Consider the following 72089-nt stretch of genomic DNA (forward strand, 5'->3'; position numbering starts at 1 on the left):
ACTTCTTCACGTTCTTCAAGAAAATTTCAACCGCTGCATGATCACTGCTTCATCGAACTGTGTAACTCATCACACGCTATGAATTAGATGCAATCCACTTTGCTCCTTCCCAAGAAATCAAACAAATGCACCAAAACAATCTGAACTTATCCCCATACAATGATCACAAATGTCTCCATCATAACTGCTCATTAGATAATAAACCAACATACCTGATCAATTTAGGATTTATCGAAAATCAACAGGTAGGGTTTACCAGTTACAATGCATAGAAAGGTTTAACCCTTTACACCAATTTACCAGTTCAACTCACAAACTTAACATACCAGTTTACAACATCTTCCACTCCTATCGGTTATAAGTCAATATAAAAAACAACAATATCAGCAATAACATAAATACCATTACTGGTTCAATTGACATCAATGACAACATATCATTAATGCAATCTATATGCAAAATGCCAACAAACTAAAAATGCTAGCAATTGGTAACAACTCTTTTAAGCACTAAAATGTTGTCATAGGTAGGAGGAGGTTCTTTAAGAAATGAAAAAACTGAAGCAAGGCAAGCTAACCCATTATCACATTTATGAAATGAATGCATCATGACAACAATTTTCCTCTTTCAAATGATAGCATATGAAAAATAGAAGGAAATGCTCAATTTTAACCAATGCAAGCACTTTAAATGTTGATTTAGAAAATGAAATTTATGAGTGAAATGTGTTCATAAATCAAATCTAAAATTAATAATCCAAATTAAGCTATACACAAGTTCAATTTTGAATTGAAAAATTAGGGTTTTAACAAAAGTGGCCTCTAAATTTTTTTGAAATTTGCAAGAAATTGAAATTTGTAAATATAAATTTGAATTTAAAATAGAAAGAATACTCAGATCTAAGAACATAAATCAGAATTAAAGAAGATTGGATTCATGTCGGGTTCACCAAAATGTGGAGGGGAAAAAGCGAGACCAGGTGACTAGGACCTAATCCCATTTTAGCCAACACATTGGGAATACAAAAGAGCATAGGAAGATATCTCACTTTGGCTACTTCTTGTGAGAAAGAGAGAGCCAAGGATTATCTCTTAGGGTTTCTATTCCTCTTGTTGTATGTGAAGATAAGATGTGAAAGATTGATCAACTAGAATAGGAGATGAACAATGAAGCATTTATAAGATGAAATTATACAAACTTGCAGATCTGGAACTGAGATACTTAAAGAAGAGAAGGGGGAGGAATTTGAATGTGTACTTGATGTTGAAAGATAGACCAAACTGACCAAGACCAAGGCGCCACGCCCCTATCCCTGAGGATCTAACAAAGAGCTACAACTGAAGAGCTAAAATCCTAAGATCCTGAGCTTACACATTGTCAAAAATCACTAAATTTGAGGGGGATCGGGGCACCATTTGGGGCAGTCTAAGACCTTAGGATAGTTATGGTGTCTTTTGTTGATCCGAGAAGCCTTTTGGGTGCTTGTTTCTACACCTACAACTGAAAAGAGAAGGTTTGGGTGGCTATGTAGGGTTTTGTCTCAGTCAAAACCCTATTTTGGTGATTTCTACCTCAACAAATAGCCGATTTGTATAGTAAAATAGTGTGTGGGAATTTTTGTGTGTGTGCAAGACCCTAGAATGAATGCAAACAATCTAGAGCAATCCTAAAGAGTAAACCCTAAATGCTTATAATTGACAAAGTAAATGCTCTAAATCAATGATGCAAAGTGATTTAAAGCATGAATGTAAATATGCAAGTTAATGTAAAGAAGCTCATACAAAGATATGAAAACAACAATGTGAAATCATACCCAACCTCTAAGGGAGGGGTACAAGCCAATCGTCAGTCAGTGATCTCCTATTATTCTTCAATTTCTTCAAAGCTCCTAATTGATGATGAATGCTTGACAGATACTTAATAAATGCTTGATGAATGTTGTTGAATGTTGTTGAAGACTCCACATAAGCTTCTCTTTTACTACATAGAAGGCTCCTTTATGCTCACTCCCACAACTTTTTCCTAGATCTTCATTACCTTCAAATGAAAAAAAATATATCTCTTATGTATGAAACCCTAGATCTTAATTTCGTCTTTAGACTGACCTAGGATTTGAATTTCCGACCAATCTCTTGGAGTTAATCATTATGATATCATAGAATTATGCTCCCAAAATTTCGGGAAAAATGTTGCACATGGTCCGACCAACTTTTCACCAAATTTTCAGGGTCGTTAGATATGATGATATTAGAGAGAAACCCAAAGTTACAGTTGATTTCAAGAAGTTTTAATACAGGAAATCGGGCCTTAAAGGTCGAAATAGGACATAATTAGGGTTTGTGATTTAATGATTTATTGGAGGAATAAAATAAAAAGCAGCACACTTAGGGTAAAGGGCCCAATTTTATAATGTGGAGAGTGTTGAAATATGATTTTAGATTAAATTAAATTAATTAATTAAATGCTTAAAGGGAAATTACAATGCAAGATGCAAACACATTGAGGTAGGTGCTAAACTAAGCGTGGAATTGTACCACCCTAGCAAGGGTGTACAATTTACGATGCTACAATATGTTTCATATTTTATTTACAGTGTGGATTGGATGGCATGTTAAGGTTGCAAGATTGGGTAGTTTGATAAGAGCATCTAGTCTTGATTGCATCATGTAATCAAAGTTTTGGAGGAGAGATTATGTAAAATTGCTTTAGGAACTTACCTAGCAAGTGACAACTTTAAAATTACAAATTGACCATCCAATTGACTTGTTTTCTTATGATTTGGCACAAATATTATTATACTTGAGCATTCAATTATTGCAAATAAAAATTATTTCATTTAAGAACATTATTTTTCATGTTCATGTTGCAGCATAGCTTGAAAGAAGCTAGAACTATTTATGCAAGAGTGATTTATGCTAAGGACAACTACCTCTTGAAAAATATAATCTCTCAATAAGATATTATAGAACTCACCCTAACCCTTCTCAAGCACATAAAGGTTATTGCATCCAACTAATTCTAATATGGTGCAAAAGAACAATCTCTCATTGTGTTATCTTTCTCCATTTCTATTATAGCAAGGATGTGACTAAGCATTGGGAAATTGAAAAATCCCTTAAAGGACAACTTGGAAAACTTGGACATGGAAAAAAACTTTTGGAAAACAACCCTTTTAGCATTAGTTGCTTACACAAAAAATGTCTTCATAAATTGGTTGTTTACAAGGGTAAAGGTACAAAAATGAGGGATCAATTGCAATGGTTAGAGATAAAAAAGCTCTAATTGTTTTCCTATATGTTCCACATAAGCATATAAATAAATGCATCTTGATCATTAAATTTTGATGGCTCATCTCAAACCAATCATGACAAGAATATAAAAATCTTCCATGAGCATTATGAACAATTGTTCATTGATGACTTCATCAATGATTCTTGTATGCATGTACTAGAGGATGATTTGGTCGGTTGTGTATCACACAAAATTTAAACCAAACAACACCTTGTGTGATCATCACCTTCTTCAAAGCTAATCAAGGAATCTATGTTCAGTGTAGCTTTGGAAAAGAGACATGGAAGGGATGGATTTATAATGCAGTTTTAACTAGCTCTTTGGCCTCACATTTCTGAAGATTTCTTTGTGTATCTTGAGAGAATTAAAACTAGAACTTTAGAAGTTGTCATCAATCAATATCTAATTAATGGCATTCCTAAGAGAACACAAGAAGACATGGTGAATGGTTAGCACCCTATCACCTCAATTGTTTAATATATCTTATGAGATCATTACCAAAGCTTTGGCCAAAATATTAGAGCACATTACTCAAACAATTGTTAGGCCTAAGCAAACAAAATTCCTAAATGGTTGTGATGGTATTATGAAAGAATAAGTATTTGGTAGAATACTGAGAGGGGGGGGTGAATCAGTATATTGAAAAATTGATACAAAGATCCCAAACTCAAATTCAATCACACAAAGTAAACTTATCATAGTTACGATCAATATTCATAAGAATTCTTGACATCAACAGGTTTGACTGTTCTGACAACTTAACAATAAAACAACTTCTATCTTTGTAAACATCAACAATGCTTAATCATATCTCAACATATTCATCTCTCAATGCTTCTAGTTATCATGCCTTATAAGAAATTAATCAACTCAACAAATAAGATCATAACCACAAAAACATTCACCACTTGACACAAATGTTTATATGTGGAAAACACAACTAGGTAAAAACCACGGTGAGATGAGACTCACAAGGATAGCTATCTAAACTCTTTTGAATTTCACCCTGTTAGGAGCCAAACTTGTTACAGCTTTACAATAAGTCCTATTAAGAACTAATTCCTGTTTAGGAATCACTCGATTAAGGGATTTACAAATATGCCTTGATGAAAAGCACAATACCTTGTTAGGAGTAACCTCGCGGGAGGATTTAAGAATCCAAGTTAATGGACCACCTTGTTAGAGGATTTAATGAGTAACCAAGCTTGTTAGAGCTTACCCTGTTAAGGGATTTCACTTCTGTTGTAATTGTTAGAAAACAACAGGTTTCTTGATCTGTCTAAATAACACTCTTCCGGTAGTACTCTTCCGGTCATCAATATTTCCTGCCCAATCAGCATTTGTGTATACCTTCAAATCAAAATTTCTACCATATGGATACCATAACCCATAGTCAACAGTACCTTTCAGATATCTAAAAATTCTCCTGGATGCCATTAGATGTGCTTCCTTTGGATTCTTTTGAAATCTAGATACAATACCAACCACATGGGCGATATCCGGTCGACTGTGAACATCATAGTGTAATTTGTCAATCATTGACCTGTATTCCTTTTCATCTACAGACTCAGATGCATCTTCCTTGGACAACATACAACTTGTAACCATTGGGGTTCCAACTAGTTTACAATCACTCATACCAAAAGTTTTCAAAACCTCTTTCACATACTTGGATTGAGTAATAAAAATACCATTCTTAGTTTGTTGTATCTACAAGCCTATGAAAATTTTTATTTCCCCTACAAAAACTATTGTTCATTTCATCATTACCTCCAAATATAATGTTATCAACAAATACTTCACTGACCAGTATCTCATCTCCTTTAGACTTAAGATAAATGTTGTTGTCATCATTGGTTCTAGCAAAGCCTATCTTCACCAAATGTGTATGAAGTCATTCATACCATGCTCTAGGTACCTGCTTTAATCCATACAAAGCTTTATGCAATTTGCATACTATGTCTTCCTTATCTGTCAATGCATAACCATCAGGCTGCTCTATATAAACCTCTTCTTCTAATATCCCATTCAAAAATGCAGACTTAACATCCATCTGGTATACCTTGAATTTCTTATGAGCTGCAAATGCAAGTAATGTTCTTGTTGAAATGTGGCGACTGATCAGCAAAGTACTGTACACTCAGCACGTATCCTCGTCGGGGTCCAGGGCCGGGCCGGGCCTCGGGCAAGGGTTCGGGGGCGGGAGCCCCCCGAGAAATTTTTTTTTGCCATTTTTCGTTGATGAAAACCGACATTGTAATAAAACCCTAAAAAAGACCGACTTTGTTGCTTGCCCTAAAAATGCATGTTATAAGCGGCTAGATGCTTAAGGCATTGTAAGGTTGATATATTATTTTTGCTGGATAATAAGAAAGATTGGACAACTGTGTATGGTGGACATAACCCATTCTGGGTGAACCACGTTAAATCTTTGTGTTATCTGTATCTTGTTTTATTTCTTTATCTTTTGTATTTAAATCTACATATAATTGTTAGTTCATATTTGTTTCGGATCTGCTTGAAACCCTAACAATTGGTATCAGAGCGAGGTTTTATGTAAATTGGCAGGACTTTCAGATTTGAGTGGGAGCAATGGAGGATTCCAAATTCAAGGTCGAAAAGTTTAATGGCCAGAATTATCAGTTATGGAAAATGCAGATGGAGGATTACCTGTATCAAAAGGATTTGTGGCGGCGATTGGAAGGAAAGGCAAAGAAACCGACCACAATGTCAGATGAAGAGTGGGACATTTTAGATAGAAAGACACTGGGATCCATTCGATTGTGCCTTGCGCCATCTGTAGCATTCAATATAACAGAAGCAAAAACGGTTGTAGATTTGATGGCAACATTGGCTAAGTTGTACAAGAAACCCTCGACTTCGAATAAGGTATTTCTTATGAAGCGTTTGTTTAATTTGAAAATAAGTGAGGGAGGATCTGTAGCAGAACACTTAAATGAATTTAATACAATTACCAGTCAATTGTCTTCGGTAAAAATTACCTTTGCAGAAGAGGTTAGGGCTCTCTTGATTTTATGTTCTTTGCCAGAAAGTTGGAATAGTTTGGTTATGGCTGTAAGTAACTCTGTCTCTGGTAAAAATACTTTGGTATTTGATGATATTGTTGGTGTTATCCTAAGCGAGGAAATGCAAAGGAAAAGCACAGGTGAAACTCCAACATCATCGGGTAGTGTTTTGAATGTGGAGATCAGAGGAAGATCAAAGGAAAGAGGAAAAGGACCTGGGAATGAAAAGTCACGAGGGAAGTCAAAGAAAGGACGCTCTCAATCTAGAGGAAAGAAAGATTGTTGGTACTACGGAAAGCCTGGTCATCTAAAGAAAGACTGTTGGTCTCAGAAAAACAAAAGAAGAGACAAAAATGAAAATGATAGTAAGGAAGCTAATATTGCAAGTAATACTTTACAAGATGCTTTAATCTTATGTTTGGATAATGTTAATGATTCCTGGGTAATAGATTCTAGGGCTTCATTTCATGCTACACCCCATAGAAAATATTTTCTAGATTATGTTCAAGGTGATTTTGGACAAGTATATTTTGGTGATGATGAGCCCTGTCAAATTGTTGGAAAAGGAAAGATAAAGATCAAGTTGCAGAATGGTAATGACTGGTTTCTGCAGGAGGTAAGACATGTTCCTAATTTAAGAAGAAATTTAATTTCTGCAGGGAAACTAGGTAGTGAAGTTTGCATAGTTACCTTCTTAGACAGTATGTGGAAGGTCACTAAAGGATCATTAGTAGTAACTAAAGGTGTGAAGGTAGGCACATTATATCTGTGTACTGGTAACACTTACTCTACCTTAGCTGCTACAGATAAAATTACTGCAGGGAAACAACAATAAATGTTGCAAGAACAGATTCGATAATGTGGCACCATAGGCTTGGGCACATGAGTGAGAAAGGGATGAAAACCCTTCACTCCAAAAATCTATTGCCAGAACTAAAGAAGATTGATTTAGAGTTCTATGAAAACTGCGTTTATGGTAAATAGAAAAGAGTCAGATTTCTCAAGGTTGGGAAAGAGAAGAAGAGTGAGAAGTTAGAGCTTGTACATTCAGATGTATGGGGACTGACTCAGGTATCATCTCTTGGTGGCTCTTGTTATTATGTTATTTTTATTGATGACTCAACCAGAAAAACATGGGTATATTTCTTAAAACAAAAATCAGATATTTTTGAAACTTTTAAAAAATGGAAAGCTTTGGTTGAGAATGAGACAGGAAAAAGGTTGAAGTGTCTCAGATCGGATAATGGAGGTGAGTATTGCAACAAAGCATTTGAAGATTATTGCTCCTTAAATGGGATTCGAAAGTAGAAGACAGTTCCAGGAACTCCACAGGAAAATGGTGTGTCAGAGAGAATGAATAGGACTATCATGGAACGTGCGAAGAGCATGAGATTGCATGCTGGATTGCCCTTACATTTTTGGGCAGATGTTGTACATACTGTTGTCTATTTGATAAATAGAGGACCTTCAACCCCTTTGGATGGTGGTATTCCAGAGAAGGCATGGACTAGTAAAAAGGTAAATTATTCTTTTCTATAAACTTTTGGTTGCGAAGCTTTTGTCCATGTTGATAAAGAAAACAAAACCAAGCTTGATGCCAAATCTCATAAATGTACCTTCATTGGATATGGAATAGATGAATATGACTATCGGTTATGGGATTTTGAAAATAAGAAAATAATTAGAAGTAGAGATGTTATATTCAATGAGAAGGTTATGTATAAAGAACAGATGCAGGAAAAGAAGCATGAACATAACAAACAAGAATATGTGGTGTTGAATGAGATTCCTGAAAATGAAATGCCACAGGTACCTGATGCTCAGCAACAACAGATTGTTCCACAAACTCCTGCAAGTGTTAGACGTTCTACGAGGACAAGTAGACCCTCTGAAAGATTTTCTCCTTCTTTGTATTCTACGTTATTAACGGATTCTGGTGAACCAGAAGAATACGAAGAAGTAATGCAGTTAGATGCCAAACAACAGTGGGAGCTAGGCATGAAAGAGGAGATGGACTCCTTGATAAAAAATAAGACTTGGGACTTAGTCCCTTTACTTGCAAAAAAAAGAGCCTTGCCTAACAAATGGGTTTATCGGCTGAAGGAGGAGGAAGGAGGTTAGAAAAGATATAAGGCCAGACTTGTGGTAAAAGGTTTTACACAGAAAAAGGGTATAGATTATGATGAAATATTTTCTCCAGTTGTAAAAATGACTTCAATTAGAACTGTACTTAGTCTTGTGGCTGCAGATGATTTACATCTTGAACAATTAGATGTCAAAACAGCTTTTCTCCATGGAGATTTGGAGGAGGAAATTTACATGTTGCAACCACAAGGATATGAGGTCAAAGGTAAGGAGAACTTGGTGTGCAGGTTGAAGAAAAGTCTGTATGTCCTAAAGCAAGCACCCCGAAATGGTATTTAAAATTTGATAGTTTCATGGCTGAACACGGTTATCATAGATGTCATTCTGATCATTGTGTATATTTTACGAGATTTGATAATGGCAGTTATATTATCCTGTTGCTTTATGTTGATGACATGCTTGTTGCTGGGTCTAACATGCAACATATAAATGATCTTAAACAGAAATTAGCCAGGTCATTTGCTATAAAGGATTTGGGTTCAGCTAAGCAAATTCTCGGTATGAGAATTACACAGGACAGGAAAAATAAAACCTTGAATTTGTCCCAAAGTGAATATTTAAAGAAGGTGTTGAAAAGATTTAACATGCAGGATGCAAAAGCAGTTAGTACACCTTTGGCTAGTCATTTGAAATTGACTGAGGAGATGTGCCCAAAGGCACAGGAAGAGGTTAATAAAATGTCTAACATCCCGTATTCATCAGTTGTTGGCAGTCTGATGTATGCAATGGTATGCACAAGGCCAGATATTGCACATGCAGTGGGAGTTGTGAGCAAGTTTATGAGTAATCCGGGTATGGAACATTGGAATGTTGTGAAATGGATTCTTCGGTATTTGAAAGGAACTACTACGAAGGCATTATGTTTCAAAGGATCTAATGCTACTCTGAGTGGATTTGTTGACTCTGATCTGGCGGGTGATATTGATTCATGGAGGAGTACTACAAGGTATGTTTTTACTATAGGGGGAACTGCAGTCAGTTGGATTTCTAGGCTGCAAAAGGTTGTTGCACTTTTAGCCACTGAAGCTGAGTATGTTGCTGCTACAGAAGCCAGCAAGGAGATGATTTGGTTGCAATGTTTTCTGAAGAAATTGGGTCAAACACAAGAGGATAGCCCATTGTATACTGATAGCCAGAGTGTCATTCATCTTCCAAAGAAATCTGCTTTTCATTCAAGGACAAAACACATTCAGCTCAGGTACCACTTCATCCGGACTATTTTGGAGGAGGGTCAGTTACGGCTTGAGAAGATTCACACAAGTGAGAATCCTGTCGATATGTTGACGAAAACAGTTCCACAGGAGAAGCTGATTTCTTCATCAATTTCTGGTGGTCTTCTTGATTGATAATTATGGAATTTATACCAGTCGAGTCCTAGTGTTTTATCTAGCGGATGTTGCATGTACAGTGGTGTCGTGTAGTATCGGTCTCCAAGTGAGAGATTGTTCGGTGTGGAACCTAATCAATCTCCAAGTGGGAGATTGTTGAAATGTGGTGACTGATCAACAAAGTACTGTACACTCAACATGTATCCTCGCCAAGGTCTGGGGCCGGGTCGGGCCTCGGGCAAGGGTTCGGGGGCGGCAGCCCCTGAGAAAAATGGGGGTTCAGGGGCGGGAGCCCCCAAGAAATTTTTTTTTGCCGTTTTTCGTTGATGAAAACCGACATTGTAATAAAACCCTAAAAAGGCCGACTTTGTTGGTTGCCCTAAAAACGCATGTTATAAGCGGCTGGATGCTTAAGGCATTGTAAGGTTGATGTACTGTTTTTGCTGGATAATAAGAAAGATTGGACGACTGTGTATGGTGGACGTAACCCATTCTGGGTGAACCACGTTAAATCTCTGTGTTATCTGTGTCCTGTTTTATTTCTTTATCTTTTGTATTTAAATCTGCATATAATTGTCAGTTCATATTTTCTTCGGATCTGCTTGAAACCCTAACAGTTCTGACACCTTCTAGTCTTGCTACTGGTGCAGAAGTTTCTCCACAATCTTCTCCTTCTTCTTGCGCATAACCTTTGCAAACTAGTCTTGCCTTGTTGCGAATTACAACACCATCTTCATTTAACTTGTTTTTGAACACCCATTTAGTACCTATAACATTCTTATTTATCGGTCGGGGTACTAGGGTCTAAGTGTTGTTCTTCTCAATTTGATCCAATTCCTCCTCCATTGCTTTAACCCAATGATCATCACCAAATGTATCCTTAGCACTTCTAAGTTCAAAAGTGGAGATCATGCAACAGTTCTCTCTTATTCTCCTTCTAGTTAGTACTCCAGCATCCTTATCCCCAATAATCTGTTCAGGACTGTGATTCAATCTCACATACCTAGGTATAACACGATCATTCTCTTCAGGTTCAGCTTCTTCATTGTCATCTTCTTTTGAATTTATTTGTTCTAGTTGAATATGTACATCAGGATTTGCTTTCATGGTTTTTGATTGAAAAGTTTCGGGTTCCAAAAGCAAAATGCAAGGATCTTCATCATTTTTATCTGAACTGGTTTCTTCTGAGACTTCAGGACATTCATCTACACGAACATTAGCACTCTTAACAATTCTCTGTGTCCAGTTGTTGAAGCATTTATAGGCCTTACTCTTGGTGGAATAGCTAAGAAAATAAGCCTTCATCACTCTTAGTTTCAAACTTGGTTATGTAATCACCTCTTTTAATAAAACATTTGCTTCCAAATATCTTAAAATAGCTAACATCGGGTGATCTCCCATACCAGTATTCATAAGGGGTTTTGTCCTTACCTCTTTTCACCAAAACTTGGTTCATTGTGTAGACAATTGTACTTACAGCTTCTTTCCAAAATGATTTCGCTACACCTCCTTGTATAAAAATTGTTCTAGCAGCTTCAACCACTAACCAGTTGTTTCTCTCTGCTATACCATTCCGATGTGGTGTCCTTGGTGCAGAAAGTTGCCGCTTGATACCACTCTCATCACAATACTTAGTGAATTCTTCAAAAGTAAATTCACTGCCTTGATCCATTCTCAGACATTTTATCTTTTTGCCACTCTCTTTCTCAGCTAAGGCTCTGAACACCTTGTTTACCAAAAGCTTCATTCTTATCCTTCAAGAATGTGGGCCACATCATCCTTGAACAATGATCAGTAAAGATCATGAAATATCTATCACCTTGAATGCTTCTTGTTCTTATTGGTCCACATAGATCTGTATGAACCAAATCTAACAAGTGCTCCGCTGAGAAGGACTTGCTTTTGAAAGTTGAAGAAGTCATCTTTCCTAACTAACATTCTTTACAAAGAGCATTAACCAATTTGTCTAGTTGAGGCAGACCTCTTACTGTCTTAGACTTGCTTACTTTAACAATATTTTTAAAATTTATATGACAAAATCTCTTATGCCAAAACCAAATATCATCTATCTTTGCAATCCAACAGTGGCTAACTTTAGGATTAAGATGAAATAGATTACCTCTGGTCTGTTTCCCGGTAGCAATCAATTCACCTTTGTTGTCAAAGATTTTGCACATACCATTTCTAAACTCCAGTGGGTATCCTTTATCATTAAGTTGTGCCACACTCAGAAGATTATGCTTTAGGATTCCAACCCAATAGGCATCGTCAGCACTGTTCTTCCCATTAAGAGAAATAACTCCCTTACCTTTAACCATATAGGGTGAGTTATTGTCAAATTTGACAACACCGCCATCAAATTCTTTCAGGGATAGAAATTTGCTCCGATTACCGGTCATGTGATGTGAACAACCACTATCAATGATCCAATCATCAGATTTATCCATCCTGGATACTAGTGCCTTCTTATCTGATATTTCTTCCTTAATAGCTACAAACACAATATCTTCACTAGCATCATCGTCAGATTCTTCATCAGTAATACCACTGTCAATAGCTACAAGACAATCTCTCTTGCCTTTACCCTTATACTTCTTAAATTTGTCTCGTTTGTATTCAGTTTCACCATTAGGGCAATTAGCTGCTATATGACCAATCTTATTGTATGCAAAACATTTTAAAGGTAACTTACCTCTATATTTACCAGTGCCTCTAGGTAGTCGTTTTGCCAACAATGCTTCAAGTTCCACTAAGTTGTCTTCGTCATCAGCATCTCTACTAGATCTAGACTCATAACCATGACTAGCATATCTACTTTTTCTCATAGATGGGTTAGAGACAAAAGCTCTGAATGCAGATTCTGATTTTTGTATACTACCATCATATCCATTTAGTTCAAAAGCAATAAGTTTGCCAATAATAGAGTCAAGAGGTACCTTAGATTTGTCAATGGACTTCAGCTCCTGAATAGCTGCAACACGGATAACATAGACCAGTAGCAGGATTCTCAGTACCTTATTGATCACTATGGCATCTTCCACTTTCCCTCCTACACTCTTTATTTCACCAACAATCTCTTTTATCCTTTGACCATACTGTTGGATATTCTCACCTTCAGACATTCTCATGTCATCAAACTTTCCTCTTAGACTCTCTTCTTTAGCAATCTTAACATGTTCATCACCGCTATAAATATCTTCAAGTTTTTTCCATACTTCATATGCAGTTTCAACACCATGAACATCTACATATTCAGCATCAAATAGAGAACTGATAATAGCCTCCAATGCTTGATGATTTTCTTGTTGTTCTTTCTTCTGATCATCAGTCAGGGTTCCAGTAGGTGTGATATACTTAGTTTCTATGTGATTCCAATATTGACTACCAAGACTCTTAATGTAAATCTTCATTCTGTCACTCTATATTCTATAGTTATCTTTGTTGAACTTCGGACCTTCTTTCTTCATCATGATCTACAAGATCTTTTCCTCAAGTTGTTAGACTTTTAGATTAAAGAGGCCCTGAGACACTCTGATACCAATTGATGGTATGATAAAAGAATAAGTATTCGATAGAATACTGAGAGGGGGAGTGAATCAGTATACTAAAAAACTGATACAAAGATCCCGAACTCAAATTCAATCACACAAAGTAAACTTATCACAGTTAAGAACAATATTCATAAGAATTCTTGACATCAACCGGTTTGACTGTTCTAACAACTTAACAATGCTCAATCATATTTCAACATATTCATCTCTCAATGCTTCTAGTTATCATGCCTTATCAGAAATTAATCAACTCAACAAATAAGATCATAACCACAAAAACATTCACCACTTGAGACAAATGTTTATACGTGGAAAACCCAAATAGGTAAAAACCACGGTGATATGAAACTCACAAGGATAGCTATCTGAACTCTTCTGAAGTTCGCCCTATTAGGAGCCAAGTATGTTAAAACTTACAATAAGTCATGTTAAGAACTAATTCCTGTTTAGGAATCACCCAATTAAGGGATTTACAAATATGTCTTGATGAAAATCACAATACCATGCTAGGAGTAACCTCGCGGGAGGATTTAAGAATCCAAGTTAACGAACCACCTTGTTAGAGGATTTAATGAGTAACCAAGCTTGTTAGAGCTTACCTGGTTAAGGGATTTCACTTCTGTAGTAATTGTTAGAAAACAACAGGTTTCTTGATCTGTCTTAATAGCACTACATTTGCTTGATCAGATCCTTTTAAGTTTCAATCTGCCTTTACTCAAAGTACAGATCCATTCATCGGTTTGGCAACTGCACACACAATAGGTTTTTGCCAATCTTGCCAACATCGTTTACAAACAACTTCATCTACCTTAAATACAAATTAATTAAGTCGGTAACACAACAAAAACCTAATTCTCATCATCGAGATTACAAACAAGTCGGTACAATCTTGACCATTAGAAATCATAACAATCTCTTCACATCCTTCAAGAAAATTTCAACCGCTCCATGATCACCACTTCATCGAAATTTGTAACTCATCACGCGCTATGCATTAGATGCAATCCACTTTGCTCATTTCCAAGATATCAAGCAAACGAACCAAAACAATCTGAATTTATCCTCATACAATGAGCACATGTGTCTCCATCATTGCTGCTTATCAAATAATAAACCAACAAACTTGATTGGCTTAGGGTTTAACAAAAATCAACAGGTAGGGTTTACCGGTTGCATTGCATAGAAAGGTTTAACCCTTTACACCGGTTTACCCAGTTCAACTCACAGACTTAACATACCAGTTTACAACATCTTCCAGTCCTACCGGTTACAAGTCTATAAAAGAAACAACAATATCAGCAATAACATAAATACCATTACCGGTTCAATTGACATCAATGACAACATATCATTAATGCAATCTATATGCAAAATGCCAACAGGTTGTTTATATTAGATAATTTTGTGTTGGCTTAGGAGACAACTAAATGGGCTTTAAAAGCCACTTAAGATGCTTTCATCATCAAACTTGATTTTGATAAGGGATATGATTGCATTTGCTAGCCCCTCAATAGGCTTCATTGGTTGGGATTTGGATCCAAATTGTTGGATATTTCATCATTGATGTCAAAGGATGATAATCAAGGTTGTGTAAATTTTGGAGGATTACCCATAGTAATAGGGAACTATGTTTAGCTTTTTTTGAAAAGAGAATTGGAATAAAATACTAGTTAAGTTGTTGATTATTCATCAGATTTTGGTTGAGTAATTTTGGCTATTTGGTTGAGTTGTTTGGTTGTATGTTTGAGCTACCTACTTGTCTAGTTACTTTTCTTGAGCTACTTGCTAGCTTGGTTGAGTTGCTCGATTTGTTAGCTTAAATTGCCTACTTTTTCACTTCACCTATTGACTTGTGCCAAGTCAGATTCAGTGGTCTGAATAATCAGCAATATTAATGTGCTTGGCGGTTTCATTTGAAACAAACTTCATTAACTTCATGGATTCTATTTTGAGGGTGTTGCTAGTGAGTGGACAACTCATCTTATTCTGGCGTAAGATCCTTTGACCGCACATGGGCCATTCTTTAATTGTGCTCCTTTTTAAAATAAAACATGCAACATTATTGGCTATTAATCATGGAATACTTCTATATCAGCAAAATACCCATAGATTGCATAAGTGCAAAACGGTTTATTGTCTAAATAAAAATCATGGTGGTACCCTTTGTAGAATAAATTGTATGGAGCTAGGAAAGCAATTATTGTGGAGTCTAATTTTGGTATGAAGTTTAAAATTGAAGCTTAAAAAAGAAATCATGGAGTTTCCAAGAGTTGGATGGAACATAATTTTAAAGAAAAGATAATGCCTTTCTAGTGTAACCTATACATATGAGTTTATAGTATTTTTTTATTGTATAGGTATACTGTCATAAGAATATCATTGCAAATTGATGATAAAATTTATGAAGGATTTCTGTAGAGACATAGTGATTTTGTAGTATAACTGAAGAAGAATTTGTTGCATATTTGTAGAAGGTTATGAAGTCGAACATCATGTGAGATAAAGTCAATTATATATGTCATGAAGCTTCTCTCAAGGGGAGTAGGTTCTCTCAATGAGTTGGTGCTCACTTTTGTATTTTGGGTTGGTGCCCATTTGTTAATGAAAGCTATAGTGTGTCATGATTTTTTACCCGAAAGGGTTTTCCACAAGAAAATTGGTATTTGCATCTTCTTGTTTTCTCTCTCTATGTTTTATGAGGTTTCATGTTTTTAAAAGTTTTAAAAAATTAATTCACTCCCCCCCCCCCCACCCCACAATATTGTCTATGTGCATTTCACAAACTAATGGATGTAAATGCTAGATTGGTAACTAATGGATCTATTTCCCCAAAATTCCTCCTTCAAAAGTCTATCTGCCCCTCTTGCCCCTTTCCTCTAGTCCCTATGATTGATGCCCTTGGATATCTCTTTCAACATGTGCATGCAAATAACCTAATATGACGAATCTCTCTTTGTGGCAATGTTATGTCCCTTAAGTCCCACTTCACTAATGACAACATGATTTTAATTCAAAATTTCATCAAGGAGGTGAATAATACACTAGATACTCTAGAGTCTAGAGTACTTTTGAATCACCATATCTCTCAATTGGCAATGCATAAAAGAGGTTTCTTCGTGACATGTCCTAAGCCTCATTCATCATGGATTCCTAAAGAGTAGATAGAGATGAAACAAGACACCACTACTAGATATCTTAGTATGCCTCATATGGGTGTTGCTCTAAAGGATATATGGAGTTGGCTTCATGAAAAGTCAAAATAAATTATTATCTTGTACAAACTATTTTTTGTCTATGGTCAATTGCGTTCAATGGAAAATAAAATCTTCTTGGTGAGCCATGGTTATATCTCATCAATGTTGGCTACCCTCTAAAGCACACTATAATTAACTAACATGGCTCATCTAAAACTAACTTTGGGCCAAATGGTGGAAAAACAAGGGAAAGCCTACATCATGGTCAAATTGCATTCCTTAGAACGATAAAGGTGTCTTATGTATCATTGATCCATGTTAGAGAATTTTTTAACTATTAGTTGTTTTTTTATGACTAGTAATGTTTTTTTGCTTAAGTTCACTTAGGAGTGCTTGCTTCTCGTTTAGTTTTTATGCATCTAGTTTAACTAGAGTTGATTTTTGCTCCTCATGTTTGCACTTTAGTTATCCTAAATTTAACTCAATGCTTTCTTTATAAGCACCTCATTATACAATTGTAATTCATTTTGTAACTTTTGCTTTTGAGGAATATGGCATATTATTCTTGCTACTCTTGTTTGCAAAAGGTGTTCTAGTTTGTTGTTTGATCTTGCAGGATGTTGCAAACTTCAACATGGTACCAAAGTTAAATCTTTAAAATTCAACATGATATCAAAGTGCAACCTTTTCTCCAACATGGTATCAAAGTGTAGCCTTTGCTCCAACATGGTATCAAAGTGCAGTCGTTTCTCCAACATGCTATCAAAGCTTTGAAAATACAACATGTTATCAGAGCTCAACCTTTAAAATTCAACAATCTATATAAATGCACAGGTTCTATCTTTTAGCCAAACAGATTGTGAGATATTCGGAAGGGGATGGGTCACGCAAACACAATCCATTTTCGAATGCAAACTATCATTGTAGATAACACATGGGACACAATTCATTCACGTGATAAGGTCTTCCTAGCTCCCTTTGAAAAGATCCACAAATCAACTCCATTTAATTGCATTTGGAAGGCTTGGCAATTAGTTTCAAACAAAACGTCCTGATTTGACCAATCTTTTGATCATGGGCTTAGGTTTGCCACTTCATCTATCTAGTGGAACTAGTTGATCCAATTCACTGGAAGATCTCGAGTTGTGATTCCTAATTTCAAAGCTAAATGCCTTTTCAAATAAGACGTATGGGATCTCACAAGCTTCCCCTAGAAATCATGGCACCAACTGAAGGATTGCTTCAACATCAGCTCCAAAGATGAAGTGGTTGTGCTAGAAATCCAAAAACTTTTACCGTCCATTCTTTCAATTTTTCTTCCCACATACTATCAATTCTATTTGGAGGTGTAAGTTTAGTAGGGCTCAATGGAGCAAACTTAGCCTTCAAATATGGCAATCCAAAGCTGATTCACAATCACAACTCACTACATGGAAACGTCTCCATGCAAAGCTTCCAATCGGGAAATGCCTTAAATTCTTGTGCCACCCTCCTCTAGCCCATTATGTGCTAAGGTTGAGTCCATCCAACAATGCTTTTGGTTTTGCTCACATGCTAGATTGCTATAGTCCTCCCTTATGACCATGTTCCCTATTGTAAAGCGGAAAATCGCAAGCGAACCCTAAGTGCTCCCTCCACCACTCCAAAGGGGAAAGCGGGTCACTTAGGATTGTCGGTTTTCACTTAGGGGAGACTTTACATTCAAAAGAGGGGTTGAAACCCACAAGATCCAATCCCACACAATGCAAGATTGGATTATAAATGAGTTTCAAGGGTTAAGACAGCAAGGCTACCCTCTTTTGTAAACAATGTAGATAGAAGGATTAAGCTATGAATGCATAGAAAGTGAGAAAGATTCGCTTATAAACAGAGATAGGGATATAGGATGAAGCTGCGGACCTAGAATTAGCAGTAAAATGTCGAGACGACGTTGTCCTGCAAATTTGAGCGAAAGTTGACGGGACGATGGCACCCGGCGTGCACACGGTCCTCCGAAAAATCCGCGAAACGAAGGGGGATCTATTCGTCTCTGCATAAGGATTCCCAATCTTCAATTACAGCTGCGTACCTGCAACCTACACACAGAAAAGCGAAGACGATTAGAGGGTTAGGGATTAGGGGTTTGCCCTTAGGTCAAACCCTGGTTTTGGAATTAACCAAGAATTGAGAAATGCTGTAAATGTAAATGATTGTAATGTAAAACAAGTACTAGTACCTTGTTGTAAGAATGTTTGTATTCTTACATGCGAAGGTGTAGATGTTGTTGTATGTTGTATGTTGTATGTGATCTCCTCTTCAATGGTTGAATCCTTGTCTTGAATGCAACACTTAGCCTTGAATGGAGACTTAGAATGCTCAATTGCTTGAAGGAATGCTTGAATGCTTGAACGCTTGAATGTTTGAATATTTGAGTATTGCTTCCGCCTTTTTCCATCCTTTAAAATGGGAGAGGAAATGTAGTTTATATACTTGCCAATTAGGGTTGATAGACTGATTTTTCCGACCTTAGGCCGACTAGGAAACAATATTTTCCAATTTGCAAACTAAAAGACCCGAAGCCCCATAAGAGATTGGGCCCAAAATAGGGCCAGGGACCAGGGCACTGGGCGCCATGGTCCTGGGGGACCAGGGCGCCCAGGACCAGGGCGCTGGGCGCTCTGGTCCCACCTCCCGAGACAGCAGGGTGCAAGGAGGATCAGGCCAGGGTGCAAGAAAATGCAGTTTTTGATGTCATGGACAAGTTTCGGGGTCTCCATTCAGGTTTAGTGTTGCGTCACCGTCGTGAAGACCCAAATGCGGTCGAAATTGCAAGTGTCGCAATTTTAGGACGCTACATTTAGCCCCCACTTTAGCGGGAGTATAAGCGTACGCTCATACTTCCGGTAAAGTACAAGGAAACAACATTGAAAGACTTTCACCACGTCAAGGAGGCAAGATACACCAAGCCTCCAGTGGACTAAGGATCTTACGACTTCGATTGACAAAGTAAAAGGGAAGATCACGAGGGAGAACCATGATTGTCAGTAGTAAGGTTCCCTCACTATGAGTCATGCAAGAGAAATACCAAAAATTTTCAAGGCAAAGCTAAGTTCGCCAAGAAATTTTCAAGTATCCTGAAGGGATAGACGGGGTGTATGCCCCCCTACGTTAAAGCGATCGCACACGCCTCAACGGGGGTGATTGCTTTAAGGTAGTGATACACATAGGAAATGAGAAGGGAAAGGAGCACGTTATCACAAGGATTTAGCCCCCAAGTGTGAGATAAGCCCAAGGATAATAGACACAAAACACAAAGCACAAGGTGACTTCGCTTTCCTTGGGGTCAGTATGCTGTATGATAATTCATGTATATCATATGTATGTATGCATAATTGTTCTTCATTCCCCAATCAAGGAAGGTCACCTAGAAGAAGGGAACACATGTGTCTTTTGACTCAACATGAGAGAGACCAAAAGAGATCTCAATGCTTTGCATCGTCCTCAAGTAGACAACACTAAGGACAACAAATAGAAGAATGAAAATAACACATAGAAGCAGTAACAAAAAAGAGGAGGAGAGAATCTGCTATGCTAATGAAACTAGTCTAGCATGTCATCTACCCCCCGATCTTGCTGATCAATGTTTCGGGAAGGAAGGGAACACGCTAGAGGAGGAACATTCAACACAGCAGATGGAGCTATCACAAGATCCAAACAAGGGCTATGTTCATGTTCCAAGCCACGTTGTTCTTGTCTAGGAGCTAGGATAAGTGCTTTAGAAAATTCGTTAGATAAATGGTTATCAATATCAACAAGTTCATATTCACTATCAGAAGCAAGAGAAGTAACATTTTCATCATGAATAACATTTTCATCTATATCATCATCAAGATTTATAAAAATAGGATCTTTAACTCGCACAGGATCAAGATCATCATGTATCTTATGCTTAGGAGATTTTGGAGAAAATGGAATAATGCTTGTTGAAGGTGTTTTTGGAGATTGTAAAGTTTGAGAAGTAGCTACCTGAGCTCTAAGACGACGCTTTCGTCGGCGTTCACGTGCAAAACGATTTCGTCTCGTCTTAGTAGGAAGTGGAGAAGATTGAGGAGGAGGAATGTTCTCATCCTTATCACTTGGGTGTTTAGGTTGTGGTCTCTTAGGCTGGATAATAGGAGAAGAGGAAGGTCTCTTCTCTTTATAAAAAGAAGGAGGAGGAACTGCTCCGTATAAAGAAGGAATATTTGGTTTAGGAAGGAGACCAAGTCCATCATGACGAGGAGGCATAGGTCTACTTTTAGAAAGTTTATTAGGCATAGACATAGTCACATCCATAGGAATGGGTTGGGAATCTTCTTGAGGAAAGACATTAGTTTTATCTTTCAAAGGAAGAACTTCCTTCTCAATAACGATAGGAATATCAAGTTTGGGTGTTCTGGGTTCACTTAGAGATAGGATCATATCTGTTTTCCACTTTTGATAAGATTTGAAAAGATAATCACTTCGCGGTGGAAGAGATTGGAATTGTTTAGGCCAAAAATAATCAATAGGAACGCTAGAAGTTCTTGCAGCTGGTTTAAAGAGACTATGATTGACAGTAACAACTTCACCATTATGGGAAAATTTCAAACACTTATGTATAGGAGAAGCAATAGCTTTCATGGAAGATAGCCAAGGATAGCCAAGCTTCACACGAAATTGTTCGGATGAAGGAATAATAGCAAAGTTCACGTCAAGGGATTTGTTATGGATCTCAATAGGTAATGTAATAGAACCAATTGCAGGAGAAGAAAATGCATCAAATAATTTCACAATCACATCTGTTTTGTCATAGATCACTTGATTCAATTGCAAAGTAAAAAGAAATTCTTCAGTAATAACATTAACCATGCACGAAGGATCAATAAGCACTCCACGACAAGGTGTATTCTTGACTTTTGCAACTATATATAAAGGACCATCAGGTGCCCTGATAGTTTCACTAGAATCAAATGTGATGGAAGGTTCTTTAGGGTTTTCTTGCTGCTCTACAAAGTTAATCACATTCGGAGTCATAGCCACAAGACCATCAGATGAGAAAGAGGAATCATTAGTCTCAATCGCATTAGAGGTATGAGAAGGTAATGGATCAGTAAAAATCTGAAGATTTTGGTTAGGAGGAGCTACAGATGTGTTGCCTTTATCATTCACTCCAGAAACAGAGATAGTATTATTATCAATCAAATCTTGAATTTTACCCTTTAAAGCAAAACATTTTTCAGTATATGCCCAAGTTGACAATGAAATTGACAAAAAGATTTGTTATCAAAATAGGGTGAATTAATCTTTGTAGGATCTATTTGCCTTATAGGAGGAAGAGTAAGCACCTTTTGTTCAAATAACTTATTCATAATACTATGCAATGATTCATTCAAAGGAGTAAACTTTCTTTCTTTCTTGAAAAACTTATAAATAGGAGGCACACCTGATGCTGCATTCACATTGTTGTTGATGATGTTTTCATAGAATTTAATGGACTCTCTGTTTGGTTTAAACTTCCCAAGTGGTAGTTGACTACTATCACCCTTATCACTCGGAGCCATAGGATTTGCTTGTTCCATTTGACTCACAGTCAGTTGATAATTGTGAAGAGTTGCACACAACTGTTGGAAAGAAGTAAACTCAGAAAACAGAAGTTTTTCTCTAATATCTTTTTGTAAATTAGAAATAAAGATTCTTTGAATATCATTGTCAGGCACTAGAAAAGAAATTTGAGCATACAAATGCTTATATCTACCAATGAAATCAGTCACTTTTTCTTTAACACCTTGTTTACAATGCATTAAATCAATCAAAGTAACTTTAGGACTTATATTGTTTTGAAATTGTTGAATAAAAGCATTTGCAAGTTGTTCGAAAGAAGTAATAGAAAAAGAAGGCAACGAGCAATACCATTGTAGGGCTTTATCTCTTAATGTTCTAGTAAACAGTTTTGCAAGCAACCTTTGGTCATAAGCAAAATCGGTACATATTGTTTGAAAAGTCTTAACATGTGTTAGAGGATCACCTTTACCATTATAAAGCTCCAAATGCGAGATTTCAACATGTTTAGGGGGAATAGCTCGAACAATGTCAAGAGAAAGTGGGCTCGCAACATCAAATGTGGACACACTACACTTAGATTGATTCATAGAGGCAATTTGTTGCTGTAAAGAAGAGACAGTTTGTGCAAGATTGTTAATGGTTGCTTCAGTCGAAGAATTCATATTAGATGTGTTAGATTGAGATGGAGGTGTTATATTATTGAAAGAAGGTATTGATTGAGAGTAAGGAGGCGAGACACTATGATAGTTAGTCATAGGAGAAGATTGGAAAAGAGGAACCCTACAAGGAGGAATGGAATGGTTGAATGAATTGCCCCCTTGTGTCATGTTCATTTGTGGAGATGTAATAGGAACACTCATTGAAGGAATGAATGAAGAAGTCGGATTAAATGAAGGAAGAGGGTTAATTGAAGAGGAAGGATTGCCCCCATGACTGGTGATCATAGGCGGTATGTCCTGTATAGAAGTAGTCATTATGTTTGATGTAAAGGTAGGTATGCTAGCAATAGAAGTTGTCAAAGGAATAGAATGATTGACTTGAGTAGGAGGTTGTGTATAACCTAAAGTTTCAGCACAACTCTTCATAGGCATCACATTCGAATCCACAATGTGTGCAATACCACACAAAATATCAATTCCATTCTTATCACTTTGAAGCATATGTTTTAGACCCTCAATTAAAGGAAGAGCTTGACTATCGGGGTATTCTTGAGACATCCATTGGTGAAAATCATCAAATTGGTTATCCAATTTCGAAAGTTGTTCTACAGAAACCTCACGGAGAGCTTCTTCATCATTAAGAGGATTAGAGGAATTACCCATGTCCTCGTTAAAAAGGCTATTCAAATTAGGTTCCATCTCCTCAGTAATTAAACCTCGAAAAGACTTAATTCTAAGGCTTCGTCTAACGGGAATAGTGTAAGTAGGGCTTATTGTTGTAAAACTCATGCACTAGGGAGAGAGAGAGAGAGAGAAGATTTTGAATTTTAGAGGTAGCAAATTTCAATAAAATCAGCCAATCTTCTAGATTTAAGCTGTTCAATGCAATCACGACAATCTCCCGAAATTTCGAAAAAAATGTCAGGGACCGTGGCGCTTGGAGTGCACACGGTCCTCGCAACTTTTTTTGAAATTTTTAGGGATGACAGTTATGATGATTTTAAAGCTAATCTGAAAAAATTGAGTGATTTTACGATCTGTAGATAGGCCAAATTAAAGTTGCAATCTCAAAATTGAACCCTACCAAGATTGTCGAAAAATGCAAAATTTGAATTTTGAAAAAGAGAGGGAAACTGAAATTTTGAATTTTATGATTTTAGAGAGAATGTTAAGAGCAATGCAAGTTTTGAAATTTAAAAGTTGACTCAATTTCACGCAAAATTCAATTTTGAAAGCGGAAATCAAAGTTGGTATAATTAAGCACTTAATTTCAAAAGTCACAAATTGCAAGAATTTGAATAAAGCACTGAAATTTTGAATGAATGCCAACACACTTTTCAGATTTAGGACAGTAAGAACACAATTTTGACACAAAATTTCAATTTCACCAATTTTTGAATGATTAGAAGCCTTAATCCAAGCAATCCCTAGACCAACTTTGACTTTAATTTTGAAAGTGTTAGAATTGATAAAATCAGCCAAAATTCTAGATTTTAGCAGAAAAATACAGTAAGATCTAGCTCCCGAAATTTCGGAAAAAATGTTGGGGACGATGGCGCTCGGGGTGCACACGGTCCTCGCAACTTTTTTCCAAATTTTCAGGGATGAAAGATATTATGATTTTGTTGCGGATTCCAAAGTTACAGCTGATTTGGAGATGTTTTGATCAGTGAAATTGTCGGTCAAAGGTTGAATCAAGAGGGTTTTAAAAATTAGGGTTTTGACACTTAACCACTTAATTTTTAGAATTAAAGTACAAATATGAATTGATAATTTGCAATAGAAAAGTAGATCTGAAACAAGCATTAATAATTAAACATTTCACAAGCTCAATTACTAAAAAGAAAATTTAGGGTTTTCATGCAATTAACCTCTAAAATTTGCAAAAGATCAAACATGGAAATGTAATCAAGGCATCCAATTTTCAGATCTAACCATGAATAATCAAAAAGGATGTTCACGTCGGGTTCACCAAAATGTAAAGCGGAAAATCGCGAACGAACCCTAAGTGCTCCCTCCACCACTCCAAAGGGGAAAGGGGGTCACTTAGGATTGTCGGTTTTCACTTAGGGGAGACTTTACATTCAAAAGAGGGGTTGAAACCCACAAGATCCAATCCCACACAATGCAAGATTGGATTCTAAATGAGTTTCAAGGGTTAAGACATCAAGGCTACCCTCTTTTGTAAAGAATGTAGATAGAAGGATCAAGCTAGGAATGCATAGAAAGTGAGAAAGATTCGCTTATAAACAGAGATAGGGATATAGGATGAAACTGCGGACCTGAAATTAGCAGTAAAATGTCGAGATGGCGCTGTCCTGCAAATTTGAGTGAAAGTTGACGGGACGATGGCGCCCGGTGTGCACACGGTCCTCCGAAAAATCCGCGAAACGAAGGGGGATCTGTTCGTCTCTGCACAAGGATTCCGGATCTTCAATTACAGTCGCGTACCTGCAACCTACACACAGAAAAGCGAAGACGATTGGGGGGTTAGGGATTAGGGGTTTGCCCTTGGGTCAAACCTCGATTTTGGAATTAACCAAGAATTGAGAAATGCTGTAAATGTAAATGATTGTAATGTAAAACAAGTACTAGTACCTTGTTGTAAGAATGTTTGTATTCTTACATGCGAAGGTGTAGATGTTGTTGTATGTTGTATGTTGTATGTTGTATGTTGTATGTGATCTCCTCTTCAATGGTTGAATCCTTGTCTTGAATGCAACACTTAGCCTTGAATGGAGACTTAGAATGCTCAATTGCTTGAAGGAATGCTTGAATGCTTGAACGCTTGAATGTTTGAATATTTGAGTATCGCTTCCGCCTTTTTCCATCCTTTAAAATGGGAGAGGAAATGTAGTTTATATACTTGCCAATTAGGGTTGATAAACTGATTTTTCCGACCTTAGGCCGACCAGGAAACAATATTTTCCAATTCGCAAACTAAAAGACCCGAAGCCCCATAAGAGACTGGGCCCAAAATAGGGCCAGGGACCAGGGCGCTGGGCGCCATGGTCCTGGGGGATGCCCTGGTCCTGAAGGACCAGGGCGCTGGGCGCTCTGGTCCCACCTCCCGGGATAGCAGGGTGCAAGGAGGATCAGGCCAGGGTGCAAGAAAATGCAGTTTTTGATGTCATGGACAAATTTCAGGGTCTCCATTCAGGTTTAGTGTTGCGTCGCCGTCGTGAAGACCCAAATGCGGTCGAAATTGCAAGTGTCGCAATTTTAGGACGCTACACCTATCATGTTCCATTTTGCTTGGTCCTTGAAAGTAGCCCTTCTCGAATTTTCCACTTACCACAATGTGATCACCAATAACATGGTGGTTATTGTTAACCACATTTTGAATTTCTATTGTATGGCTGCCCTCTCTTAGACCTTCCTTCCCCTACAAAATAAAATCCATTTGATTTGTACTAATTTATCAATCCAAGTGACCAATATGATCTCCGCTATCAAGTAGCTGCTCATGGCCAATGAAGACCTCCCTCAGTAGGCAAGTAATCTTAAAACTCAGTTACAAAATGTTAAAAGATTATTTGTAAGCGTAGTGTAATTCAATCATCAGTATTCTTGTTGAGAAATGGATGCTAATTACTGGCATATGGAAGCCCCGAGACAACCATGGATTCATCTTCATGTATTCCTTTAAGTGACAGGGTAAACACATACAACATAAATATGAGCAAACAACCTTAGTAGCAACACAGATATTGATACCATTAGTGTCACAGCAATGATAACTGAAAGAGGAGAACAACAGTAACAAAACTATTTGAGAATCTTGATAATGCGAACTAGGTTATGAAGCATGAGTGGAAAGAGCAGTGTATTATGGGAAAATTCATCAAAATCTAGGCTAATTAGAATAAGGGAAGTCACGAAAACCCAACTAATTAAATGAATTCCATAATGACGATGACATAGAAAGGAAATCAACAAAACACAAGATAATTAATCTAAAACCCCCTTTTTGTTGATTAGATTCATAGTTTCCATTGCTCTTTTGTTTCTCGTGGTATGATGGCTCTCAGTATTGCACTGCTAACCTGCAATGTGACACAAGAATTTGAAGTTCGTGATTGTTGAGAATGAAGGATTGATACCGAATTGATAAATTTTGGGAGGAGATTGATTGAGAGATGGAACTCAAGTGAGCTAAAATGTTGATTGATAGTTGAACTAAATTGATTGAGAGATAAACTCATTTGATTAACGAGTTGACTAAATAGATTGATCAGATGACTAGATAGATTGAAGAGATAACTGAGTTGATTGATTAGTTAATTTTTAATTTTTAATAGAATGAATTAGTTAATTAAATAATTTAAAGAAACTATTTAATTATTTAGAAATTGAATTTAATTAAATAATAAAGATCATTTATATAAAGGTGTTATTCCAAATGAAGATAGAAATTGGATAATTAGTTATAAAGAAAATGTGATGATTAAATTAGTTTAAGAATTAAATTTAGCTTAATTAAATAATTAAAAAATTATTTAATTAATTAAAACAAATAATTAGACAATTTTAGGTGTCTACAAGCAGTATCAGTAGGCCAGTTGTGGCAGTGGTGTGAATGACTCACGAGGCAATGACCCAAGATGGGAAACCATTCAGCTTGACAAATGCTGAATAACAGTATTGGGTCTCGGCCATTTTAGTATTTGGATGGAGACATTGACAGGTTGAATTTATGTCACGCAATAATATACCTTGCTGTCCTCTTTGCGTTGTCTTCTTGTATTCCCCCTTTGGTGTCTTTTGCATCTGTGTTTGATCTGTTTTGGAAATATATACTGTGGGTGAGTCTGTAATGACTTACTGCAGGTGGCTAACTTCAAGATCTTCGATTTAAGTGTCTCTTATGTTTTTCTACAGCAGCTGGACTATTTTCCAACTGCTGGAACTTTATGTAATTCCTCCCGTTTTGCATAATTCAATATTAGAGAGAGAGAGATTAACGAATGGGTTTCTCAATTTTAGGAATCCTACTAAATAGACTCTGAAATACCTGAAATCCTGAAATTCCCCTGTTCTCGGGATATCTGTATGTCAAGTTCAACCAACCCCGGGGTGCGTCCCTATAGAACACTGGCCTAAAGGTAGTTGTATGAAAACAAAACTTGACTGGTTAGTCTGCAGCCAAACTCAACAAGCATTTTCATACCATGACTAACTCATCCTCTATAGAATAGGGTAGATGGATGGGTTTTACATTTCATGTGTGCAATGACTTAAAAATAAAGGCAGCACTTAAGCAGCTTCATATTTTGCTAATTTGGAACCTGCCTATCTACACTACAAGTACAAATATAGTGGTAGCTAGGGATTGACAATAGGATTAAATTTTCCAGGCTCTTCTATTGCATCACATTTCGATTTACTTCCAATCTGACTCTTTGTATGCTCATTTACCTTTAGAATTACTCTCTTAGGAATCAAAACCAGGAAACGCATATTCAGCATTGCCATGAAAGACATTCTTTCAGAACAAGTATGAGTATGGAATGATCAATGATTTTAGACACGTTCGTTGAAGTTTGATTACCAAATTTTAATATAATGGTGGAAATATGACAACTTGGTGCAGAAATAAACTGTATAGTTTGCCGTAACATGAATAATACTCTTGGAATAACATCTAAAGCATGCATTCATACATCAAACTATTACAGCATAGTGCTCAACTGTTAACGTGCACGGAACTCGTTGAAACTCAAATGTTTGTTCTTATTTATATCACAGTTGCAACAAATCGTAGGTGTAGAAGGAAAAACAGTTTTGGTTGCAGTCTCTTGAACAGAAATGCATAAAATGATCTAGAAAATGTACGGGGCATTCCGAGAATTGAACTCGGGACCTCTCGCACCCTAAGCGAGAATCATACCACTAGACCAAATGCCCTCATACATAAACACTTTTCCGGGCATTAGAATTTACCAATTTACTATAATTTATCAGTATCAGCCCTCACACTTCCCACGGCAATTTATTTCTGCAAACAAAAACCTATGCATGCATTTTATTATTGAATATTAGGCAGTTTTACCTTTCATCTTAACAATGGAAATTTTTACCCGGTTTTGGAGTCTAAAACCAAGCTAATTTCCACAAAACATAGAATATTCAAAGGACTAGTGAATCTACTATATTGATTAATGAAAGAATGGAACGCAATTGTAAAACTACAGAAAATTCGTCATAAAATTCAAGCATATGAGGGCTGACTTTCATAAATTATAGTAAACTACTAAATTGTAACGCCAGGAAAGGAATGTGTATGCGAGGGCATTTGGTCTAGTGGTATGATTCTCGCTTAGGGTGCGAGAGGTCCCGAGTTCAATTCTCGGAATGCCCCAATTCTTTGTTCAATGTTAAACAATTTTTCTGTAATTATAGATCCTTTTTAAGGATTTTTCCCGAGTCCCTTAGTACTGAATTCCTAACTTAGCAGGTTTGTCGTCCACATTATTCAGGTCGCTACTCATTCTAATGTTCTAATGTGCAGGCTATTCCAAAATCATCTTGCATTTGTCTTCAAATCCATACTAATTTCTACTAACTGTAATTTTTTGGCCCTTTGTTAATCCCTTTTGCTTTAACAAAATCATTTCGCAGCACTTATTTTCAATAATTGTTTTTTCCTTGAAAGCTCCATTTTGTACAATTCATATAAATAAGAAAAGAAATTAGAGTCTCAACCATTAAGAGTTTCAAACAAATTCCCTGCACATTTATGCTCCTAGTTCTGAAAGTGTACTTTGTACTTGCAAATAATTTTAGATAGTTGCACACATGAAATGAAACAAGCAAATAACCAGGAACACATGGAAAAACACAGCTTAGACATCAAAAGGGATTTACCTTGGAAAGCTTGGTGAAAGAAGATTTCATAAGAGTACAGACTATGCCATCCCTGGCCCCTATATCCTTGCAAATTGACAAGCCAAATGCCTCCTTGACAACTCGAATAATATCAACAACACAACAACAATGTTCTGCTAGTTTGACTTGTTTCAACACATACATGATCTTCAATTGGTTTATATATACACAATTCAACAAATGGAACAAAAAAAGAGACAAACAGGCATTAGCTTTTGAAAAGATAGAATCCAAGAGCTTTTAATTTCAGTAGTCTATCCTTTTGTTTTTCTACAAGGTTTTGTAACTGTACAACCTATCCATCTCCCTATGCTATGAAGGATGAGTTTGTCATGGTGTGAAAATGCCTCATGATTTTGGCTGCAGGCCAACTAATCAAATTTTCTTTTCATACAACTACCTTTTGGCCAGTGGTGGGTCTGGGTGACATCCTGGACATCTCAGGGAGCATCCCTTTTTTTTATGACCGGACAAGGAGGATTGTAATTCAGCATATTGTATATACTCGTTAAAAATTTCTTTTTCTTTTAGTTTGTTCAATTTTATTTTATTTTAATAATCATCCCCAATTCTTCCCTGCCATTTTGCCGTCTCCGAAACTGTGTTCCACATCCCCTTGTCCCCCTTTCCTGGAAGCTCGGAGAATTGTTTTTTCTATATCCTTACTATTGAATCACCCCCACCTACTTTGCATCCATATCATGTCTCTGTGTCTTTTGCATACTCTGTTTCTCTGTAGAATTGTCTTGTTAGGAGTACTTGACATGTTTCAAGTTAAATTTCTTAAATCATTATGATTAGGGAATGAGATTAGTGTACTAGTTGAACTGAATCTAACCTGCTTGATCCATTTCACATCAATATTGGAATAGGTACTGGGTAAATATGCATGAATGCCCCTGTTACTAACGTGGATCTCAAATCAGAGTTCAACACTTTTATATATTTAGTATGTTGATGATGCAGACCTGAATCAAGACACCAATGAAGGGATGTTGATTCAAGCAGCTCACCTAAAGATCAATAGAGATTACAAGAACAAAGAAAGAGAAACAAAATAAAGATTATATAAAATAAAAGATTCACAGAAATACTACTACATATAATTGTTCGACTGTTAACTCCCAGCACGACATTCAAATTGTTCGATTTCCATCCCCCTCTCCTACAACATGACTCATTAAACTGAAGAGAAAAGATAAAAGAACAAAACACCCACACAAACTACTCACACTTCCACAATGATACAATCACAGATTTTTCTCCTAGACACCACCCTAAAGACTTTACACCAGCTATGACTCAGGAATTAAGTTCTTTGCACACAGAAAACTACCGCTCCCTACTTTACCAAAAATTGCTCCGACTCTTATCCTACCTCAGACTAAGAGAATAGTAACAGCTACCTCTTTATTTTCTTTTTATCAACCCATTGTTCCACCTCTCCGTTAAAAACAAAACCCAGTTTTAATAAAGAAAAATGATAAAGCTGTTACAAGAGGCGGGCCAAGTCCATGACCCCACGCAAATTTTGCCAAAAATAGTTGAAACACCACTGAAAACAAATTAAATATCTGTCCCTGCCCTGCATCAGCCAATAGTGCTAAAACAAAAAGTTTTAAAAATAGGCACTACCCCATCGAATGCCCATCTGACATCCCACAAGCCGCCAATTATTAAAATGGAATCCATTATCAGTGATGCTCTTGCATCAGACTTGGGCTGGGGTCCCATGGAGAGGGGCTTCCTAAGAAATGGCTAGAGCTAGAGATGGAGCTGCTGAGCTTTTTTAGGAAAAATTTTAAGCTTGCGGTCCCATGAATTTTGTAGTGTAGTTCAGCTTAAAAATCTAAGCTCCGAAATTTAAGGAAGCTGGTGTTCTCGTGAATATAATATCTTTGTATGTACATAACAAAAACAAGTAAAAATAATTCATTTCCCTCCAAAACTATTTTTGAATAGAAATTAAACTCAGATGTTTGACAAGTGGTAGATAATATCCCTAAGCTAGTGGGGCAATTTCTAGCCCCACCCCTTTTTCACCCGTTCAAATTTTGAGGCCTAAATGGTAGTGGCTTCTATTTTTTGGAAAAGATTCCAAATAATCCCATAGCACAAAAAAATTTATTCATGGGGCCACGTCTTCCTTAAAAATAGAGCTTAAGCCCCCTCATGAGACCCCTGCCTCACTGGGTAGAAAGACATGTTCCACAAGTTTCATACTTTGAACATTTGGAGAATCTTGAGACTGAAATCCCATCTTTGCCTTCGATTCGAAAAGTTTCTTCATCCTTGTGACTTTTCTTCATTACTCTGTATTCCTTTAATACTTTCATTTTAGTCTTCTTCATTTTCTTATATATCTGTCAACTAAACACTCATTTACTTTTGCACTCGTCTGTCCTTCATAATAAGGATACAAATCCTTTGCTTTAAAAATTTGTGAAATATTTACTTCTTCCGGAAGCCTTATTTCATAAACATCTGCTGCAATTTTCTTAAGGACCTCACATGGTCCCAATACTTTCCATTTTAACTCATCATGAATCCCTTTCATAAATCTCTCCTTCTGTATATGAGCAAATACCAAATCTCCAACTGACAATTTTCTGAAGTTTACTCTTGAAGTCAGTATATTTAGTGTCCTCTCTGGAGCATTCTTTCATCTCTTTGAAAAATTTATGCTTACCTTCAATACCACTTCTCTCCTTGCCATTATTTACTTCATGTGAATAACTCCCAACCTCTTTTGTTGCCTTCAAAAATTGTTTCTCCAAAATCAAACACACAATAGGACTACTTTCTATTTCAATTTTTTCCTTCAATGAGCTTAGAGTAAATTTTATTTCCACCCTTAACATTGGTGTATGTATTTTTTCTTCCATTATACATAGCCTCTCTAGCAAATTGCTAGGTTCTATCCAAAATAACATGGCAAGCATCCATGAGCATTATATCACACATAACTTCATATTTGTAATTTCCAATTTGAAAACTAACCCAACTTTCTTCACTTTCCAAGAGTTGATGACCTCTTTGCAACCAAGAAACTTTGTAGGGATTGGGATGCTTTGTCCTTTTCAATGTCAATTTCTCCACCATTTATTTTGACACAAAATTATCTGTACTACCTCTGTCTACAATTACCTTGCAGCACTTCCCACCTGATTTGCACAGTTCCAAATAAACTTCTTCTTTGTTCAAGGTCTTGTTTCTCCTTCTCTGATTTTAATAACACTTTCTTGCACATTAACGATTCTCTTGTTATGGTTCTTCCATATTTTGAGGTGATACAACACTTTCTACATCTGCTTGTGCAACATGATTTCTATCCATACTCTTTTTACTATTGTCTTGTTGTATTTGAGGACATTCAAATGCTCTATGCCCAACTTCTCCACATTGGTAGCATGATCTTATAAAAACTCTTCCTCTACCTCTTGAGGAATCTCCTCTTCCTCTTGTACCTTGATTAAAATTATTATTTTGTGAAGTACTGATTTCTTCTTTGTGTGCTTGTTGTTCCCTACTACTATTTGCTTGTTCTTTTCCAATAGTGGACCTTCCTCTTCCTCTTGAATTATTTTGTTGTCTTCTGGGTAACTTCTCTTCTACCTTCAAAGCACTTTCATAGACTTCCTCTATGCTTTTAAAGTTCAATAAACTAATTTCATCTTAGATATTTAAACACAATCCATTCATATACCTTGCTATTTTTGGGGGTCATCTTCTACGTCCAACCCTTATGATAAGTTTGTAGAACTCCTCAGTGTACTCCTTATCAGCTTCCCTTTGTCTCAAGTTTTGTAATCTTTTGAACAAGTTCAACTAATAATCTGAAGGTAGGAACTTCGCCTTCAATTTTGACACCATTTTATCCCAAAATTTAATTCTCTTTCCCTTTCTTTTGCCTTTCAGTTTGTACATAGTCCCACTATAAAGCCACATGGCCTTTTAACCTTGTACAAGCAATTTTTACCTTTTTGGATTCTTTTGTAGATTCATAGCCAAAATATCTTTTCATCTCTACAATCCAATCTGAGTTCTTCACCATTCAAGCTTCCATTATAATAAGGTGTACCTCTAATCTTTGTAATGGCTTTAAGAAATCTGGTCTCTACAGCATCCACCACTTCTTTATGTCCTTGAGCTTCTTGAGTCACTTCTTCTTCACCATTTACATCTTCAAGATGAACTCTTCTTCTTTTAATTGTCTCTATTGCAGCCAATCTTGCTAATATCTCTCTCATTCCTTGAGTTAAATCCGCAGTTCTGGATACTTCAGCTCTCTCGCGCCATCTATGAGCATCTCACCTAAAATTCATTTGTATCCGATGTATGTTTCAATGCTAGCTAGCAAATCTATTCTCACACACTCAACCAAGGATGAACCCCACTTTGATATCGATGCAAACCTGAATCAAGACCCCAATGAGGGGTTGTTGATTCAAACAGCTCACCTAAAGATCAATAGAGATTACAAGAATAGAGAAACAGAAACAAAATAAAGATTATATTGAATAAAAGATTCACAAATAATTACAACTGTACTGCTACATATAATTGTCTGACCGTTTAACTCCCAACACTAACACTCAGATTGTTCAATTTCCGCCTCCCTCTCCTACAACATGACTCAGTAAATTGAAGAGAAAAGAACACCCATATAGACTGCTCACCCTAAACTCACACTTCCACAAACATGACTGCAAATTTTTCTTCCAGGCACCACCAAAATGACTACCATTCTAAAGAATTTACACTAGCTATGACTCGAGAATTAAGATCATTACACACAGCAAACTATCTCTCCCTACTTTACCAAAAAATTCTCTGAGTCTTATTCCACCGTTCCAGCTCTCCACTAAAAACAAAATCCAACTTAAATAAAGAAATGATAAGGCTGTTACAAGAGGCTGACCAAGTCCATGACCCCATGCAAATTTTGTCAAAAATAGATTTAAACACATCTGAAAGCAAATAAAATATCTGTCCCCACCTGCATCAGCCAACAGTGCTAAAAAAAAAGTTTTAAAAATAGGCATTGCCCCATCTAATGCCGATCTGACATCCGACAAGACACCAATTCCTAAAATAAGATCCATTATCAGTGATGCTCCTACATCAGTTGAATTTAAACTGATATTTGTTTAGTTGTGCATTTACAGATAATCCTTTTATATTTAGTTTGAATATTCGAACAAGATTATAGTGTGGGGATGGTTGACCCATGTAATGTGAATGGCTGTCCCACCACTACATGAGTTTGAAATCTTAATGAGTTTTAACACACTACATATTTATGGGGTGAAGGGTTGTAAACTTGTATGGATTTGTATTTCAGGTTTTGCATTTGCAAATAATTCTTTCTTATGTTGAAATATTTGACTTGGGATTGTCCATCAAGTTGGCAAAGATTGATTGGCTTAGGAATAATCCAAGTAAGTTCATAGCTCGTTTACCAATAATCATGGTTATGAGCAATATTAGAAGTTTTGTCTTATTGCTGCAATCAAAATTTTGCAAAATATTTGCCTAAGGAGTATAAATATTCTTCTAGATTATCTGTGGACTCAATTATGTTTCGTATGCTTATCTGAAAGGTGTTTGAAGATATAATTCAACATTATCCCATGCTTTAGTGATATAAATGATCTCTATCTCCCCATGGGAGGCATTCCTACTTCCATTGAGATTTGATTATATATATATTTCTCTCTATATCTTCCTTTTTGCACCTTGCTTTTGCCAAGTTCAGCTTGATCTTTTGGAGTTAACTCTGTATTAATGACTATTGTGAGAAATATTCAATGTCTTTGCAGAGATAAAAGTGCATACTTCATGTCTGCCTCTCTTGCTTTGCACTCATTGTAGCACTATCCCTTAAGTTTTATAAACATGACTGATGACACTCCTAAAAATTTTTTGAGGGGTGATACAGGGATGGATTTTAGGAACAAGGTGGCTATGGTTCAAAGTTTGGAAACTACAAGGGGATGGCTAGGGACAATGATGCAAATATAATTTAATACTTAAAAAGTGCTAAGAAGTTCAGTTAACAAAAGCATGTTAAAGAAGTTTAAACTGGAAAAGCTCGTTTCATAAGCTGACAGAAATTAAGTTGACATCTATAACATGGGTCTGAAACCTCGTAGAGATTATTTTCTCTGACATTATAGCAAGAATAGTTGTGATCATAGGTGTAATCTTGTTTGCAGAACCCTTTAGTACTTAAAAAAATAAGAAATAAAGGGACTTTTTGCCTCTCATCGATGCCATATAACAGGAACAACTATCTGGAAGGAATGTGTATCTCATTGAACATTTTTTTATTTCTCCTGAGTTCTTATCTCTTTTTTCTTGATGGCGTGGATATTTAGACCAGAAACATTCCCCTTAGTAGTGCTGGAGATGGATTTGGTGGGATTAGAATTAAAACTTCCCAAATCATTATCAATAATTCTCTCTTGTAAATGAATTGAGAGGGAACGAAATGAACAACTGAGAAATTTCAGATACTGTTTATTTTGGAAATAGTAGCTAGCTCGGATGCCTGATTATTGAATTTTAATGTTGTCAATGACAATTAAAATTCATATGTATTATCTCTCATGCAATTCAAACTGTTTAGGGCTGGGCCCAAACACATGTAATGTAAAGGCAAAAGGAAATGATGTAATTTATAAAATGGCAATGTAAGATAAAAATAAATTAATATCATATGCAAGCCGACTTGGGTGATTGGTGCCAAAGGATGGACATAAAACAAACATCAAATGAAGTCATTAATAATCATCTTTCATACGAATTCAATCTGCTCAGCGAACTCCTCTATCCTGTGCGAATTTGGTCAAGTTCATTGTGCGAAGTTGATGAAGACTCTTCTTGTGCGAATCTGGTCAAAGTCTTCCTTGAGCGAATTATAAGGATATCCATGCGAATCTGAAAGGACTCTCATGCGAAGGCTGGAACATGCGAATCGGTCTACATTGTATGAGAATTCATTGTTGATCTTCTTTTAGCTATCTGCTGTTGATAAGGGCTGCAATCTTCATTGCTGTGTAAAGAAAGATTCTGATCTGCTACCTTGCTGATTGGACAGCAATCTGAGATAAGTTCATTACCTTGTAATTGCCTACATTTGAGATAATACATATAGAATTTTGAGGCTGGGTTTTTCACCTCCAAGAGGGAGGTTTTCCCAGGGTATTGGTGTGTTTTGTCTTGTGTTTTCATTGCAGTTACTGTTTATCTACAGTCTGTTATAACCTGATTGCTTAAAATTAACAGTTTAAATAGGATTCATAAAACCAAGCAACCGACTACCCAATTAGTCGCTTATGTTATTAGAGTTATTTGGATGAATTAACCTCTATGATTGTGAGAAAGGTTAGGGAGAATTGTTCAAATATAGCTTATCAAGATGGTATATTTCTCAAGGGGCAGTTGCCATTAGCATATCTACTCCTACATTTAACCCTGCCTCCTTTCAAGCTCTACTCCACAACATTATCCTGAGAAACAATGTACATCAAGGAAATAACTATTTATTTGAAACAATTTTAATGCTCAAGTATTGTCAAGATTTGTGGTGAATGAGTCAACTGGATGGTTGAACTTTAATTTTGTTACTGTCACTTGTCGGGTAAAGTTCGTACAAAATATTCTGCATAATTGTGTGCCCTCCAAAACTTTGAAGCAACATAGTAGAATATAAACGCTCACACCTACTTCACTTGAAGTCTACAGATGTTGGTGTCCCATTCTGCAGAGAATCATGTCTTCTTCAAGACTTTAATAACATTATATACTACAACCTAAATAAATCTACTACTTCACTTACGCTCTACATATGTTTGTTTCACACCTACCGACATGTCCATGTAAAAAGAAATATATATAATCAAATCTCAATAGAAGTAGCAAGGCTTCCCATGTAGAGAGAGACATCATTGATTTGAGTCATAGACAATATAAATGCCAATTTTCTCATTAAAACATGGGATTATGTTGAAATTTGTCTTCAAATCACATTTCAGGAAATCTTAGAAGCAGAGTTGAATCCAAAGGAATAGTCACAAAGGCAATCTAGAAGAATATTTATCCTCCTTTCTTATGAGCACTCTCCAAATAAACGAGTTTGCGAAAATTTAATTATGGCAATAGATGAAACTTCAAAGTTTACTCATAACTATGACCATTGGTAAACAAGCCACGAACCCACTTGGTCTAGTTCTAACCCAGTTAGTCTATGCCAGCTTTATGGACAATCCTCGGTCAAATTTTCCAACACAAGTAATAAATTAATCATTTCTGAATGCAAATATATACAAGTTTACGAGCCATCACACCACAATTATGTAGTGTCAAAACTCTAAGATTTCAAACCCAAGTAGTGGCATGACAGCCAGACAGCCAATTGCATTACCTGAGTCAAACATTCCAGCATCATAATGTTTTTTGAAAATTCAAACTCCAATATAAAAGGATCCTTTCAAGATGCAAAACCAAATGAAGATCAATTTAAATTCACCCTAACTTAAACATATGAAGTGCTTTACTCTGATTTGAAACCCATAGATAATAGAAGAAACAGAGAGTTTGGCACTCATGCAAAACCAGCCAGTATCTATTCCAATATTGATCCAAAATTGACTGGGTAAATTGGAGGTGGATGAAGCGACATGGAAACACAGTTTAGGGGATAGCAAAAAATATTCCATATGTTGTGGATGCCGGTGTATGGCTGGGTAAAGCTGTTAAGATAAGTTAAGCAAACTAAAAATTGTATTTACAATGGCAATCCTAACCCGTCTAGCTTTCTATGGGTTTCTAGCATTGTTCTTTAAGCTACATTTTTATTTTTATGCATCAAATGATGCCAGCTGTCTAGTCAACAAAGAAGGGAATGTCCCCGCAAGTCCTCAAGACATCACCCAAACCCCAAAGTGCACCCCTGTATAACACTAGCCAAAAGGCCGTTGTACAAAAACAAAACTTGAATGATTAGTCTGCAACCAAACTCATGAGGCAGTTTCATACCATGACAAACTTATTCTCTATAGAATAGGGCAGATGGAAAGGTTGCACAGTTGCAAAGCCATGTAGAAAAGACACAATAGTAAACTCCATGGAATAAAAAGAAACTCAAACTCTTGGAATTCTAACTTTTCAAAAGCTAATTCCTGCTGGATTCTCTATTTGATCCATTTGTTGAAATTCCATATACACATTACACACCCTTTGAGGATCATGTAATTCTTCTCACTTGAGGGTTTTGTGAGTATGTAAGTGTATCACAGCATGTTTCGAAACAAGTTAAGCTAAGAGAACATTGTTGTATTGTTGATATTCTTCAAGGCCTGAATGAAGCATTTAGCTTGCCAATTTGCAAGGATATAGCGGTGAGAGAAGGCACAGTCCATACTCTAACAAAAATTTCCTCAATTTGCTCAGGGTAAATCCTGTGTTTAGCTGTGTTTTCCCGTACGTTGCCAGTTATTTGCTTATTTTATTTCACATGTGCAAACTACCTACAATAATTTGCATCAGTTAAGCAGATTCGTAATTTAATAATTTAGAACTTTCCTGCCTTCATTACAAATATTTGGCAGTAAGGTTACCTAATTCAGGCACCTGTATTTGATCATTGTTTCAGTGACCTATATAATATATTTACTACTTATAAACTGATTCTTTCAGAATTAAGAAATGCATATTCAACATTGCCATTAAACTCTAATGTGTTTAAGAACAAATAGTAAGTATTGAATGGTTGATGAGTTCAGAATACTTCTATATTGAAGTTTGACTGACAAACCTGGTAGGACTAGGAATTCTACTTAAGGACTTTAATGAATCCTTACAAAAGACCTTATTTGGGGAAAATTGTCTGTAACACATCTAAGCACGTCGAAACTGGGGCATTCCGAGAATTGAACTCGGGACCTCTCGCACCCTAAGCGAGAATCATACCACTAGACCAAATGCCCTTCTACGTCTGAAAGTCTTCAGGCGCTAAGATTCACTAGTTTACAATAATTTATGCCCGCACGTTTCCTATATTTGCTCTGCAATCACAAGTCTTTCCATCGATTTTATCATGAAGTTTGTGTAGTTTTAGAATTACCTACCATATCTTTCACTAATTGAATATTCTATTTTGTGGAAATTAGATTGGCTTTCATCTTCAATTCTGTTAAAAAATTCCAGAAGGGCAGTTGCAAAGCTTGAAAATTAATTACATGGAATGCGTACCAGAACATCTGTGTCTCCAGGACGTTCCAGGGAGTACCGCCGCCCTAAAACAAACAATTTTTTAATTTTGAAGAATATATTCAGATGCTTCTATTTTATCGACAGAAAGTGTAAATATGAGTAAAAGTTATTCCCCCAATAAAATATACCGATATACGATTGGTCAGAAAAGTTAAAATTATTATTTAACAATATGTTTTTTAAAATAAATTAAGTTTTTATTTTTTTATTTGTTTGATTAATTATATGATCATTTAAAATTGTAGATTTTTTTTATTTTTAAATAATTATTTGATTTTACCATTATAATAACACTAATATGATAATCTAATTCGTTGTTTCCTCTTCTAATAGATATACGAAGTTGAATTTTAATGAAGTGGCTTCAAAAATTCTAGATTTGACAAGTGAAGGTTTTATATTTCATGGTTTAAGAGACCAAATGATATATGATTGATTCTTTATTTCTGAGATGACCAAATGGCAAATGTAAAGCTTTGATAGCAAGATTAAAAGAAAATGAATCACAAGATATAAGACGTTTGAGAGTAAAAGATGATACTATGATTGCATCTATGCAATAATATGGTGATACCTCGCAGGTTTAGACTAACTTGAAATCTAAATTATACTATGATTGTAATACATGGTTGATAGTTGCTAGCTCTTGATAGTTATTATTTAATTAATAGAGGAAATGTTAGTTTAATTAAATAATTAAAATTAATTAATTAGTATGGATAGAAGAAAAGTGGTGAGAAGGCGATGATGTGACAAAATAAAAATGTTGAAGTCATTTTTAAATGTCTACATTTTTTCCCTCAGAGCCAATGCTTTTTATGGAGTTGTTTCAAAGAAAGAAAAAAAAAAGATACTAAGTGATAAGATTGGCCCCTTGAGAGATTGGCTAGAAAAACACATTTCAAGTCCAACTCTCTAAAAGAGATGTGACGTGTGTGCAAGAGATGTGAATGCAACTAGAGGCAACTATATGCAAATTAGTCCATTGATCAAATGTAAAGTGAAGCATATAAATGGATAATGAAATGGATGGAAATCAAATGCGTAAGATGGATAGGATATAATAGGATATGCAAGATGGATGGATCTTATTGGAAATGAAAAATGTATGGATATGCCTTCTATTATTTGTTATGCTTTGTCTCAAGCGTCTTTAGAAGCAAACAAAACACAAGAAAACAATGATCAAGATCGAAGATCAAAGATCAAAATGAAAGATAAAATTATAAAGCAATCACCATGTCCCCTTCCTCACTCTCCACCAAGATATCAAGACTGAGGCTTCCACAAGCTTCCTCAGAATAGGTCAAAAGAAAATTCAACAAAATATGCATACAAGCAAAGATCATGCCCCATTACTCACTCTCCACCATGATAGCAAGTCCAAGGCTTCCATGAGCTTCCTCAGAATAGGTCAAAAGATAAAAAGATGAAAAATTAAAGATCAAAGATGAAGGATCAAGGATCAAGGATCAAATATTAAGATTAAGATAAAATTGCCAAAGATTAAGATTAAGATAAAATAATCAAGGATCAAATATTGTGATAAAAAGATCAAGGATTGATGATAAAATGATTAAAGATCAAAATAAAACAATCAAGGATCAAAGATTATGATAAAATGATTGAGGACCAAGGATTATGATAAAATACAAGTAGAAGGATAAATTAGCAAGCAAAAGGACCAAATGACAAACAAGTCAACAACCAACATATATCTTGCCAAAAGGATACACTAAATGCAAATAGATAGCACTTACTATTGTGAATTTAACCCAAACACAACACCTTTCATGATCATCACCTTCTTTAGATGAGATCGAGGAATCTATGCTTGATATAGCTTTGGAAAAGAGACCTAGAATGGATGGCTTTCCAATGGAGTTTTAACTAGATCTTTGGCCTCATATTTGAGAACATTTCTATGTGCATCTTAAGGGCAATGAAACTAGAACTTTAGGAACTATCATTAATAAATTTGATTAATCACAATCCCAAGGGCACACAAGAAGACATAGTGAATGGTTAGCATCCTATCACCTTGCTTAGCATATCTTACGAGATCATTGCCAAATCTTTGGCTAAAAGAATCAAGCATATTAGTCCAGCAATTGTTAGGCCTAAGCAAACAAGATTCCTAAGTTGTCATTTATATTAGATAATTTGGTATTGGCTTGGGAGACAACTAAATGGGCTTAAAAATCTACTTAAGATGCTCTTATCATCAAGCTTGATTTTGACAAGACCTATAATTACATGTGCTAGCCCCTCAAAATGCTTCATTGGTTGGGATGTGGATCCAAATTATGAGATCAGATTAGAATGCTACTTGTAGATGCAAATGCTAGATTGGTAATTAATGGAGTCTTTCCCCAAATTCCTCCTTCAAAATTCCATCCGCCCCTCTGGCCCCTTTTCTCTATGTCCTTGTGATTGATGCACTTGGATATCTCTTTCAACATGTGCATGCAAATAACCTAATATGAGGAATCTCTCATCATGGCAATGTTATGGCCCTTAACTCCTACTTCACTAATGACAACATGATTTTAAATCAAAAATTCCATCAAGGAGGTGAATGGTACACTGAATATTCCAGAATACTTTTGTTTCAGCCTTGTCTCTCAATTGGCAATGCATAAAACAGAGTTCTTGGTGACGTGTCCCAAGCCTCATCCACCATGGATTCCTAAAGAGTAGATAAAGGTGAAACAAGACACCACTACTAGCTATCTTAGTATACCTTGTATGAGTGTTTCTCTAAGGGATGTATGGAGTTGGTTTTAGTTAAATTCAAAAAAAAGCTATTATCATGTACAAACCATATTTTGTCTATGGTATGTTGCATTCAATAGAAAATAAATTCTTCTTGGTGAGCCAGATAAAGGTGAAACAAGACACCACTACTAGCTATCTTAGCATACCTTGTATGAGTGTTTCTCTAAGGGATGTATGGAGTTGGTTTCAGTTAAATTCAAAAGAAAGTTATTATCATGTACAAACCATATTTTGTCTATGGTATGTTGCATTCAATGGAAAATAAATTCTTGTTGGTGAGCCATGGTTATATCTCGTCATGTTGGCTACCCTCTAAAGCATACTATAATCAGCTAACACAACTCATGTGAAACTAGCTTTGGCCCAAATGGGGAAAAAAAAAAGGAAAAGCCCACAACATCTTGGTCAGATTGCATTTCTAGAAAGGATAAAGGTGGGTTGGGTATCATTGATCCATACATGCAAGGGTTCTATCTTTTAGCCAAATGGATTGTGAGATATTTGGAAAGGGATGGATCATGTAAACACAATCCATTTTCAAATATAAACTACTACTGTAGATAACACATGGGACACAATTCATTGGCATGATAAGATCTTGCTGGCTTCCTTTTCCAATATCCACGAATCAGCTTCATTTAATAGCATTTGGAAGGCTCGGCAGTTAGTTTCAAATAAGTTGTCTTGGTTTGACCAATCTTCTCATCGTGGGCTTAGCTTTGCTACTACATCTATCTGGTGTGACTAGTTTATCCAATTCAATGGAAGACCTCTAGTTGTAATTCCTAATTGCAAAGCTAAATGCCTTTTCAAATAAGGCGTTCATGTCTTTTTGGATCTATGGGATCTCAAGCTTCACCTAGAAACCATGGCACCAACTGAAGGACTTCTTCAACATTAGCCCTAGAGACAAAGTTGATGTGCTAAAAATCCAAAAATTTGTACCTTCTGTTCTCTCAATTCTGCTGCCCACATACTGTCACTGTAACTTCTTTAATGACCAGAGATGGCCCAATGGTCACAGCATCTGATCCTTCCCCCTCAAGGTGATTTACAAACAGCGTATGTGTGTTCTATTCCTTTCTCATTGTCTCGATTCTATTTGAAAGTGTAATTTCAGCAGAGCTAAATGGAGCAAACATGGCCTTCGAATACAACAGTCCAAAGCTGATTCGCAATCACAACTCAGTACATGGAAACTTCTCCATGCAAAAGCTTCTAGTTGGGAAATGCCTTAAATTCCTGTAAACGCCCTCCTCTTGCCCATTCTATACTAAGGTTGAGTCCAACCAGCAGTGCTTCTGGTTTTTCTCACATGCTAGATTGCTACAGTCCTCCCTTATGACCACGTTCCCTACCATCTTCAATTTTGCTTGGTCCTTGAATGTAGCCCTTTTCAGATTTTCCACTTCCTACAATGTGATCATCAGTAACTGTCACAATGTTATTTCTAACCACATTTGGAAGTTCCATTATATGGCTGCCCTTTCTTAGACTTTCCTTCCCCTACAAATTGAAATCCAATTGATTTGTGAAATTTATCACTCCAAGTGACAAATATGATCTCTGCTATCAAGAAGCAGCTCATGACCAATGAGGACCTCCCTCGGCAGGGAAGTAATCTTAAAACTCAGTTGCAAATGTTAAGAGATTGTTTGTAAGCGGAGTTTAAATCAATCCAAACAATCTCTGTTAGTCTTGTTGAGAAATGCATGCTGATTACTGGAATATGGAAGCCCAACACAACCATGGATTCATCTTCATGTATTCCCATAAGCGACAGCCTAAACACATGCAGCAGAAATATGAGCTACTAGAACAGCCTCAGTAACAACACAGATATTGATATCATTAGTGTCACAGCAATGATGACAGATACAATTACGACAACACTGAAACTAAAAGAGTATGACAACGGTGACAAAACTATTTGAGAATCTTAAGAATATGTGTAACCAGGTTATGAAGCATGAGTGGAAAGAGCAGTATCATCAGGGCCAGTTGTGACAGTGGTGTGAATGACAGCAATGAGAACATTTACAGCAGTTTTAGCTATACATCTACAAACCTCACAAGGCAATGATTCAAGATGGGAAACCATTCAGCTTGTCAAATGCAGAAAAACAGTATTGGGTCTCAGCAATTTTAGTGTTTGGATGGAGACATTGACAGGTTAAATTTATGTCACGCTGTAATATACCTTGCTGTCCTCTTTGGGTTGTCTTTTTGTATTCCTCTGCACTTGGGTGTCTCATGCATCTGTGTTTGGTCTGTTTTGGAAATATATACTGTGGGTGAATCTGCGATGACTTACTGCAGGTGGCTGACTTCAAGGTCTTGGATTTAAGTCTCTCTGTTTTCCTACAGCAGCTTTGTTTGACTATTTTCCAGCTGCTGTTTGTGACTGCTGGAACTATCTGTAATTCTTCCTGTTTTGCATAATTTAATATTAGAGAGAGGGAGAGAGAGATTAGCGAGTGGGTTGCTTAATTTTAGGAATCCTACTAAATAGTCTCTGAAATGTATACCTGAAATTCCCCATGTCCTTAGGATGTCTTTATGTCACCCTACCCCAGGGTGTATCCCTGTAGAACACTGGCCTAAAGGTAGTTGTATGAAAACAAAACTTGATTGGTTAGTCTGCAGCCAAACTCAATAAGCATTTTCATACCATGACTAATTCATCCTCCATTTGTTGGATTTGTGGATCACATAATTCTTCTCGATTGAGAGTTTTGGGAGTTGTAAGTATGATGTATGGAAGTGTGTTGAGACAAGTTGCTAAGGAGCGAAGCTAGGAGAACATTGTTGTTGTGTTATTGATATTCTTCGAGTCATCAAGGAGGCATTTGGCTTGTCAATTTGAAAGGATATACTGGCAAAAGAAGGCATAGTCCATGCTCTTACAAAATTATCCTACATTGGGTTTCCTAGGGTACATTCCTTTGTGTTAGCTGTGTTTTCCTGTGTGTTCCCAATTCTTTATTTTTTACAATTCATGCATGCAATGACCTACAATAATTTGCAGCACTTAAGCAGCTTCATATTTTGCTGATTTGGAACCTGCCTAGCTGCACAGAAATATAGTGGTAGCTAGGGATTGACAAAAGGTTTAATTAATTCAGGCACTTCTATTGCATCACATTTCAATGAGCTAATGACAGATTTACTTCCAATCTAAAGCATGCCATAGTGCTCAACTATAATCGTGCAGAAAACTTGTTGAAACTCAAATGTTTGTTCTTATTTATTTCACAGTCGCAACAAACCGTAGATGTAGAAGGAAAAACAATTTTTGTTGCAGTCTCTTGAAAAGAAATGCACAAAATGATCTAGAAAATGTGTTTTTAACATAACCAGGAAAATGGGGCATTCCGAGAATTGAACTCGGGACCTCTCGCACCCTAAGCGAGAATCATACCACTAGACCAAATGCCCTTCTACATAAACAACTCTTCGGGCATTAGAATTTACTAATTTACTATAACTTATCAGTGTCAGCCCTCACCTATCAGTGTCAGCCCTCACCTTTCCCACAGCAATTTCTTTCCGCAAACACATGCCTATGCTAGGATTTTTTTAGGAATATTAAGCAGTTTTACCCTTCATATTCTTTCATTAATTTTTCAGCCTCTCCAGCTGCCAAATAACAATGGAAATTATTACCCGGTTTTGGAGTCTAAAGCCAAGCTAATTTCCACTAAACATAGAATATTCGAAGGACTATTAAATCTACCATATCAATTAATGAAAGAAAGGAACGTGATTGTAAAACTACAGAAACTTAGTAATAAAATCCATCCATAGGCTTGTGTTTGCAAAGAAAATCTGGCGTAGAAAATAGTATGGGGGGTTGACTTTCATGCATTATAGTAATCTACTAAATTATAACGCCCGGAAAGCTGCAATTATACAAGGGCGCTTGGTATAAATTATAGTAAACTACTGAATCTTAACGCCTGGAAATAAGCAGTGTATAAGGGCATTTGGTCTAGTGGTATGATTCTCGCTTAGGGTGCGAGAGGTCCCGAGTTCAATTCTCGGAATGCCCCAATACTTTTTCGAACAATTTTTCTGCAATTATAGATCATTTTTAAGGATTTTTTCCAGTCCTTTAGTACTGAATTCCTAAACTACCAGGTTTGCCATCCACATTATTCAGGTCGGTGCTCACACTATAATGGTCTAATCTGCAGGCTATTCCAAAATCATCTTGCATTTGTCTTCAAATCCGCACATTAATTTCTACTGATTGTAATCTTTTGGCCCTTTGTTAATCCTATTTGCTTTACCAAAATCATTTCGCAGCACTTATATTCCACAATTGTTTTTCCTTTAAAACTCCGTTTTGTTCCAAGTTCCAACTGATATAAATAAGAATAGACTTTATAGTCTTAAACAAATTCCCTGCACATTTATAGTGAGGCACTCTCCTGTAATAGTTTGAGTTATGAAAGCATGCCTTAGATGTTTTTCTAATGGTATTGTTCATAATACTGTCAACAATACAGTTTATTTCTGCAACAAATTCACATATCCAGGATTTTGAAAAAAAATTGCCAGTCAAACTTCAATATGTCTTCTGAACTCATTGACCATCCCATACTATTTGTTCTGAAAGTAATTTAAGTTTAATGGTGAAGTTGAATATGCATTTCCTAGTTCTGAAATAGTACTTTAGTGAGCATACAAGAGTCAGATTAAAGTAAATCTGTTATATAGGTCACTGAAATGTGACGAAACACAAGTGCATGAATTAATTAACCTTACTGTCAATTCATACCCACCACCATATTTTTGTCCAGGCAGGCAGATTCTTTTATCTTTAGGAGAAAAGAATGAACTTAATTATGTTGGCCGTTACCTAATATGTTGCTTAGAATGGAGCTGTATAAGTGCTGCATATAATTGTAGATAGTTGCACACATAAAATGAAACGAGCAAATAACCAGAAACACATGGAAAAACATAGCTTAGGCATCAAAAGGGATTTACCTTGGAAAACCTAGTGAAAGGAGATTCCATTAGACTACAAACTATGCCATCTCTAGCCCCTACATCCTTGCAAATGGGCAAGCCAAATGCCTCTTTGAGACTCAAAGAATATCATCAACACAGCAACAATTTTCTCCTAGCTTGACTTGCTTTACAACTTGTGTTAACATGCTTTCATACATCACACTCATGACTCCCAAAACTCTCGATTGAGAAGAATTAAACAATCCTCAATCAGCGTATATATACACAAATTCAACAAATAGAACAAAAAGAAAGACAAATAGGCATTAGCTATTGAAAAGATAGAATTCCAAGAGTTTAAGCTTCTTTTAATTTCACTGAGTCTATTATTCTGTCTTTTCTACAGGTATTGTAACTGTACAACCTGTCCATCTGCCCCATTCTATGGAGGATGAGTTTGACATGTCATGAAACTGCCTCATGATTTTGGCTATAGATCAACTAATCAAGTTTTCTTTTCATGCAACTACCTTTTAGCAAGTGGTGGGTTTGGGTGCCATCCTAGACATCCCAAGGACTTGGGGATTTGGAGGGAGCATACCTTTTTTTATGATTGGACAGGGAGGATTGTCATTGTAAATTCAGCATATTGTATTTACTCATTAAAATTTCACTTTCTTTTAATTTGTTCAATTTTATTTTATTTTAATAGTCATCCCCAAGTCTTCCCTGCCATTTTTGCCGTTTCCTGAAACTGTGTTCCACATCCCCATGTCCCCCTATCCTGGAAGCTCGAAGAATTGATTTTTCTTTGGATCCTTGCTGCTGGATCACGCACAACCATTTTGCATTTATGTCATGTCTCTGTGTCTTTTGCATACTCTGTTTTTCTGCAGGATTGTCTTGTTAGGAGTACTTGAAATGTTTCAAGTTACATTTATTAAATCATTTTGATTAAGGAATGAGATTAGTGTACCAGTGGCACTGAATCTAATCTGCTTGATCCGTTTCACATCAATATTGGAATAGGTACTGGCTGAATGTGCATGAATGCCCCTGTTACTTATGTGTATCTCAAATCAGAGTTCAGCACTTTTATATGTTTAGTATGTTGAATTTAAATAGATCTTTATTTAGTTGTGCATTTACAAATAATCCTTTTATATTTAGTTTGAATATTCAAACAAGATTATGGTGTGTGGATGGTTGACCCATGTAATGTGAATAGCTGTCCTGCCACTACTTGGGTTTGAAATCTTAATGAGTTTTACACACTACATATTTATTAGGTGATGGGTTGTAAATTTGTATGAATTTGCATTTCAGGTTTTGCATTTGCAAATAATTCTTTCTTATGTTGAAATATTTGACGGTGGATTGTCCATTAAGTTGACAAAGATTGATTGGTTTAGGACTAGTCCATGTCAGTTCACAGCTTGTTTACCAATCATCATAGTTATGAGCAAAGTTAAAAGTTTTGTCTTATTGCCACAATGAAATTTCGCAAATATATTTACCTAGAGAATGCAGTTAAAATTTTTGTCTTATTGCCACAACGAAAAATTCCCAAACATATTAACCTAGAGAGTGCTCATAAGGAAGAGTATAAATATTCTTCCAGCTTATGTTTGGATTCAAATATGTTTGTGTTTGAAGATGAAATTCAACATTATCCCCTGCTTTAGTGAGATAAATGGTCTCTATCTCCCCATGGGGAAGCCTTGCTACTTCCATTGAGATTTGATGATATATATTTCTCTCTACATCTTCCTTTTTGCGCCTTGCTTTTGCCAAGTTCTGCTTGACCTTCTGGAGTTCGCTCTGTATTAATGACTATGCAAGGGGCAGCAATTTGGAAAGAATGTGTATCTCATTGAACATTTTTTTATTTCTCCCAAGTTCTTAACTCTTTCTTCATGGCGTGGATATTTAGACCGGAGGCAATCCCCTTAGTAGTGCTACTGATGGATTTGGTGGGATTAGAAATGAAACTTCCTACATCATTACCAATAATTCTCTCTTGTAAATCAATTGAGAGGGAAAGAAATGAACTGAGAAATTTCAGAGACTGTTTAAATAGGATTCATAATGCTAAGCAACCGACTACCCAATTAGTCTCTTATGTTATAAGAATTACTTAGATGAATTAACCTCTATGTTTGTGAGAAGGCTTAGGAAGAATTGTTCAAATATAGCTTATCAAGATGTTATACTTGTCAAGGGGCATTTGCCATCAGCATAACTCACTCCTACATTTAACCCTCCCTCCTTTCAAGCTCTACTCCACAACATTATCCTGAGAAACAATGTACATCAAGGAAATAACTATTTATTTACAATAATTTTAAAGCTCAAGTATTATCAAGATTTGTGGCAAATGAGTCAACTGGAAGCTTGATTTTTAATTTTCATACTGTCACTTGTCAGGTAAAGTTCGTACAAGCTATTCTGTATAATCATGCGCCCTCCAAAATTTTGCTTGCGGCATAGTAAAACATAAATCTCTCACACGTACGTCACTTGCAGTCTACAGATGTTGGTACCCCACTCTGCAGAGAATCACTTTAATAAAATTATATAGACAACCTAAGTAGATCGCTCCTACTTCACTTACACTCTACATATGTTTGTTTCACACCTATCAACATGCCCATGTAAAAAGAAATATTTATAATCAATTCTCAATAGAAGTAGCAAGGCTTCCATGTAGAGAGAGACTTCATTGATTTGGGTCACAGACAATATAGACGCCAATTTTCTCATTTAAACATGGGATTATGTTGAATTTTGTCTACAACACACATTTCAGGTAACCATAGAAGCAGAATTGAATCCAAAGGAATGGTCACAGAGGCAATCTGAAAGAATATTTATCCTCCTCTCTTTATGGGCACTCTCTAGATAAACATGTTTGTGAAAACTGAATTGTGGCAATGATGAAACTTTTAAGTTTTCTCATAACTTAAACAATCTACGAACCCACTTGGCATAGTTCTAACCCAGTTAGTCTATGCCAGCTTTATGGACAATCCTCAGTCAAGTGTTCCAACATAATTAATAATCATTTGTGAATGCAAATATATACAAGTTTACAACCCATCACACCATAATTATGTAATGTGTCAAAACTCTTAAGATTTCAAACCCTAGTAGTGGCAGGACAGCCAGACAGCCAATTGCGTTACCCAAGTCAACCATCCCGACAACATAATCTTTTTTGAAAATTCAAACTCCAATATAAAAGGATTCTTTCAAGATGCACAACCAAATCAAGATCAATTTATATTCACCCTACCTTAAACATATGCAGTGCTTAATTCTGATATGAAATCCATATATAATAGAAGAAACAGAGAGGCATTCGTGCATAACCAGCCAGTACCTATTCCAATATTGATCCAAAATTGACTAAGTAAGTTGGAGGTGGATGAAGGGACATGAAAACAGAGTTGAGGAGATGTCAAAAACAATTCCATATTTTGTGGATGCCGGTGTATGGCTGAGAAAGTCTGTTAAGATAACTTAAACATACTAAACATTGTGTTTAAAATGGCAATCCTAATCCTTCTAGCTTTCAATGGGTTTTTAGCCTTTTTTTTATAAAAACTATTTTTTTATTTTTATGCATCAAATGATTCCAGCTCTCTAGTCAGAGAAAAAGGGAATGCCCCCCCAAGTCCCCAAGACGTCACCCAGACCTTGTCAAGAACACTCTAATGATTAGTATGCAGCCAAACTCGTGAGGCAGTTTCATACCATGATAAACTCATTCTCTACAGAGCACGGCAGTAGAAAGGTTGCACAGTTGCAAAGCCATGTAGAAAAGAGGCAATAGTAAACTCCATTAAATAAAAAGAAACTCAAACTCTTGGACTTCTATCTTTTCAAAAGCTAATTCCAGGTGGATTCTCTATTTGATCCATTTATTGAAATTGCATATACACATCACACACCCTTTGAGGATCATGTAATTCTTGTCACTTGAGTGTTTTGAGAGTATGAAAGTGTATTGAAGCATGTTTAACATTGTTGTATTGTTGATATTCTTCAAGGCCTGAAGACTTATTTCATTTCACGAGTGTTCAGAAGACTTAAATATTGAAGTTTGACTGGCAAACCTGGTAGGACTAGAATTCTACTAAGGACTCTAATGAAATCCTTACAAAATATATCTTAATTACAAGAAAATAATCTGTTACACATCTAAGCACCTAGAAACTGGGGCATTCCGAGAATTGAACTCGGGACCTCTCGCACCCTAAGCGAGAATCATACCACTAGACCAAATGCCCTTATAGTTTGATGTAATTTATGCCCCCACATATCCTATATTTCCTCTGCAAACACAAGCCTGTCCATCGATTTTATCACGAAGTTTGTGTAGTTTTAGAATTACCTACAATATCTTTCACAAATTGAATATTCGGTGTTGCGAAAATTAGATTGTCTTTCTACTTCAAATCTGTGTGAACAAATTCCATACTTTTTCAGAGCACTTGCAGAGCTTGAAACTAAATTACATGTAATGCGTACCAGGAAATCTGTATCTCCAGAAATGTTCCACAGCAAGGGGGCCGGCCATAGGGACTACCGCCGCCCCAAAACACTCTAAAGTAACTCAATTTTTAATTTTTTAATTTAAGAATATCTTCAGATGCTTCTATTCTATCGACAGAAAGTGTAAATATGAGTCAAAGTTATTCCCCTGACAAGATATACCTATATACGACTGGTGAGAAAAGTTAAAAATATTATTTATTTTAAAAATTGTGGATAATTATATTGAATTTTTTATTTTTTTTGATAAAATATAAGTTGTAGGCTCAACTTTCAACATATTTGTTTTTAATATTAAAAGTAGCAAAATATGGGTACTCTCCCAAACATACAACAATCTAAAGGGCATACGAAAACCATTAATGTGTTCCTACTGAGACTAGTAGGAGCACATTAACAACACATTAATTGCAAGATACTAGTAACAAAACAAAATAACAATACCTATAGCAAAATAGTTCTAGTGATAACAGTATTTCGCCAACATATAACCATAGATAATAATAGTCTTAGAAGACCCTCTAAGCTACTAACAAACATCGTGAAAATAAGTTTTAAAGTCTAGCCAAAAAGGCATGAAATAGAAAAGACAAACTAAAGAGATGAAATCCCTAACAGTTCTTTCCAATTTTGCATCTAGCCTGATGAAACACATTGACCCAGTCCTCAATTATGAACTTGTAGAGTTCCTTGCAGTTTTCTTCCTCTTTGGCATTCTTTCCAATCACTTCCTATTGGAGAAGGCATAGTGTGGTGGCCGAGTTGTGCATCACATGAAGACCAAATCTAGAGAGGCTAGTCATTTTGTTTTCCAACTTCGTCAATCTCCTATTGATTTTGTTGAGCTCCACCTCCAAATTCACACTTTGAACAGGTCCCTGCTAGAATCTTTTCACAGGGCCCAGTTGAAATATTCGCATTCCCTTCCACTTCCTCGGGCATCATTTCCTGGGTGAGGTCAATAGGTCCATTACCAAAGTTCGAAACATGAGTTGAGATGTTATCTGTCTCCAGGTCCTCTTCATTTTTTTCCTCCTTCCTTGCAAGCACCTCCTTATACTTGGTTGTCATTTCATCACAATCTTGATCATCGTCATCTTCCGACCCTGAATTTTCAATAATCTTTTTTTTTTCTTTTTTCTCAACATATTTGTTAACAATACGTTTTTCAAAAGTTTTTTTAATAGATGTAATATGTATGGAGAATAAATTCAATAAATCTTTTTTCTATTTTTTTATATAAAGAATATTAATTGTACAATTTTTGGGTTTTTCATTTGTTTGATTAATTATGTGATTGGTTAAACAATACCCACTATTTCAATTAGATCATAGTTCTCACAAATTTGAACTTAAATTATGTGTTATGTGTTGATCAACTAACCAATCTAATTATAGTTAGCAGAATAAGCCAAATAGACGGTGCAGAAACCAGGCATATATATATATATATATATATATATATATATATATATATATATATATATATATATATATATATATATATATATATGTCCACACACACATATACATATATAGAGATATACATACATATACACATGTGTACATATGTACATATATAAATCTATAGTTAAATATATATGTATAACCCAAATTTAATATAACATAATAAGACAATATAGAAATATACATGAAAATACAAAAAACAAACATATACACCTAAGAATATAATATACAAGAATAAATAAAAACAAACTAACAATAAAAAAACAAAAAAAGTATCTACATGAACTATCAAAACGGAACCAAAAGAGGCAGAGGGAGTTAAAAACAAGAGCTCCTTGGTTAGCATAAACATGAGCAACTTGAAAATCACCGAGAAACAGTAGATCACTGTAAATCACGGGGAAGACTGCATGTTATGTTGCACTAACACCCCCCCCCCCCCCCTTAAGCCTAACTAAGGAGAGATAGGAGAGATATGGGTCTTGGCAACAAAGCCTAATCGAGAACCCAATTACAAAGAAGAAAGGAGAAAACCCAACTTAGAAAAACTCTTAACCATCCATTCTATTCTTTTTCTTTAGATTTCAATATGTAAGTTTTGCTTTTATTTTCCAGCTAGAGATCCAGATTCTATTTTACAGGATCAGCTACAAAATTTTACAGAGAATCAGAGCGAGGTTGCTAGGAAGAAAAAGCTAAACACAATTATTTGCAGGCAGATTTTTAAAGATTACCATCACCATGGAAGCTAACGTAGACCTTTGTTTCTAGATGCATGCATATTCTTCCCCTAATTTTGCATGCTCCTTGCTTTCTTCCTATTTTGATTCTTTAAAAATTGTACATGCTTTGTAAGCACGACATTGATAAAGATCTCAGAAATTTGGGGCTTTGTAAAACATTGAACTTTTAGAAAGTTTAATATGGGGGTTTTCTACTTAAAGCATCTAGTAGAGGTTTCTTTCAATAAGTTTCCTGAATAAAAATAAAAGATTAAAGTTGTTATTAACCACTAAGCTCTTCACTCTTCCTCCAATTGGCAACCAAAAATGTCCTTTTGTTCTAAATTCCTGTCTACATGAGATTCCAATGTTGCAACTTTGTTTGCTCCTAGAGATTCTTTCTAGCAGGGTTCCTGACTACATGAGATTCCAGAGTTGCATCCCGAGTGCTTCCAAAGTTTCTTTCTAGTGGGACAATATTGAGCATTGGATAACCAATGGCATCATGTCAACCAGAGGACATCTTGTAGTTCTTCAGTTTGGAGCGCATTTGTTTGTAGATTCATATCTTCCTATCTTTAGATGACCAGTTTTTGTATTCAGGGACCATGTACCTGTCTGCTCATCCATTTGAGCAATACAAAATATATATACAATTGCATTTTCGAAGTATCCTGGAGGTACTCATGCAATGGTTTCTATGAATTTGATTTAATCCTGTTGCAATGTGGATTCATTTGCAGTTCTTCATCAACAATTTCAACTTTCTTCTATAGTTTGGATAAATGATTAAGAGTTTTTTTCAGTTGGATTTTCTCCTTTCTTCTTTGTATTTGGGTTCTCGATTAGGCTTTGTTGCCAAGACCTATATATCTCCTATCTCTCCTTAGTTAGGCTTAAGGAGAGGTGTTAGTGCAACATAACATGCAGTCTTCCCCGTGATTTATGGTGATCTACTGTTTCTTGGTGATTTTCAAGTTGCTCATGTTTACACTAACCAAGGAATTCTTGTTTTTAACTCCCTCTACCTCTTTTGGTTCCATTTTGATGGTTCATGCAAATAGTTGTTGATCTCCATAAATTTCATGCATTTCATGCATAATTTTTGTTCCTGTGATCTATATATTATTTTGTAATTCATAAAGATTAATCAATGAAGATGATTGAATTGCATTAATTCAGTTTTGATTTTCTTCTCTATTATTTGTTGCAAGTTTTGCTTCTTTCTTTTCTGCTTAGAGATCTATTTTATTTTGTAGGGATGGCTGCAAAATTCTACAATTATGATCTATGCAATAATATGGTGATACCTCGTAGGCTTAGACTAACACAAATTCTAAATTATACTATGATTGAAATAAATGCTTGATAGCTGCTAGCTTTTGATAATTATTATTTAATTAATATTGGAGGAAAATAGAAATTAATTAAATAATGAAATATTTTTAATTAATAAGAGGGAAAATGATAAATTAATTAAGTATTTAATAAATAGAGGAAATGCTAGTTTAATTAAATAATTAAAAATTATTTAATTAATATGGATAGAAGAAAAGTGGTAAGAAAGCGATGACATGACAAGATAAAAATACTTTAGTCATTTTAAGATGTTTACATTTTTCCCCTCTTCGAAACAATGTTTTTTATGGTGTTGTTTCAAAAAAAGAAAAAATAATAATAGTAAGTGATAATATAGAAATAGGATGGAAGGTTGTATGGATGCCTCAAAAGAATGGCCAAAAAGTCGCATTTCAAGTTAAACTCTATATAAGAGTTGTGATGTGTGTGGAAGAGAGGTGAAGACAACTAGAGGCAACTATATGTAAATTAGCCCATTGATCAAATGTAAGGTGAAGCATATAAATGGATAATGAAATGGATGGAAAAGAAATTTGTAAGATGGATAGGATATAATAGGCTACGCAAGATGGATGGATATGATAGGAAATTAAAAATATATGGATATGCCTTTTATTATTTTGTTATGCTTTGTATCATCATCGAATGTCTTTTGAAGCAAACAACACACAAGAAAACAATGATCAAGATCAAAGGTCAAAGATCAAGCCTTGATATAGGTGAAAAAAAAGTTCAACAAGATGTGCATACAAGCAAAGATCTTGCCCATTACTCACTCTCCACCATGATATCAAGTCTAAGGCTTCCATGAGCTTCCTTGGAATAGTTCAAAAGATAAAAAGATGAAAGATTAAAAATCAAACATGAAGGATCAAAGATCAAATATTAAGATCAAGACCAAGGATCAAATATTAAGATTAAGATAAAAAGATCGAGGATCGAAGATTATGATAAAAAGATCAAGGATTGACAATAAAATGATTAAAGATCAAGATAAAACGATTGAGGCGATCAAGGATCGAAGATTACGATAAAATGATTAAGGATCAAGAATTATGATAAAATGCAAGTGGATTCAAAAGATAAATTAGCAGGCAAAAGGGCCAAATGATAAGCATGTCAACAACCAACATATATCTAGCCAAAGGATACATACCCAATGCAAATAGATAACACCTAATATGGTGAATTTAATCCCAAAACAACACCTTTTGCGATCATCACCTTCTTTAGAGGAGATTGAGGAATCTATGCTTGCTATAGCATTGGAAAAGAGAACTAGAATAGATGGCTTTCCAATGGAGTTTTAACTAGCTCTTTGGCCTCATATTTGATAAGCTTTCTAGATTTATCTTGAGGGCATTGAAACTAGAACTTTAGTAATTGTCATCAATAAAGATCTAATTAATCACATTCCCAAGGGTGCACTAGAAGACATGGTGAATGGTTAACATCCTACGACATTTCTTAACTTATCTTATGAGATAATCGCCAAAGCTTTGGCCAAAGAATAAAGCATATTACTCAAGAAATTGTCAGGCTTGACAAAACATGATTCCTAAGTGGTCGTTCATATTACATAATTTGGTGTTGGCTTGGGGGACAACTAAATGCACTTTAAAATCCACTTAAGATGCTCTTATCGTCAAGCTTGATTTTGACAAGGCCTATAGTTGTATCTACTAGCCCCTCAAAAAGCTTTGTTGGTTGGGCTGTGGATCCAAATTATGAGGTCACATTAGAATGTTACTTCTGGATGCAAATGCTAGATTGACAATTAATGGATATGTTTCCCTATTTCCCAATTCCTCCCTCAAAATTCCATCTACCCCTTTGACCCATTTCCTCTATGTCCTTGTGATTGATGCCCTTGGATATCTATTTCAATATGTGCATGCAAATAATCTGATATGAGAAACCTCTCTTCATGTCAATGTTATAGCCCTTAACTCCTACTTCACCAACGAAACATGATTTTAATTCAAATTTCCATCTAGGAGGTGAATAATACACTAAATACTCGAGAGTAATTTTATTCATCTTGGTCTCTCAATTGACAAAGCATAAAGCATAAAATAGAGTTCTTGGTGACATGTCTGATGTCCCCAGACTCATCCACCATGGATTCCTAAAGAGTATATAGAGGTGAAACAAGACACCACTACTAGATATCTTAGGATACGAGTATTTCTCTAAGGGATGTATGGAGTTAGGATGGATTCCTAAAGAGTATATAGAGGTGAAACAAGACACCACTACTAGATATCTTAGGATACGAGTATTTCTCTAAGGGATGTATGGAGTTAGTTTCAGTTAAAGTCAAAAATAAATTATTATCTTGTACAAACTAGTTTTTGTCTATGGTCTGTTGCATTCAATGGAAAATAAAATCTTCTTAGCGAGCCATGTTTATATCTCGTCATGTTGGTTACCCTCTAAAGCATAATATAATCAGCTAACACAACTCGTCTGAAAATAGCTTTGGGCCAGATGGAAAAAAGAAAGGCGGAAAGCCCACAACATCTTGGTAGATTGCATTCCTTGGAAGGATAAGGATGGGTTGGGTATCACTGATCCAAACATGCAAGGGTTCTATTTTTAGCCAAATAGCTTGTGAGATATTTGGAAAGGGATGGATCGTGTAAACACAATCCATTTTCAAATATAAACTACTACTGTAGATAACACATGAGACAATTCATTGGCAGGATAAGATCTTGCTAGCTTCCTTTTCCAATATCCACAAATCAGCTCCATTTAATAGCATTTGTAAGGCTTGGCAGTTAGTTTCAAATAAGTTGTCTTGATTTGACCAATCTTTTCATTGTGGGCTTAACCTTGCTACTGCATCTATCTAGTGTAACTAGTTTATCCAATTCAATGGAAGACCTCTAGTTGTGATTCCTAATTGCAAAGCTAAATGCCTTTTCAAATAAGGCATTGATGTGTTTTGGGATCTATGGGATCTCACAAACTTTACCTAGAAACCATGGCACCAACTGAAGGACTTCTTCAACTGAGCTCTAGAGACAAACTGGATGTGCTAGAAATCCAAAAATGTGTACCTTGTTCTCTCAATTCTGCTGCCCAAATACTGTCACTGTAACTTCTTTAATAATCAGAGATGGCCCAATGGTGGTGGCATCTGAACCTTCCCCCTCAAGGTGATTTACAAACACTGTGATCATCAGTAACTGTCACCATGTTATTGTCAACCACATTTGGAAGTTCCATTGTATGGCGGCCCTCTCTTAGACCTTCCTTCCCCTACAAATTGAAATCCAATCAATTTGTGAAATTTATCACTCCAAGTGACCAATATGATCTCTGCTATCAAGAAGAAGCTCATGACCAATGAGGACCTCCCTCAGTAGGCAAGCAATCTTAAAACTCAGTGACAAATGTTAAGATATTGGATATTGTTTGTAAGCTGAGCATAAATCAATCTAAACAATCTCTGTCAGTCTTGTCGAGAAATGCATGCTGATTACTGGAATATGGAAGCCCCGAGACAACCATGGATTCATCTTTGTGTATTCCCATAAGCGACAGCCTTAACACATGCAGCTCATAAATATGAGCAACTAGAACAGCCTCAGTAACAACACAAATATTGATACCATTAGTGATACAACAATGATGACTGATTCCATTACTACTACCATTAGTGTCACAACAATGATAACTGATATCATTATTACAATACTGAAACTAAAAGAGCATGACAACAGTTACAAATTATGATATTGTTCTCAGAATTTAACTTAACTGTGTAGTTTTCGATTCAAACTTCTTAATTCAATTGTATAATTTTCGAATAAAACTCATTGACCTATTTGAAAATCTTGAGAAAACTAGTTCAGAATCTTATCAAAGAGTGACGAAAGTATTTGAGGATCTTGAGAATGGGTAACCAGGTTATGAAGCATGAGTGGAAAGAGCAGTATCAGCAGGGCCAGTTGTGACAGTGGTGTGAATGACAGCCATGAGAACATTTACAACAGTTTTAGCAGTACATCTACAAACCCCACAAGGCAATGATTCAAGATGGGAAACCATTCAGCTTGTCAAATGTAGAAAAACAGTATTGGGTATCAGCGATTTTAGTGTTTGGATGGAGACATTGACAGGTTAAAGTTATGTCACACTGTAATATACCTTGTTGTCCTCTTTGGGTTGTCTTCTTGTATTCCTCTGCACTTGGGTGTCTCTTGCATCTGTGTTTGATCTGTTTTGGAAATAAATGCTGTGGGTGAGTCTGTGATGACTTACTGCGACTGACTTCAAGGTCTTGGATTTAAGTCTCTCTGTTTTTCTACATCAGCTGTCTTTGACTATATTCCAGATGTTGTTCGTGACTGCTGCAACTTTTTGTAATTCTTCATATTTTGCATAACTTAATATTAGAGAGAGGGAGAGAGGGAGAGAGGAGTTAGGAGGTACAGGTTAATCACATAAAATGACATTTCAAAAAAAAATCAGATTTGCAAAACATAATATTTTTTTAGATTTTTTTGTGGTTTAAAAGCAAGGGGATGTAGAGCATGAAGATTTCACTTCTGATAATTTAATAGAAATCTGTCATGTTTTGTAGATTGTAAAAACTGCACGGAATCCTATTTTTTGTGGAGTTTAACCACTTCAATTAACTAGTGGGTTTCTTTATTTTTTGATTGGTACACGGTTGAGCCAGAGAAGTTTATATTAGAATCAATATTCCAGTTACATAGGTAATATTAGAGGCCTTAAGACAAAGAAACCAAAATAGACAAGGGACACAATCCTCAAACAAGCCAAAATCATTCCTTAGCAAAAAAAGAGGAATGAGCTTCGAAGCAATTCAACAATATCCTAACTGCCTCGAGAGTTTAAGAGTATAAGCATGCAATATCAACCGTTCTGCCTTAAAGTCTAGAAGTATCAACATTGATACTACATGAAAGTCTTTAAAAGCTAAACAAAATTCTCGTCTAAAATTGAAAAAGTTCATATCTGCTAAAGCCTTTCTTCAAATGCCGACCCTACGCTTGAACTCTAGACCGAGCACAACCCCTTCCTCGTGGACATCCTCTGCAACTACAAAGAAACAACTGACTGCCCACGACCCTTGCCTTCTTGAGAATCATCACTACCCTCACCTCTTGCAGGTAGACCATCATGCTCAATTTTTGGAGGGAGGAATCCATTTAATCTGGTGAAATCTTTGAATTCATCTTCCCTGTTGTGATCCTTAGGATTATCACCCGACAATTTCCATTTGAGAAACCTAACAACCATGGCTACGAAAGACCTGTGATGCATTAGAGTAGGGCCTTTAAGGTCCAAGAGAAAAGGATAATAATTGATAGTTTCTCTCGGAACTAAGAGAAGAATCATATCCCCTGAACGGGGAAGCCCAGTGTCAAGGATGCCATATTTGAGAACTGAGTCCGGACATTCCAGCATATCTTCTTCAAATAGATGAGAGGTTAAGGCGAGCACCTCCACCTTAGGAACCTGGTTATCGAGCAATGAAGCCACAAACTGGAAGACATATGAGAATTATCTCTCGGATATTCCTTTCTGCTCAAGTGACCATGACCCAAAATCATTTTGACTGCCAAAATTACCAATGGTAGAAGTCTTTTTAGTCTCTGATCAGAAATTTCCTTAAAGGAAACTTGGCAGATCGAGTAGGACAGCAAAATTGGAGTGTCCACCCCAAAACAAGAAATAGGATGAGGGAAAACCTTTACTATGAATCCGAAGGGTTCTGTCATTTTAAACAAAAGCGAGAGAAGCACGATTTCTTGGTAGCTGAAAGAAAACAAGGGATGAGCAAGACAACTAAACAAAACAAGGTAGCTAAAAAAAGCCTCAACTTAGGCAAAAATAATTGCTACCGACATTCTCTCTTGTACCAAGCATCATTAATGAGAAATGCCTTGAGAAATAAAGCCCATGGGAAAAGGTGGTGAAAAAGCCATATGCCAAAGTATAGATTTTAAAAGAGAGGACCTTAGAACTTTGCCACAAAGTCATCCCCAGCTTACCAAACCATGATGGCGACATCCTCTTCACCTATTATAGTGACCTCAACAATCCTTCTTGAGAGATGCTAAATCTGGACAATTAATGATGTGAAAGACATCCAACTTAATAGTAACTTTCTCCATTTATTTAGTAGATGACTTGTTGGGGAAAGCTGTGACTAGGCTAAAGGAATAATACAAATTCCACATCAGCAGATCTAGTTTAAACCTTCAAAGAACGGGTAGGCGACAAAATTTAAAAAGAAGATAGTCGTTAAGAGGTTACCAAATCAAGACATTCAAATATAAATTTGAAAATCCAAATGGCCAACCGACAGAAAAAACAATTAACATTTACTATCGTTCAAAATAGACCCCAATGAAAACATCGAGGTCAATTGGACTTTAATTCATTTGCCCACCAGTTGAAAGCGATCCCATCAAAAGCAACCTTGAAGAGGACATCCGCATCAGTGTTAGCTTCCCTATAGATGTGCTTACAAGAGAAGTTTTCAAATGTAAAAAGTGTCACTAAGATTTTTTCAAGCAAAGCTTTCAGCCTCCAATTAAGCCAATTAAGGGAGAATGCGGTTCTAACCTCTGTTGCCAAAAATGGGACGACACCCTATTCCCGTTTCAACAAAGGAAACCGGTTTCAATGCCAGAGAAACGGGTTTCTTGGTGGTGTTAGCATATGGTATGTTTTTTTAGAACTTTTTTTAAAAGGATTTTTTAACTTTATGTTTTAATATTCACTACACGTTTCTGCACAACACATATTTTTTAACTTTCTAATATTCACAGGAGTGGGGATTTGGGAGTTTGATTTTTCCAATTTTTTTCTAAAATTAACACGAGAGATTTTTTTCTAACATTAACATGGGAGATTATAAAGAAGATTTCCTTACATATTATTTTAGTTTAGAAATTTACTATATTATTTTATTTTTTTCTAAATTAGTTTGGAAAGTAATTTAAAGATTTACTATTTTTTGCTTTTTTAAATTAATTTAGAGAGTAACTTTTATATACACAGTATAAGTTATTTTAGAAATATTCTATGTTTTAATTTGGTTATTAAATGATTGAAAGAAAGATTAAAATTTACTAAACAATGTTTGTAAAGAGAATTGATTGAAGGATTTACAGGAAAAAGAAGAGAGTTAAGAATTCGTTTTTCAGGTATGCTTATTTCTTCTATCCATGAGTTTATAGATCATTTTTTATTGGTATAAAATAAATCTTAGCACATGAATCAATTTGGCATTTTTTTTTTGAATAAAAAAGTTCACATTGTAAAATTTTGAAATATATTTCTTGGTTGTATGTATTTTTGTTTTGAAATTGTATATACTTGTAAACAACATTTGAAAAAAGATGGATGATACCCCTCAAATCCTTCTATGTCAGAATCACAAAATGAATCTAGAAAACCCACTGAATATAATAAAGCAAAGAAATAATTTGATCAAAGGTTGTGGAAGATTGTTACAGTAACCAGAAATTATTCAGCTACAAATTATGGAAGTTCTGGAAGTAGGCAATGGTATTGCCCACATTGCAAATCAAACAAGACTGGTTCAATTGCACGAGTTCGATATCATTTGTTGGGGGTTGGCAAAAAAGAACAAATAGTTGTTTGCAATCAAATTCCAAAAGGAGAAAGATCTAATTTGATCAAAGAGTTCAATTATGTAGAGTCTTTAAAATCCCCTCAAGGACAATCAAAAGATTTTCAACTAGGGAGTGCTTCTACCTCTATTTATGAATCTCAACTTGGGAAAATGTTTGATGCTACCAATAGAAAGAATGTAGATTCTGCTATTGGAATAGTTTTCTTTGGTTGTGGAATGCCATTCAACATAGCTAGGTCTCATTTATGGAAAGAGGTTATGAGGATGGTCAATAATGCACCCAAAGGATATGTGCCTCCAAGTTATGGAAAACTTCACATTGTTGTGTTAGATGATGAGAAGAAACATATTGAAGGAAGACTCCAAGATATTAAAGATAGTTGGTCATATACAGGTGTTTCTATAGTTTCTGATGGTTGGACTGACATTGCACATAGACCACTAATCAATATTCTTGTTTCTTCACCTAAGGGTACAATATTTATGAAATCACATGATACTTCAAGTCATATAAAAGATGCAACATATTTGACAGGTCTTTTTCGAGAAGCAATTGAACAGGTTGGAAGAAATAATGTTGTGCAGATTATAACTAATAATGTTTCAAACAATGTCTTAGCAGGAGGGAGGATCGAAGATGAATATCCAAACATTTTTTGGATACCATGTGCAGTGCACTGCATGAACTTGCTTCTTAAATATTTACACAATAAGCTTCCCTGGATAGGTGACGTAGTTGCAAATGTTAAAAAAATACAACATTTTGTTGTAAATCACTCTATGTCACATGCTATATATAAAAAAATATGCTTCTTTGCATTTGCTTAGATGTGCAAAAAAATGTTTTGCTTCCAATTTTATCATAGTTGATAGAATTGTGAAGGTAAAACAAGCATTAAGACAAATGGTGGTGTCCATTGAATGGGAGAGATGGAGAGATAGACCAAGTACCAATAGCCAAGCATGTGATGAAATTTCTGATCTCATAATTGGTAAAGGATCATTTTTATTTTGGCAACAGGAAAGTGACCTTCTGACACTTTCTTGGCCCATTCTTGAAGTCCTTCATCTTTTTGATAATGATAAACCATGCATGGGAGATCTATTTGAGAAACTAGATCAAATGAGGGAGAGACTACAAGATATATTTACTATTGGGGCACCATCATTTGATCAAGAAACAAAGGATATTGTTTGGGAATATAGTTTACAAAGATGGAAGATGCTTCATAGTCCTCTTCATTCTGTTGGATTTCTACTTAATCCAAAATGATTACAAAAAACCATGGTTGGATGATGAGGTTTCTACTAGATGGCAAACATATATGGATAGAGTTTATCCAAATAGAGAAGACCGTACTATAATTAAAGAGGAAATGTCAAAATATATTGATGGAGTAGATAATTTTTCCCATCGAGATGTTTCATTTGATCGATTGAATATTGAACCCAAGATATTTTGGAAGAACTATGGAGCAAAAACACCACATCTAAGAGATACCTCAATTCATGTGTTGTCTGAGGTAAACATTTGCATATTTAGTCATATAATAATTGAATAAATAATTCATTTTGTTGTTCATTTATTTTAAAATGTTAATATTAATATTATCTATTTTGATTTTGCATAAACAGGTCTCTAGTGCTTTTGCATGTGAAAGAAATTGGGGGTAGACGCACAAAGTTGGGTCCCAATCCCATGAAAGTCCGCGGGTTGGGAAAAGAGCCCGCTAGAAACAGGTACAAATCAGGCACCTGTTTAGCTTTGGGTGGTCGAGCCATTAAGAAACAGGTACCCGTTTAGCAACGGGTGCCCGAAGCTAAACGGGTGCCCGTTTTTGAAATGTATTTATTTATTTATTTTAAACCATTTTCCATCATTTTCACTGTTTCAAAAACGGGGAGACATTTTAGAGGAGCACGGGTACCCATTTTTTTCACCCCAGCTGACCCCCAAACCATTTTTACCTCCTTCTAGGTATTTAGTTTTATTTTTTATATTGTGTTTTATTTATTTTTATTATTTTTCATAAAAAATAATTAATTTATTGTTATTTTTTAATTTTAATGTTTTAAATTTTGAAAATCATCTTTTATTTTATTTATTTCATGTTTAAAATAGTTTTTAGTTTTTAAATATTGCAAAAAACATGAATAGTAAAAACCGTAGGAAAAAACAAAAATGTAAACGAATAATAAATATTAGACACAAAAAACAGACAATAAACCCTAAACAAAAAAACAAACACTAAACCCTAAATAGAGAAAAATAAACGATAAACCATAGAAAATAAAAGAACAACAAACCCTAAAAAATTAACAAACAATAAACCCTAGATGAAAATCAACAATAAACCCCCCTTCTCTCTCTCACACACACGTACACGTTACCAGATGTCTCTGTCATTACACACACTCTCTCTCTCTCTCTCTCTCTCTCTCTCTCTCTCTCTCTCTCTCTCTCTCTCTCACACACACACACACACACACACACACACACACACTCACTCACTCTCTCTCACATTATCCCCTCTCTTTCTCACACACACACATTACCCCCCCTCTCTCTCTCACACACACACACACATTACCCCCCTCTCTTTCTTTCACATGTTACGCTCTCTCTATCATTACCTACTCTCTATCTCTCAAATTATCTATTCTCTCTCTAACTCGTTGTATCTCAAATTACCTACTCTCCCTCTCTCTCTCTCTCTATGTTTTAATCATGCATAACAGTTTGAATGTTTAAATTTATATTTATAAATGTTGTATTTAATTATAGGATTCTTTTGTAAAAGTTAGATGTTTAATTTATGTTTAAATTGAACTTTAAAATGATAATGAATGTGAATGTGTTTTTTTTGTGTGTGTGAAAAATAGAGTTCTTAAATTTGATAATACTCTAGTTATCACTATTAATCCTCACTACTTCCTAACTTAACCCAATCATGAAAGAGGATATCAATATCCTCAAAATAATATTTAACATATGTAATTCTAAACTCCTCAAACAAGGATAATATATTTAAAATATATGAATCCCAAGTGGTCATGTTTAGAAGGTGATTAATGCCATGTAGACTAAATCAATTGGTTTTATGGAATTGGTGATAATAATCTAAAATAATAAAAAACATTTAAGATGGATATTAGGTCTTGATAGGATGTGTACTTGAAGAATGAGACAGGCCTCTAAATTGTCAAAACATGCAAGACCTATGATATAATAAATTTCCTCTTAAGTATCACCATCGAAGGGTATGTGATCTTCATCTACAAAGGGAATGAAACAATCTACAATAGGATCCTCTAGGAATGGAGAGATATGAGGGTCTCCATGGATCTCCTAAAGTCTATTGCAAAGTGTGTGGGGGAAACCAATATCCAATGCAATACACATAGAATCATGATCTTGATACTAGATCAAATCACTCCTACATGGTCAATGATGTTACACCAAGATTATATAATTTCTAGCATTTCTAGTTTAGGTATGACTCCATACATAAAAGGAAAATGATTACACCACCTAAAACTTATCAAGATATCATTTTACAAAAGAATCATAGTTATCCCTTTCTAATTTTACCACAAAAGGATGAATAGAGAAACCTATGATACCTCCTCAAATAAAAACTTAAAAGATCAATAAAATCAATACATATCAAACATATCAAACAAATTCATCTCATGTAAGACGGTCATTTTCAAGTGCCAAGATGTCCAAGTAAATGACTAGAATGTGAAATCACAAAAAATAAAATATAAAATACGAGGGAATATTCTAGAAAATAATTGTGTGATCTATGAAGATTTATGAACCACCTTTTCAATGTCATATGAAGCATGAAAAAATATGCTCTCTATCAAAAGTTACGAGGCTTTAAATTTACATACCTTGATTTAAGTTAAGAAGACAATAAATCACACTAGTGGCAGATTTAATAAAAATAAGAATCAAATATAGATCAATATTGGAATCACATTTTGTCGGTTGCAACTTTGAACAAGAAAATACCAATATAAAATTGAATATAAAAAAAATAGAGGTTTTTTTTTGTTTTAACTCCTCCAAGAGTAGAGAACCTACTATTTATTCAAGCTTCAACTTAGTGTAGTACTACTAGTTGCGATCACTAAATCATCCAATGATTCTAGCAAAGAACACAACAAAGTAGTACATGTATTGACAAGTTCATAGATATAACTTATGACTTTAATGAATTTAGTTAGTTTAACCAAAATAGAGTAGTTGAATCGAATCCTATCAAGTTGAAAATATAAAGTGGTAGCCTAATTGACGATAATGGTTAAATATTGCAAGGGTACTAAATTGTAATTTTCCATGGAAGTTACCTGTAGACACCCAAAATTGTCCAGTCTAGTTAAATAAATATTTATTTATTTAATTATCTAAGCTTAATTCTTCTATTAATTAAATAAATATTTATTTATTTAATTCATTCATTTATCCTCTTCTAGCCTTATTTCTCATTTAAATAAATACATTTATTTATTTAAATTTTCCTTTTCCCTAAATTAAATAAATATTTTATTTATTTAATTATCCCACTTCTTCTATTAATTAAATAAATCTTTATTTATTTAATTAATTCATTAACCTTTTCTACCCATGACACATGTCATTCATCTCTTAATTCATACACTACCTACCCTTTTCATTATTTTATTATTTCTTTTACCTACCCTCTAATCATAGTCGACCTCCTTTTACACCTCTCAATCTTATCCCTCCATTTCATATTGTGTCTTCTATATAAGGAGATGCTTCCTTCATTATCAAACCCTAATCAATCATCCTAATGACTTGACTACTTGATCAATTGACTACTTGGCATAGGCGATCCTACTTGCAACCACATTTTGTTCTTTGTTGAGCTCTTGTGCACATAAAATCTGAGAGCAAATATATCAAGCAAGATCAATGGAGATAGGAAGAATGGAGATCCGAACCCTATTGGACATGTGATGGTATAATCTTTGTGATTTCATTTGATTTGCATTGTCTTAGGTAATCTTCATATGTTATGGTGGATCTTTGTTGTTGTTAGGCTAGGGTTTTGTGGTTGAATTCATTTAGCCTTTCAATATCGTTATTATTGTTATCCATTTTCACCATATACATTTTGGCATGCCCAGTGGGACTCTTGTCCCTTTTGCATTTAACATCCTTGTTGTAGATTTTTGTGTTTTGAAGTTGCAGATCTGACATTTTCGACAACATTTTGATATTTTCGCATCTGCGTACTTTCAGATCACGTTTTTGGCTTTCTGTCACGTTTGTGAACTTTTGGATCGCATATGGGTTGCTGAATCACATCTGTGACATCTGGAACCGCGTTTGCATCTTCGATAGCATTTTTTTTTTTTGCAGATTTTGAAAACCGCATCTGTGTTCCTTAGTCACGTCTGAGGTGTTTTTAGATGCGTCTGTGTCCAAAAATCGCGTCTGGGTTATGGAGCCGCGTCTGTGTCTCACAGAAGCGCATCTGCGGTAGATAGGCACGTCTCTGTTTGGGGTAACTGCGTCTGTGTGCGTTGATTTCTTTTTTTAGCTTCATTGATTCAATTTTTGGTCATTTCAGATCCAGTTTATTTTGACCTAACATCTTCAAATCTAGCTAATGAAATTGGTGCAGTTTGTCTTGAAAGCAAAATCGTTTGGTTGAAGGCCCCTATTTTCACAAAGTCTTTTGGATTTAAAATTTACCTAACTTGTGTGCTTGCAGGAAGGGGTGATTATTTGAAACAATCCAAACTACTAATAAATCTTTGTTGCAGGTCCTTGGCAAGGGTTTTTGATTTTTTTATTGTGTGCCTTGTTTTCATAGACTAGCAAACACTTCAATTGGTGCACTAAAATTGAATCATTATCTTTTGTGTCTTAAGCAATAGGCTCTTTTTGTTTAATCTTTAGAGGGCCTGTCTTCCTGTGTGGTCATTAGGACTACTAGTGAGAAGAGAACAACCCAAGTGGTAGCAAAAGAAAAGCCATCTTCTTCCAAACCACTATAAATAACTGTATTCATGGTGAAAACTATGAATAATGTGTGTTGATTAGTTCATACCGACACTATGTCTCCCCATAAACCCGTTTGATCAAATTTATTTGATTAGTTGTAGGGTGTAACCCCTACCGGCTGGGAGCCTTCTGTATTTACAGAGCTAAAAGTGCCGCATGTATGGCCACACGAGCGGATGTCCTTACTAGCACCTTTTTGTTTTAGAAGTCCAAATCCTTCTAGTTGTTGGGGCAGGAGGTCGGACCTCTGGTAGCGGCCCACACACATACGGTTCTTAGTAGAGATATGAAGTTTGCCACGGGGATTTTTCGTGGGGACTGATGCTTGGCTGATCTGAGAAGTGAGTGCTGAGGGTGGAGCCAATGAGGTCAAGCATCTAAGTATTCGCTTTGAATAGCGTAGCCTCGGGGGTAAAACCCCATGTGGGATCAACAACTATTGTCTTGGCCAGCCATAAGAATTGTGCTTGACTTATTTTAAACATTCAAACATTCAAGATCAAACAACAAAACATTGTGTCTTTTGTGTCTTCAAGTGTATGCAAAATATTTTTACATCAAACATCGCACTTTCTTTGAGTCATTTTTTGTGGAGTCTAGACACTTGCAAACATTGGGTCTTCATCAACACTGTGTCCTCTTGTCATGAAAAATAGTCAAACAGTCAGATTTGGTCACAACAAAAATGACTTCACAGATTGGAAAAAATTGCATAAATTTTGCAGAAACACGTCTGTGTCTGGCATAATAGCGTCTGTGTTGTATAACTGCGTCTGTGAAGGGCAAAAACACATTTGTGTTTCCAGAATCAATAGTGCACTTTACAAAAATCCTAGAAACGCGTCTGTGTTAGGAAATCACGTCTGTGCAGTATACAGGCACGTCTATGTTCAGAATTGAAAAACTTGTACAGTCTAGAAAACAAACACAGTCAGTTTGGGAATTCTTGAGCTTCCTAGGTTATTTCTCCAGGTTTTCATCTAGCATTCAACCTGCCTTTGGGTCTCACATAGTCCATCATTGCTTTGCACCTTACATTACATTCACATTTGTCTAAACTTGAGTCAAAAAGTCACTTGGTTGTCCTCATCTTACTTTATCAACACACTACATACAACAACATTTTGCTAAGTGGTCCCTCATCAAGGTCTATCACCTTTGGGTCTCATTTGGTTTTACTTAGAGTTAAGATCAACTTACCTCATCAAGAGAAACTATCCTCTCTTTGGAAGTCACACCTACTCTACTACACACATACTTGGTCTTACACTTTGGACATTGCAAGTACACCTCAGATTCATTTACATTCCATCCAACTCTTGGTCTTTCATATCTCTCCATTTTTGTCTAGTCTCACACATCTTGGTCAATACCTAGTTCATGGTTGAAACCCATCTTAAAAAATCTAGGAGAGAAACTAAAGAGGCTCAAGAGTCCGCAAACATGAGTGTCTATGAGTATGACAGTGATGTCTTTTTCAATTCTGATCATACTACATTACCTGACATGGATGCCTATAGAAACATTCCAAATGTTGAGAACACGGACACTACAAACAACAATGATACACACAATGACAATATGGACAACTTTTCCGTACATTCAGCAGGTGTGGAAGAATCCATTATGGACCCCCGCTTCAATCGATTGATTGAGGAAATAATGAGGAGGGATAGACAATACTTCTTACAAATGATGGAACAAAGTGGAGCCAAGATCCCTCATGATTTCGACATGTCTCAAATAATGGAACATAGACCTTTGCAACAACCTCACTCCAACATGGATCAAAGAAGGCCTAATAGTGGAGGCAATAGAGGACCACATATGGTGCCTGAATCACCATCATCTTTGTTTCAAAAACCAGAGGTCCTACATACACATGGTCAAGCATATGATACTCACCTTCACAGACCATTATGGAAGTCTTATGCAGAAAGATATGCCCAATCACATACCAATGCTAAGGATCAACCACCAAAGCAATTGGATATTCAAAGGCATGCTCAAAATTTGGACACAAGGAAACCCCGTGTCAAATTTGGGGGCAACACATTAGAACATGACATGCCTGTAGAGTATGGTATACATGGACAAAATAGATATTTTGTTCCTCAACAGGAATCTGTACCAAGTGGTCCATATATGCAGCATCACTATAGACCTCCTTCATATGAACATGTGTATGATCAATATCATCCATATATGCAACATGCTCCTCCTCCAATTGGTGCCTCAAGCATAGGGTATGGTCCAAGAAGTCGATCTCCACCTAAGAGCAATTTGGAGCAACAAATCAGGGACTTACAAAAGAAAATGGAGGACATAAATACACCAAAGCCAACATACACAATGAGAGACATATGTCCTTATCCATTTGACAAGAGCATTCCAATGCCTCCATTTCCTACACACTTTGTGATGCCTAGTTTGATAAGTATAGAGGAAAAGGGGATCCTAAGGCACACATAAGACAGTTTTTCACAGCTTGCATTGAGATAGCAGCATAAGAGACATATTTGATGAGATTATTCCCACAGAGCCTAGGTGATCAAGCTATGGAATGGTTCTCCCAACTTCCACCTGGTATTAAGTCATGGGGTGACTTAGCAGAGGCATTTATTCAACATTTCT

General features: G+C 35.8%; 1 long non-coding RNA gene and 6 other non-coding genes across 8 annotated transcripts; 2 read left to right on the forward strand and 5 right to left on the reverse strand.

The window, feature by feature from the left end:
- Nucleotides 1–28447: 28447 nt before the first annotated feature.
- On the reverse strand, nucleotides 28448–52258 carry LOC131045959 (uncharacterized). 2 transcript variants are annotated; one of them, XR_009105906.2, is made up of 3 exons: nucleotides 52193–52258; nucleotides 39902–39945; nucleotides 28448–28754 (listed from the first exon to the last, which is right to left on the reverse strand). It is a non-coding gene; the product is annotated as an uncharacterized LOC131045959 (long non-coding RNA). The 2 variants fall into 2 exon arrangements; XR_009358760.1 differs by lacking the exon at nucleotides 28448–28754 and adding an exon at nucleotides 37662–38072 and having other exon boundaries at nucleotides 52193–52257.
- Nucleotides 28592–28663, reverse strand: TRNAP-AGG (transfer RNA proline (anticodon AGG)). Its single transcript has one exon. It is a non-coding gene; the product is annotated as a tRNA-Pro (tRNA).
- On the forward strand, nucleotides 29046–29117 carry TRNAP-AGG (transfer RNA proline (anticodon AGG)). The gene has a single exon. It is a non-coding gene; the product is annotated as a tRNA-Pro (tRNA).
- TRNAP-AGG (transfer RNA proline (anticodon AGG)) lies at nucleotides 39565–39636 on the reverse strand. Its single transcript has one exon. It is a non-coding gene; the product is annotated as a tRNA-Pro (tRNA).
- TRNAP-AGG (transfer RNA proline (anticodon AGG)) lies at nucleotides 46067–46138 on the reverse strand. The gene has a single exon. It is a non-coding gene; the product is annotated as a tRNA-Pro (tRNA).
- Nucleotides 46681–46752, forward strand: TRNAP-AGG (transfer RNA proline (anticodon AGG)). Its single transcript has one exon. It is a non-coding gene; the product is annotated as a tRNA-Pro (tRNA).
- Nucleotides 51880–51951, reverse strand: TRNAP-AGG (transfer RNA proline (anticodon AGG)). Its single transcript has one exon. It is a non-coding gene; the product is annotated as a tRNA-Pro (tRNA).
- Nucleotides 52259–72089: the final 19831 nt, after the last annotated feature.

Source organism: Cryptomeria japonica, chromosome 8, assembly GCF_030272615.1.
Source record: "Cryptomeria japonica chromosome 8, Sugi_1.0, whole genome shotgun sequence".
Lineage (NCBI taxonomy): Eukaryota > Viridiplantae > Streptophyta > Pinopsida > Cupressales > Cupressaceae > Cryptomeria > Cryptomeria japonica.